Genomic DNA, 72,089 nt, shown 5'->3' on the forward strand with positions numbered 1-72,089 from the left:
GAGTGTGGGACCTACCCTGACCTCATGTCCAGGGTTCGAATGGTCATTTGCAGGTCACTGGCAGAAATGGAGCAGCAGTGTTTTGTTTTTGAGATTTCACCAAATGATGTAGATCATGAATCGTCTATTCCATTCATTATCTCACTGATCCATCCATTTGTTAATTCATTAATTGAGTTATTAATTGTAGTGGCCATGGGAGATACAGTTCCTGCTTCTTAGTTTATGCAAAGAATGAGTAATCTACAGATATGCCAAGAATCCTTGTCTTGTGCAAGTTCATAGCTACTCAACTCACTCACCCATCCATACTTATTCATTATATACATTCTCTGTGGCTGTGCTGGGGAAGCTGCAGATAACACTGGGTTTACATGCACCCCAAACACTGAGATTGGGACTCCTTCTGTATCCTTACAGAAGGACTCCTTCTGTATCCTTATATCCCGTCTAAATCACTGTTATCACCCTCCTATCATTCTTTCTCTTTATTTATCTTGCCTGAGCCACCAGACTATCTATCCTTCTAATGAGCTCCGTTGACTCTTCTAAACAGTTGTCAGACAATCCTCACAGAGTCATCACTTTCGCTGGGCTCCACTTGAAGCATAAATGACAAGACCCTTGCGGCAAACTGCTAAAAGATAAAGGACCAGAAACGGTGGCTTTGTCTAAACTCACTATCGGTCACCCATTGGTGCTTTTGAAAATGTGACTTTGCTCCCTTTTCAGTCACTTTCTTGTTTGGGGTTAAGAGTAGTGTCTGTGGTCGCCATCCACTAAGAACATATTCAATAGCAAAGCAAAACGGTGAATTTTTGGATGTTTAAACTCCAAGCAGTGGGAGGGAAACTACTGGCTTCACCCTAATTTCCCCGCCCTTATCCCTCAAGAGGCCAGTATGTGAACATTATTCATGGTGTCTGAACAAGCCAAGCACCCAGTTCATCAGTAACACCTTTTCTGGCCCCAAATCTGACCTGTTTGCCCCCCTTCGGTCAGGATAACAGACACCAGGGCTAACTCAGTCGATGAGGAATGGGCTGGAGACAGTGGTGTATGCATTTGTCCAAGTGTGGGTGCACGTGTTTCTGCTCAGCTGCGTTAGAAATATGTTTCAGTGTGTATTATGTGTATTACTAGTCTGTCGGAGGGTGCCTGTGGAGGTTATACAAACACAGAGAAGGGTTATTTATACTTCCAGGAAATTATGGTGGTTTCTGTCAGATCTGGCTCACTCTAGCTTGATCTGGCTTGGTCTTGGTCTAGTCTATTTTCAGCCTACACTGAGCCAGAGATACACCAAGAAGCAAATTGTGCTAATACGGCTGTCAGTGACAACCCCAGTGGCCAAACTCTGTCAATCTACAGCTCCAAGCCCACCTCCACAGATGGTCCAGCAGTACTTAAGAATTCACCCCCAGGGTTTTACAGCTCTGTTGTGTGGAGAACTGTCACTGCACAGGGAGCATGTGGTTTAGATATGGGAACAGCATCCTCCAAGAGCTCTCATGGCCTGGTACAATGACATGTCTCCACCCCTAGTAAAAATCAAGAAAACTGGACATGCCCTCTTTTATGACACAATCAAGCTCACCAAGTGAAAAAACTGGAAATATGCCAACCATTGTTAAACCATTTGCTGCATATATAATTCCCAGTTACGCTTTTTTGTTTTACTTCAGATCTTGAATCGATCCCACCCTCACTGCATGGTCGTAATGAGACTTCAATTATCTTTTTAGGTTGCCTGTCAGCGAGTCAACCCGTCTGGCAACCACCTACTTAGAGGAAGTTGACTTATGTTTTCACAGAGAAAGGCAACCTGCTGTTGCCTCTCATCTAACATGTCACCCTTCCTCTTTAAATGATGCAAAAAGCATGAATCCATGAGTCAACATTCAGTATTTAGTGGATTGCCCTTGTTCTGAATGTCGCCCATCCTCTTTTCCCATACTCACTTGACTCTATACTCACTCTCTCTCAGTGTTATTGATTACACAGTTAAAAAGTGAATATTTCATCAGGGGTTTGTTAATGGAGATATAGGATGTGGATGAAGTTTCTGCCTGAGATATGGCATCCTCCATAGAAAAATCAACAAATCACTTTCACACTAGAGAGTCAAAAGCTTCCACAAACAAGTTACTCCATGAATTTAATCTGTTGAATAAATGCATTTGTAAATGTCTAACTTTGTTGATCAGTAAAATCACTCCTAGACTGTGGCTGAGGAGATCTGTGTAGCCACCGCAAAATATATAAACAAGAAGATGGGTTAAATTTAGGAGTTAGGGGGCGAAGAAATGGGAAGAAGGGGTATACTGTTGAGTGTTTCTGTCCATGCAGGTCCCCTACTCAAATTCCACTTATACGACTTTAATCAGGCCTAATCTGCTTATAGGCCTCCTGGGGCACTGATCAGCCTAAAGTACTTAACGGAATGCAGGGACCCATAAGATGCTGCCACTCGAAAGCATAAGGTGGGATGTTGCTTAGGATTTTTTTCTTTTTGCTTAATCTGATTAATAAATACTAACCATACAAAAATGCCCTCTTTTGCCTCTGTGCTTTCCCCCTAGTTTTATCAGCCACGTCAGTGCTATCTGTCAGTGTTTGTATCAATAAATGTTTCCTTTTTACTTTTCATTTGTTCTAGATTGATATGTTGCAAGAGCTGAATGCATAAACAAGGAAAAACAGCTTGACCTTAAGCGCCTAAAATTATCTTTTTGGACAATTTTCTAACTGCATTTGGACACCAATTTGTGCCTGCCCAAAATGATCCATTAAATAGATGAGGGAGAATTTGAAAAGGATAGATTGTGCTAACCCATCACAAGAGCCTGTTGTTCCCTCTGCAGAACATTTGAGAGACAAGATGGGCCAATCCTAATGTTTTCTGTAATTGGAAAGACTAATAAAATAATTGACTCGATCTTGTAATGAGGGTTAAGAGACATAACCCCGGTTAATGAGAGACAGTTACAAATTTGTTCACAATAATGAGTCGTCTTCAAACAATGCATGTAATTGGACATTGTCTCTGCAGCAAAGGAAAAGAAAAGTGGTTAAAAGAAAAGCTTTTTTTTCCCTGTTCTGCGTGTATCTTATTATTCTCAAAGCAACCGACACCCTGATAAGGTGAATGTGATGTTAGATGAGTTCACAGGCCATGTCAGGGCACTTGTCACCTGTGCTGCGTTGTGGATATAGATTATCAGATTAATGCTGATGCTTCACATGGGCTGTCCTCAGTTTCTTTGATTCAAAAGATCAGTGAGGTTGCCACTGAAGGGGAAGTGCTCTGACCTTGACAATGTCTGATTCATTTATACTCAGCAAAGCTGAACTGTTTCTGGCTGTTGCCATTTTTTCAGTTTTTCATGTTTTCTTGCTCTCTCACAGGCAGCCCGGGTTTATTGTAGTCTTGCATTGTTCACGTGTGTCTGCTGCCAATTATTTACAACCTCTTTTGACCCTTTATAGTCATCATACACATCTGTTAGAGGATGACCCCTTATGAAGAAGTCCTCCTCATGTTCAATGTGATCAATTCAGAGGCAGGGACCTTGCACACAGACTCTATCACTGACTAAACGAGCAGGACTAAAGGTGTAAAGACCTTGTGCTTGGTGCAAGTACATGATTGTGCATGATTGTGCGCGTGTCTGTGCCTGTGTCCATGTTCTGTGTATGTCAGAAAGAGCATCCTAAAACTTGTAAATAAATAGCACTGTGATCTTTCTGATGTGGTGCAGAGTGAGCTCAGAGTTCATGACCCTAGTCTGTGTCACAGCACAAAGGTCCCGGCAGGTCACACAAACACACACACAGGCCCTAACACTTGCTGCCATTCAAAGGAAGAGGGAACTAAGTAAAAAAAAATGAACAAGATCAACAGGCTCAACAATAATTGGCATGTCTAAAAGCTGTTTGTCCACTTAGTTATTCACATTATTTCATGTGGAACAGGATAAAAAAAATGCGCAGGATCAACAGGATCAACAATAATTGGCATGTCTAAAAGCAGTTTGTCCACTTAGATATTCACATTATTTGCACGTGTTTCATTTTATATGAAAGTTGCTCTGTGTGGTTTTTGTTAAAATCTTTATTTTCTCAACTCATTTCTTCTGACGGGTATTTACCATTACAATTTAAAAGGTTAAAGTGCAACAAAGTGCAGCAAGTGCAAAGTGGAAAGTATCTCAAGAACAAACACCAAACCTATGCTCTTCAATGACAAAGTAATGTTTTAATAAGAAATATTTTTTTTACAGCACATAAACTTACTCCTGCTCTGAAAATGCAAATACATATCGGGAATCGTTGCATCAGTCGTGAATGCATAGATAATGTGCAGAAGCATTTAAAGTTTAGTTTTCCACAGCCGGAAAACCGCAAACAATATCTGTCATACCTAACTGATATAATTGATGTGTAATGTAAACTTTCTGGGCATTCCATACATCAATTTCCAGCACACTTCATCATCTCCCCTGTGTCTTGTCAATAATAAAATAGTTTTAGAGGACAAAGTCCTAAAAATGTTATCAAGCAGTTTAAGAAAATCGTTCATTCTGCTTTTTCTCTATGCTTTTTCACCTCAGGGCCCAATGAGCGGTGGTGGATCGCCCTCCTCTGCTGTTTGTCTACCCTCTCTGTTTGTCTCTGTGCAGGGGTTCAGCCCTCTCCACTGGGCTTATCGCAGGTCAATGTGCTGGAAGGGCACACACGCTTCTTAGCATAACTCTTCAGTGCTATTGCACAGACCTTGCCACAGGGGGTCTGTTGTGTCACTGTGTGCATTTACAAACAGATAAAACACAAATACACAGAAACACACGTACTGACAACCATTCCTCCCCTATCTTTTTGCAACACACTCTTACACACATATTTCCCCTTTCCCTTGCCCCCTGTAACCCAATGTACACACACCCAACTCCCACCACTCTTGTCACCTCCCATCTTCCAGACCAAGGTCAGCTGTCCAGGCCTGCAGCTCTTGATGTAGTGGCTTTGACCCAACATGGCCACCTCTGTCTCTCCAGAGAGATTAACACAAGGCAGGGACACAGAAACTGTGCTCTGCATGGCTCCATGTTATCCCAGCCGCCCTATCGGTCTCTACTCTCACTTTTCCTGCTGTCTCAGATAACTCCTCATGTCTATAGACGGGGGACCAGGAAGAACTGCAAATTGAATATGTCTGGCAGGCAGATCTGGGAGGACTCATGGGGAAAGTAAGTGAAAAAAAAGAAGACAGTAAGTGTCCATGTTGTGTCACTAAGACAAAATATATAAAGGAATGCGAGGAGGATGATAAGTGGGTTTTGTTAACCTGTTGTGGCTCGTTTTCGTCTTCACATATTGAAAATATTGGTTATGATATGCTTTTGCAAAAGATTGCAAATGGATACTCCAGAAACAAAACACCAAAATAATGCCACAAGAACTCCAATCCAGTTCATGTGTGATTTTTTTTTCTACTTGATCTAACAGAGTACACCAACTTTTCAGGGGGTCCTTTTCATTGTTCCTATCTGATATTCAATCAAAAGAGTATTTCTCATTCTTCTGCAAGTTTGTGTGTCCCAAGACTACTGACAGAATCCAACTTTTGCAACTTCTACTGATGTCCTATTCCCAGCTGCTGTCTTCTTTATTCACCTCAGAAGAGCTAACAGTTTGGTGTATGAATCGTATGGATCCATATTGATCGTATGCGTGTATAAGCTGGCTGTATGAATGGGGAGTAAAGCAAAATACATTTAATAGAATTAAATATATCAAGTGTAACATCCTTGGTTATATGCCAAAGAAAAAGTTTATTTGCTTTTTCTCTTAATTGATGCAAAGTATGTTCTCACATGTACTTTTATTGAGAGGAGAAATAAGAATAATATTGCATGGGTTCTTTTAAGACCTTTGCCACTGAAGGAAATAAGGTAAGTAAAAAGGATATTAGTATTAAGTATAATCACTTATTTGATATATGTAGAATTTATTAAGCTGAGGGGCATCATAAAACTATCAATCATATTAAGCAGTGTGCTTCTTTTCAACATGTTCCCAACTTGTTGCAAACATAGCTTGGTCCCCAGGATGTGGGAGATTGTGATTCTATTTCATAGTTTTTACTTGAATTTAATCAAAATACATTGTTTTTAGAAGAATCAATATTATTTACCATTTGTATACGATTATGGTTTAACCTAGGCTGAAAAATAAAACGCATATTCAATTAAAAATAAAAAAAAAAACATTACAGCAAACCTTTTGTAAATTGAGAAAATCCTTCCTGGTTTAAGTCGTTATTTGGATATAACAGTATTTCACATATAAAAAGATGGCCAAACAACATCAGCATGCCACCAAAAACAAGTTGGATGTTGTTTGGAGTAGTGCTGCAACAAAAGCAGAAAGATTTAGATTACAGATATACTCCTCAGAATCTATGCTGCTTGTGTTTTATCCATTGCCCCATGCCTTAATTCACTTTCATTATTTCTCCTGCTGGACAGAGCTTATGGTTGACTGCCCCAGCAGTTGAAAGGTTAAACAAAGTGCTGTGACTGTCAGGCTGAGCGAAACCAAATGGCACTAGGCTATCAGAAGATAATCAAGGCTAATAGGTACATAATGGCTAACAATGGGGCTGTACTCACTGGCAGATGCATCATGGGGGGACACAACGCAGACAGCGTGACCTTGCATTACCACTGCAGCTCTGCTAAGTCATCAGGTAAAGAGAGGCAGACAAGAGAAATACTTTGTACTTCTGTCCACCCGAACCACCCCGAGGATTACTCTCATATTGTCTCCGTCATTCGAATATGCTTGTTATAAGACATCCCAAGGGCATCCAAATTGAAAAAGTATATATGAATGTATAGTATATCTAGAGCAAGATCTCGATCTCGATTTAGTTTCTAGTTTATCTGTTTTTTTTTGTTGTTGATTTGATAATTTGGTTCTAAAGATTAAATTGTTGATGTGAATTAAAACATTGGTACTGCCCCTTACAAACATTTAACTGCTTCGGTGACCATATATTTTAACATCAGTTAATTCATTAGTTTGTAGATATCCCGAACATGAGTTGCTTTCTTTTAAACAAGCAAACAAAATCCACAAGTCGAGACAAATTGTTCTGGATGATGAGAATGCATGTGCATTTAATGGGGCAAAGAAACGAAATATATCAGTCTTCAGTCAATTTTTAAATTTCAGCCATGTTAATGACAAAATATAATAATTTTATATGTCAAATTTTAATATATCTTGAGGCTAGATTTTGAATTAAGCAAAGACTCAGCAAACAAATAGAGCAGTGCAGCCATCCAAACCCCAAAGTATTTTACATCTCTGAACTATACTTAACAAAAAAGTACCATTACTTTAATGTGTTGACCTGCACAGCAAAGAGTTAACATTATAATTTGATGCAACTAAGCAGAAAAGGTCACAGGATCATGTGTTAACGAATATACACATGCATGGTTCTCAGCACTCTGAGAAACATCCAGTCAGTACTTCCCCTCAGACAGGACTCTATTGCTCCGGACTCCTCTCCTAAGACACTTTCTGAAAACAAAGCCTGCTTTTGTTGAGGCCCAGTGTGTCAGAACCATCATCTCCAGAGGGCAAGAGCGATGTGGAGGAGAGATGGAGGGGCGGGTGCAGAGAGTTAGTCACAGAGAAAAAGAAGCAAAGTGCTACGGTGGGGGTGAAGGGGAGGGGAACAGAGAAAGAGGTCTGGGTAATTGCAGCACAATGGAGATTGTGTTTGATCTCCGAGGTGTCCAGGCCCATTTACTCGGGGTGAATGTGCCAAGCTGAGGAATGCTGTAGCTCTGAAAGGCTGAGTTTATCAGGAGTTCAGGGAAGGGGGTGGGGAGGGTGTTAGGGAAAGATAGAGAGAGGGGATCAGAGTTTAAACAGGCTTCTTTTTCATCATTGGCTAATTATGTCTTTAAAACCTTTGAGAGCTCCACTGTACACACTGTTCACACATGTTGTATGCATTCTATCATGTGTCTTTCTGGGTATCTAAACCGAAGTGAGAAAGGCCAGTCTGGTCTGTGGTGCACTGCAGCAACAGCAGCAGCCCTCTGATAGCGGGGCTAAACTGCTGGAGAGCAGAGGGTGCCCGCACAGAGCAGAAGGCTCTTTGAACTCTGTCTGTACTCTCTGCTGCAAAGCTTGAACTGGGTTAATCGCTATTAATATTTAACATGCTGCCAAAGTTCCAGCCCAGAAACTATATCAAAGCCAAGAGCTTCATCCAGCAGAGCCCTTTTCAGTGCTCTTCTGTAGCAAGCTGGCTGGCGAAAAATACACTGACACTGCTGACATGAGACTTGATAAAGTTGTTTATTCTTTTTCCATATGGAGATCATTTAAGGAGATGATTGCACATTATTTTTCAATAGATTCGACGGCATCATTTTAAATCTTAATTTTCTATTTAGGTTCTTACTTCTTGATCTGTACGAGAAGGTAACATTCTGTACAATATTTTGATACATCAGATAGATAGATTATTGATTATTAGCTGGAAGTTTGTAATGAAGTATTGGAGGCCATGACTCTGTAATGTTACAACTTGAGGTCACTACACGGCTACCGCTGTGTTGCTTCTTCTCATCTCTCGGCGTGTCAGTCTGTTGGCTCTGTAACCTCACAGACTGGATTATTTCATCAGTCCTGCAACCTCGATTGCCTCTGCCACTGCAGTCCTTTTCACTTTCTGCCCTCCACTTTACATCTATCTCTATCTTTCTCTGTCTATCCCTCTCCTCCTCTCTGTCTTCTCTCTCTGCTCCCAGCTCCAGGACCTCAAACAGCATGGTTAAATACCCAGGCCAATGTGTCACTCTTCAAAGAGACTCAGGTAGTAGATATGCTGGCAATGGGCCATGATCAAAATGAAGAGTTATTGTAGAGCAATGTGGCTGCACTTCATGTGGACATTAGTCCTACCATATTATGGGGCCCCTCCTGCGCCAAAAACTTCCCAGAAGGCAGCTGAAATATATGCCTTAAGTCCCACTTTACCCCTTCCTAAAACACACACTAATAGTATGCAGGGGCCCATTTTTATTCAACTTCATAAATCAGACTTGCACGATAAAAAAGGTCATTTGGCAAGGAGAAGTTTGGGCTTCGGTCCCTTTTGTATAATTTTCTCTTTCAGATTATACATTTACATTGCTTACGTAGAGGAAAAAAAAAGAAAAAGAGCATTGTTCAATAATTGGAATTACCTTTGATTACTAATGATTTTGAGAAGTAGGGGTTTATTTGCCACTGTAAATGCTACCTGATAAAATATTAAAGCACGTAGAAAGGCTTAGGTTTGTCGAAGACAAAAGCTGGAAGCAATTTGTGTAGCTACCAAATTAAAGTTATTCAGTACCAAGGGTAATTTAATTACCATTCTTTAAATGTTTGAATGACTTTGACCTTTGGAGTACTCTGAGGTCTTGCAGGTGTATTTACTTAAGCTAATTCAGAATCAGTAACATGAAACAAGCTCCCAAATCAAACAGGCCTCCTCCCAGAATATCTGATTACAAGTACAAGCTTGTGTTTGGAAATCAATTTAATATCTATCCACCATGTCATTAGGTCTGTTTTCTCAAAACCTTGAAATCTTTTGTCGGGCCCATTTTTCCCCAGAGCATATGTCTCAGTGATGAGCTTGACCTGGGAGAGACAAAAAAGAGGAATGAAAGGAAAAGCTGATATCTAGACAATGAAAAACAGCGACAAAGATATAAACAACAGATGAAAAAAGGTTGACATCGTTTCCCAGTGTGCATCTCTCCCAGCATGCTCCATGAATGGAAACAGGTGTGTGTGATTGTGCGGTGGGTCTTGAAGATTCGGGCTTATGTGGCATGTCTACTGCCTAGGTGATTTGGGTCAATGGAGCACATCTGGTACTAGTCACAACAGAGTGCACACGTCCACAGCCCTCAGACACCCCACCAGGCAAGTTGCGAGAGAGAGGCAAGGAAACATCTGGGTTCTCTCTTCATAAGACATACACATACTCTGCTTCTTCTGTGCTCTCTTCAGTTGCTTGTATTCCTCCAGGTGCATCTGGACCAAGAGAGAAAAAAAAATCCAAGTGTGTGTGTTTATGTAAGGAGGGCAGATTTGATTGACAGCTTTGAACCAGAATGTTCTCTGTGCCGGTTCAGTAACTCTCCCATCGTTCCCACTCTTTTTTTTTCTCTTTTGTTCTTCCAAGTTTTTTTTTATCCTCTTTTTGCTGCTGTGTCATAATCTTTCTTCATTAGTCAGTCCAGAGATACTGAGATAAAAAAATGTGACTTTTCCTAGAAAAATAAAAGACAAAGGTACATTTTTAAAGGTCATTCAAACTTTTAAGGTACATCTAAGAAGAAGATTATATCCTCTAAAAGTTTGCACTAGTCCATATTTCCTTCTCAAAAAGTAACATTAAGGTTAACTGTAAAATTCACAATCTCCCATTTCTGTCAACAATAGTTTTGTCACTTTAACAATCATAATCTTTTGTGGTAGTTATCTGCTCCTGTGCTCGTGGGGGTCATACTATGTAGGCACCTGTCAGAAGGAGATTTGAGTCCTATTTAAATTAATGCATACTATAAGTATCCGTACAAAGTAGCTGTCCAAGTACAGTATGTGGCAGGAGATGTAAGGGAACTAGTTTTCATCAGCAATGTATTTTTTTGTTTGTTTGTGTTTCCCTGGCCAACTTTTGTCACTTTAAAACCCTGCATTTAAAAAAAAAAATTTTTTACGTAAGTGGTTGTCTCGTCATCTGAGGCACCAGCTAAATTGTTTGACAACAGTTAAGTTAAAAAAATTCAAATTGACTGGTGCAATGAGAGCATGGTGATGTTGTTCCTTTTTTAATTTTTTGACAACTATCTTTGAACCTCTGCCTCACAGGCTACACAGAAATACCTGAACAAGAGAATTTTCAATTCTTCATTATATCTTATGTTGCACCACAGATGTGTGTGTGTGTGGGAGTGAATGTGATGGCTAAAAGTAAGCATTTTCAATAGACCCTTTTCCCAGAGTATGAATGTGAGAGTGAACATTACATTTTAAGTGGTTAGTATACCAGGAAAAACACTAATTTCACAGTTGAATATGTAACGGCAGAAATCTACACAGTTTTAAAAAATTGCAACTATAGGTTGTTGAATGTAAAAACCTCCCCCACCAAGGTCATCTTCTTTAGCGTGTATGGCCATACAAGATTGCTTTAGTTATGGATTTGTATATAATAGAATTGGGCCATATTTTACTCAGCAGGGTTCATTCTGAGAAGTCTGTGTCTGACCTCAGCTAGTGATATTGGACGCTGGACAAAAGAATGGACTTTTTCCTGTGCAGACACACACACCTGGAAGTGCATATCATCCAGTGTTGTGACGATAAGGTAGAATTTACGTAGTATCTTGTTTTATACATACATTTTTCTTTCAGCACTGACAAATCTCCCATGTCTCTCTTACTCAGAGACTTACCTCACTTCAACCACACCAACACCATATGCCCAAGGCCACAACAATAAGCAGGATTTGTCCTTCATGTAAAATAACAGGCATATTTTGAACCAAGTGTAACAAAAGAGTAGTGAATTTGATTTCAAGTGTATTTCAAGTGTCTGAGTTTTGTGTCTATGCATGATAATGTGTGCATGTTTTGCTTTTCTTTTTTCACTAACAAAGGCTTTGAATTTACTAATCAAGTTGGAACACTGTGATGAGAATAGGAAGTGATGGTATGTAGAACAGACTGTTTCCTTCCTTTGCTTCTAGGGGTGTCTTGGGGAAACGACTACTGGTCCCCCTCTTTTTATCTAACAATTGAAACAGGGAACCATTTGTCATAGGCAGTAATTTGTGTTCCAAAACTGTCGCAGTAGCGATAGCTGCAGTTACTGAAAAAAACACAAAACACTACATTTGACACTTTGACGCAGTATCATGCAAGAAATGTCCGCCGCAGATTACATAGAATAAACAGATTAAACAAAAACGGATTTGTTTTTAAATCTGACAATATAGCACAATTGTAAGCCATATGTCACCATAATTGTCCATCCTTATAGCTTGAGGGATGAATGACTATCCAAGTCAAATGACTGACTTTTTTAATTGGGATCACCCATTTTGTATTGTTTGCAAAAAGCTTTGTTACTTGCATTTTTTTCTTAACTTTTGATCCTGTGCCTGGAGCAGGAATGCCATTATGAATGTACCGTTCATCCTGTGGTCCTGCCCAGTATGCCTCACAAACAGTGACAACTTCATTGCAGTTTTGACACACCAGCTGAACATCGAAAGCCCCAGCTAGAATGAATGCATAGTTGCACTTTCATTCTTTATTTTGTTCCTATTTTGCTGTCTACTATCATCTTTGCACCACTTGAAATTGGCATTTTCCCTTCCTTTCCATTGTAAATGGTTACCCATCCTTACTCACACTGCACAATGTAATAGCATACCTCTTGCATGCAAAATGTCGCAACAAGTCAAAGTCCACATTGAACTGAAGCAACTTGAAAAGTTTAAAAATAAAACGAAAGGTACTGAAAGGATATAGATAATGTACACATTTATATTGTACTGCCTTCTCAGGAGTTATCCATGTGACAAGAACAAGAGCTTGTGGTTGTTGAGCCGCTTACAGGAAAAAATAAATAACTTTGAAGCAGTGCAATAATAGCAATTGAGTTGAATTCCCATGACGCTCAACTGCAAACTATACCTGCTTTGGGTACCTTTGCAAATGTTTTGCATTCACTGGAATGGGAAATTCCTCAGTTCTGCAATCTTATAATACCCCACACAAAGTGCCATTTTCACAGAGGGATGGGGATCATGCCAAATGAATTGAATTCAGGTCTGACTTTAATAAAGTGGCTGTCCCAGCTCTGACTCCTTCATGATAGTCCGCTAAAAAATTGAGGACCCTTTTCCTCAAAATTACTCACTAGCTCAGGCATGCCCTCCGCAGAGGAACAGTATTCCAAAGGTCTGAAAGGGGCCCCCAACTTACACCTTCCATCAACACCCTGTCGTTCCAGTATTTTCAAGACAATGGATTGTTTGGATGAGCACCAGAGATGAGTGGCTGCCTTGCCATTTCGGAATCCAACAAACCACTCAGTAGTTTTAGGCAATAGAAGCCAAACGCTAGCATGAGAGACAACCCGAAGGACTTCATGCAAGTGATTCTCGACAATTGGAAGGTTATTTCCACCTTTTTTTGAGGTATTTATAGTGTATGCCAAAAAATGTTAGGATTGACTCAAATACTTCTTTTGAGTGATTTTCCCATAAGCCTGAAGCACACAGTACCCTGGGAGTTTTTCAGCATTTCAGGCAGGAAGCTGTCACTGTTGCCAACTAGCATTAAGCACATGCATTGCTACTAGAGATATCCACCCTTCTTTTGTATTAACAGACAACAGCTGAATGGGAGCCCATGTCCTTTAGAGTAATCAATTACAGATTTAGGCAATGATCTATGTCTCTTATTTAACAAAACATTAATGTAAATGATGGTCTCAAGACATTTCAGTGACTTTGACATGGTGACTTTTTATACAGCCCTTGATGTTATGTCATAACATAAAACTATACAATATTGCCTCAAATTAATCTAATGTAACAAATCTCTTTCTCAAAAATGAGGAAACCAATGCCATCAGAGCCCAAGCCTATTGCTGATCACTTATCTATTAAGATATGCTATTTTCCACAAAAAAAAAAACAAAAATAAAAAAACTGTCTAATGATGCTTCTAGTTTTACAATTCCATGTAATTGTGACATACTGAATTTCCCCTTTCTTCCTGACGACAAAGTTCAACCATTAAAAATATCAGCTTCAAGGTTTAAAACCAAGGCAAAGCAAGATCAATGTTTGCTTGAGTTTTTTTTTCTTTTTTCAACAATTCTAGGCACAAAACAAAATGTTCATGCTTCTGAAATGTTTTCTACTGCTACATGGCAGCTGCTGTAGGTGGCATGATGTTTAACAAAACATCAAGTGAAGGTTTAATATACAGTGGCTTGCAAAAGTATTCATACCCCTTGAACTTTTCCACATTTGGTAAGACAACAACCACAAACATAAATATATTTTTTTGAAATTTTAAAGACCAACACAGCCTTTTTTTTTCTTTTTACACATAAAAGTGCTGCGATCAAAAGTATTCAGCTCCCTTTTCTCTTACTGCAACAAATTGCCCTCAGAAGTTGCCCGATCATTGCTGAACAATCAAATGCTGACCTAATAACTCAATAGAGTCCAGTTGTGTGTAATGTAATCTCAATATGAGTACAGCTGTTCTGTGATGGCCTCATAGATTTGTTAGGTGAATATTGGCGAGCAAACAGCATCATGAAGTCCAAGGAACATACCAGAAAGGTCAGGGATAATGTTGTGGAGAGGTTTCAAGCAGGGTTAGGTTATAAAAAGATATCCCAAGCTTTGAGCAGCTCATGGAGCACTGTTCAATCCATCATCAAGAAATGAAAAGAGCATGGCACAACAGCAAACCTGCCAAGACACAACTGTTCCCTTGAACTTACAGGAAGAACAAAAAGAGCACTGATCAGAAATGCAGCCAAGAGGGTCATTGTGACTCTGGGCAAACTGCAAAGATCTTCAGCTCAGGTGGAGGAATCTGTCCATAGGACAATTATTGGTCATGCATTGCACAAATCTGGCTTTTATGGAAGAATAACAAGAAGAAAGCCATTGTTGAAAGAAACCCACAAGAAGGCTTGTTTGCTGTTTGCCATGTGGGGAAACTGCAAACGTGGTTTGGAAGGTGCTCCGATCAGATGAGATCAAAATTGGACTAAATGCAACCTAAATGCAAAAGGCGATGTGTGGTGGAAAACCAACACTGCACATCACTCTGAACATCCCCTCCCCACTTTCAAAAATGGTGGTGGCAGCATGATACTCTGGGGATGCTTCTCTTCAGCAGGGACAGGGAAGATGGATGGAGCCAAATACAAGGCAATCTTCGAAGAAACAAGTTGGAGGCTGGTGGTAGAATGGCCAAAAGTCCAAACCTAAATCAATCCAGAAACTTTGGCAAGATCTGAAAACTCACAGACACACACTATCTCATCTGATGAGCTTGAGCGGCTTTGCAAAGAAAAATGGGCAAACATTTTTGTTTCTAGATGTGCAAACCTGGTAGAGTTGTACGCTAAGACTTGCGCCTGTAATGCAGCAAAAGGAGGTTCCAAAAGTATTGACCCAGGGGGGTTTAATACTTTAACACACCGTACTGTAAGTTTGTACTGTAGAAACATTACCAGAGAAAATGGTGTTCAATCACAGATGATTATGCTGTTGTGAAAGGATTGCTATTCGTGTCATATTTTTACCCAGCAGTGGCAGTTTACTGCACCACTTCTAAACTTCTTCTTTTCCTTTCGGCTTTCCCCTTCAGAGGTCACCACAGCCAATCAACCTTCTTCATCTAACCCTACTCTCTGCATCCTCCTCTCTCACACCAACTACCCTCATATCCTCTCTCACTATGTCCATAAATCTTCTCCTTGGTCTTCCTCTAGACCTCCTGCCTGGCAGCACCAATTCCAGCATCCATCTACCAATATATTCACTATCCCTCCTCTGTACATGACTGAACCATCTCAGTCTGGCTTCTCTGACCTTCTCTCCAAAACATCTAACATGGGCTGTCCCACTGGACTCATTCCTGATCCTATCCATCCTCGTCACTCTCAAAGAGAACCTCAACATCTTTATATCTGCGACCTCCAGCTCTGCCTCCTGTCTTAATGTCAATGTCACTGTTTCTAAACCATACAGCATCACTAGTCTCACCACTGTCTCGTACACATTTCCTTTCATTCTGGCTTCTATCACACACTACCCCTGACACTTGTCTCCAACAGTTCCAACCTGCTTCAACCTGTTTCATTACCTCTTTTCCACACTCTCCATTGCTCTCGACTGTTGATCCCAAGTACTTGAAATTCTTCAACTTCTCCACTCACTATAGCCTCACCATTCCACCCGGATTCCTCTCATTCACACACGTATTGTCTTGCTGCGACTAACCTTCATTCCTCTCCTTTCCAGAGCATACCTCCACCTCTCTAGATTTTCCTCAACCTGTTCCCTACTCTTACTACAGATCACAATCTCATCTGCAAACATCATGGTCCATGGAGATTCCTGTCTTACCTCATCTGTCAACCTGTCCATCACCACCGCAAACAAGGAGGGGCTCAGAGGTGATCCTTGGTGAAGTCCCACCTCCACCTTGAACTTCTCTGTTACACACACACAGCACACCTCACCACTGTCTCACAGCTTGCATACATGTCCTGCAACAGTCTAGCATACTTCTCTGGCAATCCAGACTTCGTGCAATACTAGAGTTGTTTTTCTAGGTCTACAAAAGCGCAATGCAGTTCCCTCTGACCTTCTCTTTACTTCTCATAGCATTTTCAAAGCAAATACTGCATCTGTAGTACAGTCATGGACAAAAGTTTCGAGAATGGCACAACCATAGAAACATCTGGCAAACACCTAAAAACCCTGAAGGAACAGACTTTGTGAAAGTGCCTTTCTCAAAACTTTTGGCCATGACTGTACTCCTTCACAGCATGAAGCCATACTTCTGCTCACAAATGCTGACTTCTAGTCTCAGTCAACTTTCCACTACTCTTCCCCATAATTTCATTGTATGGCTCATCAACTTTACCCTCCATAGTTACTGCAATTCTTCACATCCCCCTTACATCCCCCTGACACCTCTTCTCCACTCTTCTGGCATCTTCTCACTCTCTAAGATCCTGTTGAATAATCTAGTCAGAAACTCTACCACTGCCTTTCCTAGACACTTCCATACCTCCAGAGGTATACCATCAGGACCAACTGTCTTTCCACTCATCATCCTTTTCAATGCCTTTCTCACTTCACTTTTACTAATCTCTGCTACTCTGTGGTCTACAACAGTCACTTCTTCCACCCTTGCCTCTCTTTCATTTTCTTCCGTCATCAGCAAAGTACTCTTTCCATCTTCCCATCACTTCTCTGGCATCTGTTAATGCATTTCCCTCTCTATCCTTAATCACCCTGACCTGATGTACATCTTTTCCATCTACCTTTGCCTTTTGTCTTTGCTACCTCTATCTTAACCTCATGCTGTATCTCCCGGTTCTCCTGGCTGTTCTCCCCTCAGCATCCCACTTCTTCTTTGCTAACCGCCTTCTCTGTATATACTCCTGCACTTCCTCATTCCACCACCAAGTTTCCTTATCCACTTTCCTTCCAGACAACACACCAAGTACTCTCCTACCTGTCTCCCTGATCACATTAGCTGTAATTGTCCAGTCATCTGGATGCTTTCCCTGACCATCCAGAGGGTTTCTCAACTCCTCCCTGAAAACCATACAACACTCCTCCCTTTTCAGCTTCAACCACTTTGTCCTCTGCTCTGCCTTTGTCCTCTTGATCTTCCTTGTCACCTACAAACCACCATCTTATACTGTCTGGCTACACGCACCTACCACTACTTTGCAGTCACTGATCTCTTTCAGATTACCTCGTCTATACAAGATGTTGTCTACCTGCATGCTCCTACCTCTGCTCTTATAAGTTACCCTATGTTCTGTCTTTCTGGATAAAAAGTATTCATTACAGCCATTTCCATCATTTTTGCAAAGTCTACCACCATCTGTTCCTCTGCGTATCTGTCATTTCTATCTCTATCACTTCTTCAACACCTTTATTGCCTGCACCAACATGTCCATTGAGGCCTGCACCAATTGCCATTCTCTCATTAATGGAGATATTCTGCATCACTTCATATAACTCATTCTTGAACTTCCCCCTTTCCTCTAACTCATATCCAACCTGTGGGGCATAACCAGGAACAACATTGAGCATCACACCTTCAATTTCCAGCTCATGACTAAGTCTATCTTGCATTCTTTTCACCTCCAAAACATTCCCAGCAAACTCCTCCGTCAAGATAATTCCTACTCAATTTCTCTTGACACACAGTTCCAGACTTTTACCTCTTCTGTCTCTGCTTCCAACTACGCCTTCCTCCTGTCCTTCTTCGACCCACAGAAGCACAATTTCCACAGGCACCCTGTAGGTTATCGGCACCAATGGCAGTTGTTGTTAAGCCGGGCCTTAACTGAGACAGTATGAGATTCTTTGGTACAATTTGCAAATATGAACCTCAAAGTTGCCTCAAAAATGCACAAATTACTTGCCCTCACTGAATTGAAAAAAAAAAAGATTAAATGCAATGTTCTTTCCATCTGTTGTATGTCTTGGGAAGCTGTCTTTGTACTTGGTACTTTCAGTCAGCTCTGCATCAATTCTATTTTATGCTTGAGTGTATGAGTTTTTAAGACGCAACTCTTCTAAATGACCGACTTAAGAGTTTTTATAAAGGCATACTATATGTTGAGAATTCAAAAGCACCTTTATTTTTGGATTTTAAACAGTAGAGTTTAATGGATGTAAAGCGTATGTATGACAGTGCATTTTCTGACCTCAGACAACAAATCAAATGCTTTTCAGCATGTTCATGTTTTGCTTCTTGCTGAGCAAAAGCAATGTTATTACCATTTCTACACACCACAATGAAGGAAAGCAATATATACTTTATATATTAAATTCTAAATTTTAATGTAATACGTATAAAGCACAATATTTGCCATCAGACAAGTGAAAGCTGCGATGAGGTTATTAAAAATTAAAATAAAACACTGACAATTATCACGCTGGCTAGAAGACTCTAGATCCTGATATCCTGATATCCTGATTAAAGTTGTATGAGAGGTAAAAATAATAGTTCTATAATGATAAAGTGAGGTTCATGGTTATGATTTAGGCTTGGTTTTCCATAATGAATGTAAGTTATTACAATGTCCCTGTAAAAAGAACTGCAAAAAAAGCAGAAAATCTGTACATACTTGGTACATACAGATGTTTGAAATAAAATTTGATCGCTAAGGAAGGGGGCTGTACTCTCTGTCCCTGAAAACATTAACCATACCTACGCTGCATGCAAATTTAGTAAAATTATATCAAATTTTGAAGGTGTAGATTCTTTTTTTAATCCAAAAACTTGGAAGTATTTTATATGCACATGTCAATTCTAGCATAATCACAAGAGAGGGAAAGATTACTGAAATCCTTTGACCTGCTCACTGACTGTTGTTCATGTATGTTTTGGCTTGCAGGACCTGATTTTGAACTTTTGAACCAGAGCAATTGTAGTTGACTAATGCTGTTCAATGTTACCTTTAAGCCCTTAGTAAGTGGGATTTAGAAAATAATGCCCTTATGTAGGCTGTTTACACAAGAACTGTGCCATACCAGCCACACTCTTTCTACCTCAGCCCCCCTCCTGCCTCAAATCACATTTAATAGGGCTAGTTTGAGCCCACGCCAGCATATGCATACACTTGCTCTGACCTTGGTTGAATTTAATGGGGGTTAAAGAAGTTTTCACATTGGCAGTGTGCGCATTAATAGTTTGTCTAGTGGATTTGGTAAATTGGATGCGACGGAAGTAGAGTCAAAGTATCCGATTAATTTAATACAACCCCTCACACACAGTCATACAAGTATATATACACACACACACACATACACACATTGTTGCTTGCATAGCCATCTTCCTGCCGTTAACCTTGGGGTATTTTGTGACATTCTGTTTGGGTCACTACTTTTGTGTGTTTTGTTTGTCTGTGTTTATTTGTGTGTGTACATGCAACCTTGTTTGTGCAGATGTCTGTGTGAGGTGATATTATGTTAAGCTTTGGGAGGAAAAAGCTCAAAGTGGGAGTTACAGACAAGAGAATGAACCTTTCCAAAATTGAGGGGGTGTGAAAAATGTGTGAAGCAACTGAAAGTACACTGAATCAATAAAAGGCTCTAAAGTTTGAGTTGAGTGGCAAAATTGAATGTATAAAATGTGCATGTTTTTGTTTAAAGGATAGTCAAAGTACATCCAGCTAAAAAAACAGATTCATATGATTCTTAATATTTTTTTCTAATTATGTATTGTGACAGTATATGGTTTGTTCCTCATTTTACTGGATTTCATTGGATTAGTATCCTTCATAGCCTATTAAACATTTTCCAGACATGGTAGAGCCAATATTTTTAATAGTATTTTTAACAAGTGTCTTGCACAGCCACCATTACACTACACATGTAATAATAGCAAGGGATGTAATATTGTCATGTGAGCCAAACCAACTCTAGTAATCCACTGTAATTGTTGGATTTTTGGAGTGAGTCAACCTCTCCATCTGTTTGTCGCTTTGCCTTCCGTAATCCAATATACATTTCTTTAATCTTAGCCCTCTGTATTGAGCAAATTAATTAAATATTGACAAGTAATCCTGCAAAACCACAAAATACAGAATGTCACAGCTAAACAGATTACTTCCATGACCGAGGTAAGAAAGGGACAGGGAGAGAGAGAGATATGAACAGTCTTGTGGGCTATAAATGGTTAAAGACCATAGACAGCATCAGAATCCTGCACCACATAACAAGAGGTCAAACTCAACATAGCCTTTTCTAAGTCTGCGATTTATACTCTATGTTACTTTTGTCCTTTTTGACAAAAGGGTAACTGGCCAACTTGTTTACCATTGCTCATATCACAGTGTGGAAAGGTGCCAAAAGAATTGTGGATTGTTAGTAGTGGCAAAACATTTATATTTACTTCAGTTATTTATATTTCCACAGGACCTCATAGTGTGTGTCTGTGTTAGTGTATGTACAGTACATGACTGTGTATGTGTACAAACATGCCAGGGAATTTTACAGTCTGTCTCATTGGGAGGACCAACAGATACTGCAACATTGGAGTTAATTTGATAGGCTCATGCTGCTATCAGCTCACTGTGGTCTTATTAAGCTGATCTGTCCATTCAAGTTTCATGCAGAAAAATGACAGCTGGCTGAGCAATATGATCCATACCAAAAACTCCCCAGTTAGTGATTCAAAGCTCAAACTGATCTTGAAACTTCTGCTAATGACTAAGGTTCACACACATCATGTTCCCATTATCAACATGAACACAATAAATAAAAAAAAACTATCAAAAGACAAAAAGTTAAACCTCGAATGCACAAATCACAAATGAAGTCTGTATAGCTTCCACTAGTGGCAAGTAGAGAAGTTTTTCTCTTTAAAAAGCGATGAGCTGAGAATGAGTGTGGAGGTGTTAGGAAATGCCCTCTGGCAGGGAGAGGTAGCACGGCTGTGAGTGATTGGGCAGGAGGAGGTTGATTCTCACCACCATCATGTGGCTGAACCAAATCCCTCCTCTTCTCTCTTCTTCTCTCTCCTCTCTGTATGAGGAGTGAGTGTGGCCTGGGGCACATGTTCAGATATGGATGCTTGTGATTGGTTTGCTGCCAATTGTGGCAAAGGTCAAGCTGCTCTGCGCTCTTTGTTGTTGCTTCCTCAGAGTCACTGTTGTATTCTGTTTTTCCACTGCAATCACATGTTTTATGATTACGGCTGCAGGTGAGAGCAGTGCTTTTTGTTTCTATCTGGAAGTCGGACATGTACTTCCATTTTAGACTGGTTATTAGTTGCCATAAATATATTTGCTTGGTTTATTAGACATTTTCCTTTCTATAATTTCTTTACTTCATGAATCAGTTGGAATTGTACCTCCGGTGCTATATTCGGACAAAGCCTAAGAACTGGTGTTTTCATTTTAGTGGTATCAGTTGGCTGCCAAAAAGAGCCAAATGTGGCTTTGCTGATTAAAAATTGGAGGAGCTAATTAGTCTTTAGGAAAGTCCCAAGTAAAAGATTGAAGAGTAAAAGCACGTTATTGGACGTATGTCATCAATTATTAACTACATGGAAAAGGAAGATAAAGAATAAATGTACCAAAGTTGCTTTCTTTGGGGTTATACAGAGAATTACTGTTCAGTGCACTGGCTCACAAGTCCAGGTATGCAGTGATAAATGTACCAATTGATGTAAGACAGTTGTAAAATGGTTTGATTATCATGCCAAGTAAGGCAGCTTGGTTTAACTTTAAATAACTGCATGATTGATAATTACCTGGCAAAATGAATAGGTCTGGGCATTTATGCCTTGCCTAAATGGCTTCAGTGAAATTCTGAGATTATTTTGGCCAGAAGAGAGTACTTGTCAAATACTAACTGTGGTCAGTTATGATTAAAAAAACATGTAGATAAAAATTTGCACTAGCGAGCTCATTTATAATGAGCATTAGAAACGATTGATCAAAAACAAAAGTACTTGACAGTGACCACTGAACTTAGGACATTTTATCTGTTTTAACTTGAGGGCTGAGAGTCATCATCATCTATTGTTTCTTTCTCCTCTGTACTTTTTTAACAATTAAAATAACTTTTACATTTTATATGTCACATATTCAAGAAAAAAATGTCATTGGTGCATCACCAGCGAAGAGAGGGCTAGAGAACTTTTTTCTTTCTTTTTTAATGGTATTTAAGAGGTGTCTGAAAGTTTATAATGATCATTAAATTGCCATTATGCCCAAAACCATTGTGCTGGATTTTCACCTTTGCAGTGCAGAAGTGAGACATTTTGAGAGAAAGAGAGGGAGAAAAGGATTTTATATGTGGGTACCTTTTCTTTTTTGCTATTGTAAAGTAATTATTTGAAAGAATATTTGTCCATAATAGTATAAAGTCTGTCCACTAGGCCTTCAAAATATTTACCTGCTATAATTTGATACACATTTGCTATAATTGCTATTTTGTGGAGGTTTAAATGGTTAAAAGGTTGCTGATATTGTCTTTGTGCAGCTACTGTGCTTTAACTTGGATCATGGTTTGAACCATTATCTAAAGAGGAATATATGAACTATTGTCCCAAACTGCTGGACAAATTTCAGAACTGTCAGTTTGTTCAGGCAAGCCATGCAGACAGTTTTTATAAGGTAGATTTAAGAACCCTATAATGCAATCAAAAGTGTTATGAAGTGATTGATATACATATTTTGAAAAGTTGATCATCTGTTCAAATGAGACCATGATTGTTCATCCATGATAATTGCATACCACAACTCTGAGCAGCGATGGTAGTAAACAAAAAAATCAGATAAGTGGTTTGTTGGTTTTGTCATGTTTGGTTAGTTTGTGCACTCGAACTTTAATGAACATACTCCTATTTTGTTTGACCACTGACATGTGATATTGATCCCCAATTTCCTAAAGAGCACTGTGAGTTTTCCTTCTTTCCTCTGTATGTTCGTGTGTGTGTGTGTGTGTGTGTGTGTGTGTGTGTGTGTGTGTGTGTGTGTGTGTGTGTGTGTGTGTGTGTGTGTGTGTCTACATATACATGAATGTGGAGGAACATACAATACTGTGGGTGTGCTAGCCATGTACCTCATTACTTTTTGGGGATACATTTATTATAAACTCAGGCACCCATTTTCAACCTTATGAAAAAGGAGATAATCGGGCTAATTTCAATTCGGGTATTTGACTTTTGCTATAAATATGCATTTGATAAGATTTCACCAGGTAATGAGATAGGGGCATTACACTTACTTTAAAGAGAAACTTTATAGCCCTCTGCTCATCTCCATCGTCAAGATATTTTGTCTGCTCAGCTAAAATTAAGTTTTTCTAAAACCCTCAATTTCCCCCTCTACTACAATTTCTTCAGCCTGCGAAACTCTCCTACTTCCACTCCTTCCCTCTTTCCATTCCATTCTATTATTGCCATCCTATCCTCCCCATTTCCCATATTGGCCTTTTTGGGTCTTACAACCCAGTTGCTTTTCTTCATAGAGTTTGGAAAGGCGCTTCAGCAGTGAATAATTCTGAACATGATAAATCCTACCTTAAATCCAGCCATGAGACTCCAACAGGGTTCCACATGTAATTCTAAGCCCTATTATAGGGCTACTAATGCCGGTTGAGGATGGCGAATCACGACACAGCCTGCAGCCATGTAAGAATTAGAAATAAATATGCATCGGTACCAGATAAATATAGCAAGCAGCAAATCTGCCACGAGACTGTGTGTGCGTGTATGCACATTGGTGTGTGTGCACGCGTGTGTGTGGTTGTGCGTGTGCACGCACATGTGTGTGCGCAAGAAAGAAGACACAATTTGCAGGCGATGAGAAGAATTCGCAACAGCTCTCTGGGTAATTGATGGATTAAATTCACAGTGGCTAAGGGGTTGGAGTTAATGTGCACCATAATTTGGGAAAAAGAAAGCACAATACATTTTTGGTCCAATATTTATAGAAATGTATTTAGCTGCCATGTTTGAACACCTCATTTCAGAGCCTGTATTAGGTTTCTCAAGGGTGGCAGCTGAGGTCTCCATCATTGGTGTTTATCTGTCTGGTTATTGACTGAGGAATTACTTAAGAACTAAATGAGGGGTGTAAGCTATCCAGGAAAGAACTTTTGCTTTCTCTCTCTCTTAAAGATTTTGTTGTGCACATGGCCCCTTTGAAGTCATAAGTACAAGTGTAATATCATTTTAATAAGCTCTGATCAGACAAATTGACGCTTATTTCCCAGAACTTGTGAGTGGCCTTACCTGATCCCTTTCTATTGTTGCGTGAATCACAAAACTTACTCAACTATGAACTGCACTTACACAAATTTGGAGAAGCAACTTTATGGTTTAACCCATTTTGCATTCTTTCAGTCGTCTGCCACATTTGATGATATGTATTGGATGCTGGTATCTTAGTATCAACACATTTCGAGGGATGAAAAATACTTGAATTTACAAAATTTCCAATTTAGATCAGCATTCTCCCTCTTCTTTTCTTTTTTCTTCCTCCAATCATCAATTATCAAACAACACAAAAATTCGGTATCAACCTGTTTATGAAATTACTTTAAAATTTTCAAATTTGAATTTCTTTCTTTCCACATTCCTTGTGCGCCATTCAGATATTGGGGAAGAACCATTCTTATCTATCAATTATCTGCATTATTTCAGCACCACCTTTTGTTGGTCAGCACATGAAACCCTGATCCAATGGAATTCTAACCTTTCATTTAAAAAGTCTTTCGCGTACCCTGCTTACTCATAAAGACACAGAGGGGGAAAATATAACCCTGTTTGCAGAGATAACAAATGTGTATAATCAGGTATAAGTCATAGAAAAAGCTCTACTTGCAGGGTGAAGCATCAGATCTCAGATTTTTCATATGTCTATTTGTAGACTGTCTCCCTCATAAACTTTTTGGAGCAACGCAAGCTTTACTTTTGTTCTTTTGCACTATTTTCCTTCACTAAAAAATTGAATGTAAGTTGTCAATATGTTAAATTAAGGTCACAGTGGGAGACTGTAAAAATAGGGCATATTTTATTTATTGAAACCAAGAGAAAGATGTGGCAAAATAAATAAATGAGAGCAAGACAAAGGGGCTTCACTGAAAGCCATACCGTTGCTCTCATATCAATGATCGTGCCACTCTGGTGTAACACTCCCGTAGACTCATCTCATCGTCTACCTGCAGGTGCCTATTACCCCCGCTGGGTGCCTACCCCAGCATGGCAGTTACATTTTAATTAAGTATTTTGTTTTATTAGAGACCTCAGATTAAACCTAATATGTCTTATTTGATCCTTCCCTCCTCTGTGTTTTGACATGAGAATGAATGTTGCATAGTTTTCTCTCTTTTTGCGCCTTTGTCTGAGACATATGCTACTTTTTGTTCTCTTACAGTGGAGTACAGCACAGTGACATGATATTCCAAAAAGACCCCTTTGTGTTGACTTATTAATTACTTGTGTCTTTCTAACTGAGCACTGAAAAGATGACATGGCATGCTGGGATATTCTCTTCAAATGGTTATAGTGATTGCATGGAAGATGGTGGGTGGAATACAGGGTGTTCTGCTTCACTCCTTCTCTCTATCTCTTCCTTCGCACTTCTCCCTCAGCTCATCAGTTCATCAGGCTTTTCCATGGCACACTTAGCCCTCAGGATAAGCCATGGGTGGGGGTCTGTAACTTTTGATGGATGAATACATCTCTGACTGACTCCTCTTTTATGTAACTGTTTAATCTTGATTCTCTCGATCCTTCTCCTTCTCTCAATTGCGTCTTCTCTGAACCTCTCTCCTTCTGGCCTCTGCTCCTCACTCCAGACAGTGGTTGTTGATTTAATTGGATTGTGCTGAACTCTGGCTCTCAGTTGCATCTCTTATGATCATCTCAGCAACTCTTTGACTCACACTTCCTGTGAAGTTCAGCTTTGTAAATTTGTGTGAACATTGCCTTCTGTCAGAACAGCCTATCTACTTGAGGTTTTTCCAGGTACTCTGTGTAAAAGAGTTCATCAATTATCTGTAAAGTTTGTTGTTACACAAATGGAAAGTGGGTTAGAGCAAAGACAGTCCAGATCATAAAATGGGGACAATTGAATGAATGGGCTTATCACGTGATCGTACCATCCGTCAAGGTGAGGTTCTGGAGAAGCGGCAGAGACGCAGACATCCAGATACAAACAGTCTTAATGTCAAATCCACTACCCACACTTCCTCTGGCTCGCCCCAATCCTTCCCTTCACACCCCTTGCTTCTCTTCCTACCTCACCCTCACCTCACCCTGCTCTCCTTTCCCCAACCTCCCAGAGCTCGATTGAGGGAGATGATTAAGACATCAAAAGCAGTGCCTCACTGTAGATCAAAACTCTGGGCTGACGGGCGAGAGCCTGATCCCACATAGACTTCCGCTGCATCCCACAGCCGGAGATTTGCCATTCCCAGCAGCTCTCCTGCTCCACTCCATTAGTATCTCCATGCCAATCGGAGGCTCCCCAGGGTTTGACATGTAGCCAAGGATGAGTCAGGGCTGTGCAATCAACCCCATCCATGGAGAGGCAGGTGCTTTAGTGGTGAGACAGTGGTGTGTGTGTGTGTGTGTGTGTGTGTGTGTGTGTGTGTGTGTGTGTGTGTGTGTGTGTGTGTGTGTGTGTGGAGGGGGTGGGGGGGTGGGCATCAGTGTGTGCATGTGTTTATCATAGCTCAAGGCCCTTATTCACCCCCACTGTTTTATCATCCCCAACACTGAACAGCAGCAGCCCATCACACCGCCTCTATCTCCTTTTCTCTCTTTTCTCCTTCTCCTTCTCTCTCACTCTCTCCCTTGAGGGGCTTTGGTTCATGTGATTCCACGCTCCAGCTTTAGCTCAACTTTGCCACTTGGCAGTCTTGGAAGATTTTGTTTCTGCTTGTCTCTGGTTTTACTCCTGCTGTTAAAGTGATGATAAAGAGAACAGAAAATACATACAGGATCATGAGGAGACACATTTTCCTGTCTGTAAAGCAAAGTGCTTCGTGTTCCATCCGAGCAACAGAGGTGGAAAAGGGTGAGAGCCATTCCGGACCGTGCGAGAAGGGAAGGGAATAAAATCAACTTAAATAAAAATAGAGCTGTGCCTTCAAGAGAGGGAACAATTAGGGATCATATTACCATTTCGTGTTAATAATGTAAAAATAAAAGTTGTGTTTATGATGTTCCTGTAATTTGTTGGGAGATTTTGGATAGGGCTGTCCTAGAAAACCACTGTTCCACACCACAACGATTGTTGATGTTTCCCTTGTAATATGGTTACTGTGGGAGAACCTTTCCCACAGTAAACTGCAATTTTGTGCTGATGTCATGGCTGGTACACACAGCACCACAATCAGTAATGAAGCTGAAAACACATCCTGTGAACAGTCATTCTATTCCTAAGAGACACATATGAAACCCCTAAACACAAACAGCTAAACATTCTCATTGCGCACAGTTATTACACAAGTAGGAGCATTTGAAATGATGATGATGCTGAATCATACTTAATCAAACACCACCGTATTTCCAACTCAGACATGCTTACACTTTTTTATTTTATTTTTATATCTTTTATATATTTTATACATTTATATTTTCATAACCTTCAGGTTCTTTTCCTTTATAGTATTATGTATTTATGTGTTGTACCGTGGGAGAAGCATTAACAATTTCGCTATAATAGCAGTGTTTCAATTGCAATAAAAAGCATTTTGATTCTGGTTCTGATTCTAATCAAGATCCACTGAAGAGCACAGAGAGAAATGTACAATTCTTCAAACCGAGGAAGTCTTAATAACTGGAGGAGCAGGCCGGACATTCCATTTTTGACCATCAACCAGTGAGTCAGGCCCTTTGTTTGGCTCATTTTGGCAGAAAAGGCTCTCACTCATCAATTCCCTCCCTTTAATTAAGTTCTCAATTCCCAAGTTTTACTGTCAGCTTTGTACCCCTTTTACCCTTTCTTCCAGTCCCTTTTTTTACTCGCCTCCTTTTCCTTTACTGCTGCTTCCACCAACTTCTGCTTTTTGTATTTTTGAGAGTAAGCACTTTCTCCATATTAAGATGTGAAATTCATTTTGACAAGGGGCTGGAAATAGAGAGGAACAACCGTCACACCACTATCTGGTGTGCTCTTCCGCTTTCTCCTTTCTTGTCCTCACCTTGTCCCTATTTCCCTTCCACTTTTACTCACCATTGTCTCTTTTTTTTTGTCTATTTATAAGCTCTCCCACCTCACTCTTCCAAATAACCTAGAAAGTTCAATCCCCGTTTGCCTCATATAATCTTGCAACAAGGGTGTCTAAACCTAAATAAATTGATTTTTTTTTGATGGGTTAATATGGGAATGCAATCACGAATAGTCAAATAGAGCAAAAATAGATGAAAAGATAAATGAGCAAAACTAAGTGATATTAAATAAAAAAATTAAAACTAACTTTTTCTCAGAAAAAAATAACTATGTGTTTGGTGTAGATTGTAGCCATGAAACTCATGGTGGCAATGATGGTTCAGTGAATCATATAATTATTTTTCATTTTTTGCTTTATCTAAAACAATTACACTATATCAAAACTTTGCAAAGAATTGAAAAACAACTGAAAATCAAATCCAGGTTCAAAGGTTCCTTTTTTGTCAAATACATACTTGCATTTTGTTATGAAGTGCATCTTGACATTGACTGAGATCATTAATGAGCTGTATAGAACATCCTCACATTTAACAAGAGCTGTACAGAGTTCAGGGTGCAGGGACGTACCAGGTTTCTCAGTGTGAAGTGAAAATGGGGACCAAAAAGGACAAGTAGGATATTTTTATGCTTTTATGAACTACTTGCAAACTAAGAGACACAAGGTTGCGCATGCTCATTGTGTAGCTCATTGTAGTACCGAGCTATTACTTGGATGCAGCTATGTTTGCAAACTAAAATTCCACTGGTATCACCAGTCAACAAACTTCCACAGACATAAGTCTGTGTATGATAAAGGTAAAAACATGACTCATTTGTAAAGACAAAGGTTCTACAACATAAGAATTCTACTCACTTCAGATTCCATGAAAGTCTGTTGGGAACATGAAAAATCGATTTAAATGGCTTATTTTTAATAAACGAATAAATAGATATATCACATCTCGAGCAGTTTGCCAAATTTACATGACGGCTTTCAGCAGGTAACCCCCTTCCTCCCCCCATGCTAACTTCTGACATTTATTGTTATTATATGCTTAAAAAGTCCAAATTTGTGGCTTCCATTGTTATATGAAAACCTGTGCAGTGACCATGACATTTAAACGGTGTTCTACAAACTATTTTTATTTTGTTTAAGTAGATGAAGAATACAAAATACATCTTTGATATTACAGTATACTGAAACATGTTGCAAATTATTTCAAAAATAGAATATTGCATTTGTAATTCACTACAGTAAATGAATAATGACATCCTTGCAAATAAATGTCCACAAGTACTGTTCTTAAAGACCAACAGGGGTAGCAGAAAAACAAAGATGATTGCACTTACTGTTCAATCTGGCCTCCAGCCTAAACCTATTTTATATAGTTAAATAATTGTGTAACCGCATGGCAGCATTGCCCAGACTGCCACATTCTCCCTGGAATGATATGATGCAAGTGGATAAAGAGCAAACCAAGGCTGTGTGAATGCACATAAATGCACTTCAGCCAAGGACTGGCGTTTCTTACGTGATTTTTCATCATGGCTAAATGTTTTTCCCCCCAAGGGACATTAGCGTCAAGGGATCATGACTATAACCGTGTTACCAAGGTGGATTTGAGCCTGTAGGGGTGCCTTAGCATTAAAATCACCTCTCTGTGCACTCCAGCATGTACATGGTTACATGCACTGACATACACTGAATAAATGCAATGACACATAAAGATACAAGTATTCACAGATGAATGAACAGACACAAAAAAATGCAATTATCAATCTTATTGTTCAATACAAACAGTTTTTTGACAAAAAAAAAAAAACAAAAAAAAAATGAGATGCAGTTGGACATGCTTACTGTACACTCATTAAGTTTGGCTAGTGTTGCAGATGTGTATTTGCTTATGTATGTGCTTTTATCTGCTTGTGTCCATCAGCTCCTGTCTTTTCTATGACCTGCTCAAATCTTTATGATGTATAAAGCTATAGCGTGTTTCTATCGGTCTCTGTAATCCCATAACTGCCCACGACCATGTCTAGTTCAGCTCTCATAGCAACTGTCATTTTGGCTCCAGACAAACATGGAGACTGAATTCTAAGGAGAAACTCGCTCAGTTTTACACATTTGAATTGAGACCAGCAATCCTCAGTACATTGCAATTAGAAAGTCAGTATCACCTCTGGAATAAAAAGCAATATCTTGAGAAGACTTCTCTCTCTCACCCTCTCTCTCTCTCAGAGAGACAAACATAACCCAAAATGTGCTCATGTGTATTAAACGATCCAATACATACACACATGCAAACATCCCCACATTTAGAAAGAAACCCTGACTTCCAATATGGCAAATCAAGTCCCGCAATTTAATTTGTAAATTAATAAATCTGAAAAAAGCTATCACCGGTAGCCAGTGGCTTCTCAGGTTAACCCCCCTGCTCCGACTGACTAGCCTGAGATAATTGTCCTGTAATGTGGCCTGGGGGCGTGTAGGGATGGAAGAGGAGTCAGAAAGCAAAGGGTTCTCACTGAAAATAGCCTCTAAATTTGTTAGGCCAGGCTCCCATTATTAGGCCTTCTAAGCTGACAGGGAGATGGCCAAGGCCTGTTTACATTTCCTGGTGATTTTTTGAATAAGGGACCACGGCGAGAACAAGGAAAAGGAGATGAAGCCAGGATGGGTGGAAGGAAGGAAATATATTACCATGGTCGTCCAGGAAGTGTGAGGCAGGTAATTGCAGTTGACAGACCAGTCTGCAACACAGTTAATTTGAGCCAGAGCCCAGGCCCCTCACGCAATAGTGCACCATACTTGTAAACACAACACAAACTGCCTGCATAGTTACATATTGTGTCACTATCTCCCACCCTCTCTGTTTTCTTCATAGCAGAATTATATCACCTGCAAGATATGAAGAAGTCATGTCTTTCCTGGTAGGTGCACACTCCATGTCCTTATTTTCCCAATAGTTTAATTTTCTTCTGAGAGAAACTGAATTTTGCGCATGTTGATAGTATACCTGTCAGTGATATGGCATCATCTCTAACTCCCTCTGACAGGTGGACTGTTATATCTTAGAGCAAAAATAATCCCTTCCTACTTTAGGACCAGCAAATTTCAGCCCTTTGGTTAGTGATTGCATGAGAGCAAGAGAGCAGCCTCTTACTTAAATCTTCTCTGATCAGTTAATGAAAGCTGTTATTCAGAAAGCTGCTTTTTCAAAGTAAATAAATGGGAATAAATAGATGTTCACTTATTTTGAGAATCCCTTGTGGTGAAACTGACAATGAAGTATACATACAGAGTGTTGATGCACACAGTATATCTTATTCTTCATTAGAGATGCTGACTTTTCTCACTCCCAATACTTTAAATCCAATAATGGTAGCAATTATCTTTTCTTCTGTGCTCTTTTGGACCGTAAACTGGAAACAAACTTCTACCCAAAGAGGCTGTGGTCTACCTTTCTCTCAACTTCTTTCCATGTGTTTTTCAATAAAAAAAATACCATTATGCCTATACCACTGGTGCTTTGTTGAATGAAATAAATTTGAATAAATGATTATACTTTAATATAATACAAATTTATTGAACAAAAAGATTCCTATTGTTTAGTTCAGAATCGAGAGGCATTTATGTCAAGTTAAATTTTGTGGGATTCTTCTTCCTTTGTCAATAACTGTCTGTACCCTTTGAGTAATTATTATCTTTTTTTTTTTTTTTTTAGTCAAGGTTCAAGCCAATGAAATTCTCCCAATTGTCCTGATAGTTAAGGTTGGGAATGCCCAGTGGCCCCTCAGCCTACTGTACCATGGATTACATCAAACCCTCTGGTCCCATATCCCTGCAACCACTTGACATTTCTTTCGACATTTCCCACAGTGCTCTCACATTAAAGGGCGTGACATTTCATTTGCACACAATGTTGATTAAAGTACACCCTTATGGTCTCAAGAAAAAAAGGGGTGTATAAGCCTCTTTTGTACCCTCAACTATGGGACACGAAGGAAAGATGATGAAATAGATAGAAGACTGTCCAATGGCTGATAGTTTATGTATAGACCTAGAGAATTGACTTTTGTTTCTTGTGAAGCACCTGCTGTGAAAAAGGGATTAAATCATTTGCATCAGTATATTCAACTTTTTATCTGAAATTGTGCAATGCTCTGATTTTACCACTTTCTTTCGTGGCCTCTTAGCATTTGAGAACCTTTTTCTTTTTATTGTGCCCCTTTATGCAAAAACAAAAATCTTCTCTGAATCCCGCCAAATTCGGTCAGAGTCCATCATTGGCAGGTCACATTTACGTCTGTGTCAGGCCACCTGCACAGGGCTGCTGTTTGTTGGTCCACTGGTTAGCCCCAGCTGGACTTGTATGATCTGACTCCAGGCTAGGTCTCACCTGCCAGCTCCTATCGGCTCCTCCAGTGGTACTCTGGCTCAGGGCCTGTCACTGATGGGCAGCCTGCCATCCAGTCTAAACAGCTGGCTTCCAAAGAGATTCACTAATGTCTCTTCTTCTCGGCCTGAAACAGTTTGTGACAAGATATTGAGATTTTTTTTTCCTTCTAAGATTTCTCTTTCCTTTGTATTTATTGTTAACTATTGAAAAGACTGGTAATATTTTGTTCCCAAAAGTACATCTGATAAGGTCAGATTATCGGACAAATTGGAGGATAGAGTATCAAGGTTACAGAGAATAGGGTTTGAGGAAGAAGGTTGATTTGCTGTTGTGACCTCTGAAGGGAAAAGCCAAAAGGAAAAGAAGAAGAAGGAGGATAGAATATCAAATTATTTTCCATTATAGCAGACCTAAGTTACCTTTTGGCATTATCTATAATTTTCGTGAAGCCTAAAGTAAATGTATACCCTTGAAATAGGCATCTGTGTTACACTTCATTCACAGGACACCAAATGGAAACAAGAATAATGTAACATAGTAACCTAATTAAAACAGTCGATAATGTACCCAATGAATGCCTAGTATTGAAAGTGGGAGGGGTCAATAGGTTAATCATAGCCTGTGAGCAGAGCAGGGGCCTAATACTATAATTAGTTGACTTTTACTTATCTTACCTGTGTATATAAAATTTTGTGGAACTTGAGCATGGATTGCCCAAACTGATCCGGGATAGTACGCAAAACATCTACTCTTCACATTCCAGGTTACCGTGGTTTGCAGCGGGGGCCGGATTGCAATGGTTGCCATCTAAAATTTGAGTAATATTTGATTGTAATGCTTTTGAATTTAATTCTATGTATATTCTATATTTTGTCTCCATTTAAGCAAGGGGCCTTTTCAACTTGATAGCATCTCAGTAAAAACAGTATGTCCCCATCATCACAAATTTAAAAATGAAGAAATTATTTTCAGTGAGTGTTTGCATTTATTTTATCTTACAGACCTGCATTCAGCAACCTAGAAAGAATGCTTTTTGATCTTGCCATTATATCAATAGCGTGACTAATGTTAGAAGAACTAAAATTACCCATATCTATCTTACATTCAGTTCACACTTAGCTCCTTTTCTAAAAGGCCTCAGAAGACCATTTGATCCCCAATTTTTATATCCTACCCATCACCTGAACTGCCATAGTTTGAAACACACTTCCATTTTAAAAAAAAAATTAAATAAATGAATAAAATGCAGAAGCAAGCCTTCCTGTAAGTGGCTCCAGTTACAGTGCAGATATATTGACAGCTATCTAGCTGTTCATGAGCCTATTATATCTTCAGCTAATTCATTCCTAAATAATCTGCGGTTTCTAAAGTAGCCAACATGCAAACAGGTTTCCCGATATTCCTCTTCAAGCAGTCAGGCTGGTGGGACTCATCCCGATAGATAGGGAGACAGCAGAGAAATGGATAGAGAATGTGAAAATAGGAATTAAGGGAAGGAGGTGAGAGAATGATGAAGCAAAATATAGAGAAAGAAAGACACAAGCCAGAGAGAAAGTTGGGGGCCCCAGTCCAAATTGGGAATCTATTACTGAGGTAAAGGTACAGCAGCCCCTCTCAGTCTCCCGTAAACACACAGAAATGTGCTCAAGTGCAGGGGTTTTATAAGTGTCCCCTTCTCCAGAGTAATGTGCTTTGAATGGCTGGTAAAATGGGACTGGGAGAATTTCATTCCCGCTGCCTCCCCAGGCGACTCACCTTTGGCCCACAGATGATATGAGCCCTTTTCTATTTTTTCCACTTTTACTCTCCCTCATTCCCTCTTTCCATCTAACCAACTGATGGAGAGGAGGAGGAATAAATGGAGAGCATTGGCACAGCAGGAGATGGAGGGATGGACATTTGGAGGGGAGGCACAGGGGGAGGAGAATAGGGGTGAAGGCTTATTTATTTAGCAGAATGAGGCATGTGCATTATCCACAGTTTAGATTATCTCATCTGTTTATGCTAAATGCTCCACCATGGGAAGCGCGGTCATGTCAGAGGAAGTACAGAAGCCGATTTTTCTCACTTTCTGCCGTTCTCTCTGTTAGCTGACATGATCTGTTCACCTGTCAGACCTTTACTGGGATCCATGCGTAGACCCCTTCAATAGTTTATAGTCTTGTCTTTTCTCTGAGGTCCTGTGGATACTGAATCATTTATGTCACTGATACATGTGTTTCTTCTGTTCTGACGGACATTTTCGTCTTGATTAAATTCGGCTCAGGTGGTAAAGTTTAAGCCACTTCTAACCTCCAGGTCCTTGTACACTTGACTGAGCTAACTCAGAGATGAAAGCATGACTTTACTTTGGCCCCCACAATAACATGAAGTCATGAAGTCCTGCATGCCGGCTCTCAGCACCCACTTAGATGTGACTAATGGATTTAAATGTATAATAACACTTGGCCCTAAAACATTACGGCAACATGAAAACATTGGACCAATTGTTCTGCTCTGATATAGGATGAAAATCATAGATAGGAGTGACTGATCCTCTGGGTTAACATGTTTTATGGCGCTTACATCATTTCATGGGTAAGATGACAGTTTGGAGAATTGTTACAATTGCATGTGTCAGTGTGGATCAGGTTCACATATATAATGCTTAAAGTAGTGTTATACCAATTGAGAGCAACTTGAAAGTAACTTGGCCAGTTTGCTCTGAACATGAGGAAGTCAAATCATCTGTCCTTTTGTCTCATATGTACGCACACACACACACACAGACACACACACACGTAGACGCAGACGCAGACACACACACACACACACACACACACACACACACACACACACACACACACACACACACACACACACACACATCCAAGCAAAAACACACACACACAACACAATGATATCTAGAAGAAACAAAAGATAAATATTAGCATTTTCTCCGCAAACACCAGACCCTATCTCTGCAAACAGTGGACAAATGCACTCGAGTAAATATCCAATGCAACCTGATCTGTCCTGTCAGTACACAGCTAACTAAACCAAAGATGTAGAAATAATGTTCATTATTCTGGTGCACAGAAAATGGAGCCAATATACACAATATAATCTGCACGTAGGGAAGAAGATGTAAATTGCCAACAAAAGTGGAGTTTGCCCTGAACATGGCATTGAGCAAAACTGCTGCTCACGTTCATTTTCTGTTTTCTTGCTTCTCTTTCATTTCGGGAGATAAGCAGTTATCTATTCTTTTCATGAGTGGGAGGAGCGCATCCTGTCAAACTGTGCTCCTAAAGCAAAATGCTGCTTCACAAATGTGCAATCTGCTTGTAAATACAGATGCCTTGATTTGGTTACAAAATTCTGATTAAAAGGTGTCAAAGAGGTTACAACATGTTTTGTTACTCTGCACAACTGAATTTTGTGATGATTATAATGTAATTTAAAATGTTCACAGGCAGGGATAAATACATATATATATATATATATATATATATATATATATATATATTGTCAGTGTGTTTGAACCCAAAAACCTTCATCCTCCAGAGAGTAAAATGATCACCTAAATTCATCAGAACTGATTCATACCATCACATGTGCTTTATAATGCATACGTTTGACCTTGTTCTTTTCTTTTAAATATTGTATATACTTTTTGCATTTGCTTTCAGGTTTTTAATTAAATTTTTGTATGTAATATCATTGAATATATCCTGTCGTCAGAGCAAGAGCTGAGAATTAGCTGAATATTTATATTCCAGGTTTTGACAAAATAATGTGACAACACCTGAACAAAGATTGTATTGTGCCCAGTTTCGAACAAGGTTTCTCTCTGAATGAATGAATATTATTGAGAACAATGAAAATAATTCCCACACTTTAATTTGATTATTTGCAGTTCAACAATAAACAATAATATACAAAAGTGTTGAGTTAGCGGTCAGCCTCCTGTGTCTAAAATGAAGGTTATGGGTACAATAAGACTTTCATCATATGTTGTGTGTGTGAGAAGCCAATACCCTTGCAGTATGCATGGGTTCTTATTTACGTCTTCTTCCCATCTTTCCTCTTTTTAATTCAGTAAGCTTTGAGACTAATGTTGCATGCGGTGTTTTCATCCAATAGAAGAGGTTAGGTAATGCCTCCATGATGGCACCACTCACTCCTCCAGAGGCTAGAGTAAATTGAGCACCCTTCACAAACAATAAACCCAAGAGGTTCCCTTGCGTTCGTTCTCACCACCACCTATAAGCTCCGACTTTTCATTTGTTTTATTTACATAGCTTCCTTTATGAGCTTTCATCAGCAGGTCTGCTTATATAGGAAACTAATGGTTTCTCAGAGCTGTAATTCAAGTTTGTGTGTGTGTGTGTGTGTGTGTGTGTGTGTGTGTGTGTGTGTGTGCGTGTGCGTGCATAGTCTTTATATTGAAAGACAAAAACAACATTTTTATTCAGGGTTGTGTTTTTTCACTTTCTTACTTCTGCATTTTCTCTGGGAAACCCTTTTTCATTCCCATGTTGCTTGATTATTATCCATCCATCCATCAGTGTACTACAACCACCACCACTACTACCACTGATACTACAAGGTACTTGCTACCAAACATGACGAGGGCACAATGTTATTTTTGGAGATGCCTTCACCTCCCCTATATTATGTTTTTAATATGCATACAATGTGATCAATTTCTTATGTGCCAAGTCAGTCCAGATTCCTTTTGGTATTTTGTTACTTCACCGCTGTAAACTAAGGAATAAACAAGAAACACTTATGTTGTGGGAAAAACACTTCCCCCACCTCTGCTCCCCTCCTCTCTCTGTTTAACACCCTCAGTGCCCCCCTCGGGCTAAACAGAAATAGGTCCAGCTTAGGGCCATAATTGGTCTTGATCCTTCGGCTGCAGGCATATTCCAGCGGTGGGTCTGGATAGGGCGCTTGTTATGTGTGAAAAGGTGGCAGGGGAATGCCTGGCCAGTAATTAACAGTGTGCTGGGGACTATGGAGGAAATTTAAAAGTGAATGGAGGAGGCCAGTTCATTCTGTGGCTCTGCTCAACCTCTCTCTCCACCTCCTCTGTTTTTCATCTATTCAGCCCTGCCTGTTATTGGAGCTGATGGGTTTATAGAGATTTTCACACTTTTGAACGTTGGGCTGGTATTGTGAATTTGTTTTTTGCTTACCTCCCATTTTGTACCCTTTTGCCCCAGCCCACCATACTAGCACCACTCTATTCCCCTGCATTCATTCTTTTTAACCCTGCCACTCAGTTACATGGTTGAACTGAGTGATGAAGATCTTGAAATATTATTTCCAAATAGAGTCTTTACAAGACTTTCAACTGTCAAGAGTATTTTCAGACAACCTAACTAAATTTGAGCAGCATGGCTTACACTTTTAAGCAATTAGTCCTTTACTACCAATTTTACTTGTTTTGTGTGATCTAGTCACACCTAAAAATGAATGTGTCTCACACTTTTTTAACATTGGCTGCTAAAAAAAAGGGTTTGGCATGCTTAGAAAAAATATTATTGCTATACATCACAATCCTGAGCTTCTCTGCAATTATTCCATGTTACTGAGTGTTATTTTATGTATCCATTAACAAAAAGTATTTAGAGACATTGTATTTTTCTAAATTCCCCTGTGAATATTTCGGAATCAACAGTTGTTTATTTTAAAATGTAAATGGTAGCCAAGATGTGGCCAGATCATCCACTCTGCTCACACTAGAAATGATTTCTCCATGGAGAGGAAGTGTATCAAACTTTCCATCACCCCCATCTCCACTGTAAAACTTTGCCACTCCTCTATTCCCTACCATGTCCTTTTGTCTCGATTGTTAATTGGTGGTCACTGAACCCATATTTGGTCAGGATCCATCTTCTTGTCCTATCAGTGACAGACTGAAGGACTCACTCACCCACTCAATCATTCACTCCTCACATACTCAGAAGTAAATTCTCCATCTTGTATAGATTTAGTCTACACAGTATTTCCCATGGCTTAGCTATCCAAACAAAGTTGGGATTTAAAACTCAAACACAGACCACATAAATATTGTAGCAACTTTGCAGAAACATAAATATAATCAAGTTACAAGCATATGCATTTGGGAGAATTATTTTTATTTTCTTATAAGTTATGGCTTGAGATTGCTTGTCTTGCGTTCACTCCTATCCAGATCCAGACTAAACTTGCTAGTTCAAGAGGCCTGTCTGCATTATACTGGCGTACAGACAGGAAGTTGGCTAAGCAACGAGACCCTACTTGACAACCTTGAAGAAAAATGGGCTTGCTGCTAAATGATGGAAGAAGAGGCCTCAAATGAGCCATCAAGGGGAAGCACCCAATATGGGTTGTGTGCATGTGCCTATTCATGTGCAAGTATATGTATGACTGTGTGTGGTTCTGGGGGTAACAGGTGGGAGGTATGCCATGTCCTGGTTAACAAGAGTGTTATTGTGTTATCTTGTCCTGCATGACTGACCGTCAGCTGTGCGGGGTCATCCTTCCTCCCCCTTAACCCCGGAGCACTTACATGCCAGCTATGCATGCCTGCACACACATAACACACATTTTGAGACGACCATAGCCGGACTCAAGGACACATATCCAATCACGTACATATAAACAAATTCTGTTGTGCATCAGTTGCTGTCCTATAATTGAATTGGGACAGGATCAGTGATATTTCCGATTTGGTGGCCCAATGCACCCCAGCGAAGAGGCATCTGTTCACTTTTTCCTTGCCACAGAAATGTTCAAGGCTGCAGTCAGCAGGAGAGATACCCTAAGAGGTACACACACACACACACACACACACACACACACACACACACACACACATGCACACACACACACACACACACACACACACACACACACACACACACATACACACACACTAACGTTCCCTGCTGCAGACATACACATAGCTTTCTTAAGTCACTCACCCACAGTGCCTTAGGGCATTCTTGCAGTTCTGTAACACTACCCAATGACAATACTCCCTCAACTAAAAGGCTGTTTACTTTCTGAAAGAGTTAAAGTCTCCCACTTAAAGGATTACTTTACATTGCCCTGAACCTCCTGCCCTCCCTGCCCGATCCTCTCACTTGAGTGTTGCTGATACACACATGCACCCACATGTCCAATGCCAGTCTGACAACAATACAAAGACAGTGGTGAAAAGACTTATTAGTCAATTGATGGAAACGGCCTTTGTGACATCTCTGACTTTTCACCAAGATACAGAAACTGTCACAAACTACATGTCACTTTGCTAAATTTCTCACCATATTCACCCCAAAACTTGATTTTAATATTGTCAGTCAACAGCTTGATAATTTGCTATTCAGATAAAAAGAATCAATTTGAAAAATATATTTTCCTGTAAAGTAATCTTAAGTACTGATGGTTATAAGTTCAGAGAATGGACTCCTGCTGCTCTTTCTCTCTCCACACTGAAGTGGTGCTCAAGTGGTCTGACAATCTCCACCTTTTCTTACAAAGCACCCCCTCCTGTGCTGGGCGGAGCAATCTAAGCACTGAGGCGGAGATGTGGGATCGTAAGTGACGGACTTGTTTACAAACAGACTAATTGTTTCCCTCCCATGTGCTGCTTCTTGTGAGGCACTGTAGGGCCCTACTTAAGAATTGTTGTGTTAAAAGCCAAGGGCAGGAATTGGAGTTTGAGAAAGCCAGAGACATGTCAGTAACCCTTTGCTGACTCTAAGAATTGATGTATGGGAGGCTTTGTACTGACAGGTGTGAGCAATAAAGCATGTCCAATTTTATATTCTCATAGCTTACTACGTGTTAGAATGCTGTTTTTATTTCAAGAATTCCTATCAGTTATGAGCTACGTGCATATCCATGTTATCTTTTCTCTTTTTTATGGAGCTGATACTATTGTCTCAAGGCTCCACAAAAAAAAAAAAACATAAAGAAGTCTTATGGGGGTATCAAGCACAGCCCTGTAGCACAAAGATGTCCACTTTGTTATAATCCACCTCTCTGGACAAACATTCAACAGGGATTTAGCCACTTTGCAGATCTATTTGTTGCTACTCAGTAGGGACAAGACTGATGAAGATGGATAAAGATGCTCTCACATTTACATGGAACACTGCAGGCATGTTTGAAATTAATAAATGGGGCTTTGCTTTTTACTATATTTTGACCATATTTAATAAAAGTTAGTTTGTAGATTTGTAATAAACTCAAAGCTATTTGCTTTGTGTGCATTGGTTTACTTCCTTACCTTTAACAGACATAACATCAGCAAATAGTTACAAGAAATCACCAACACACACCAAGAGGCCCCCTGAATTAACATAATGTCATGGCTGCCCCTTGAAGAATGCAGTGGCCAGCTGACTACTGGAGCTTATGAAAATGCTCAGTTGTCAAGAGGGAAGAATTTACATGAAGGTGCCGCTTCCAGTTTATGTGCTATGCGTGACCCCACATGCCAGCTAGTGTACATGGTATGAGCATTTGTGTGATGTGAGTTTATGAGCATTCATTTTAAAGGGGCTATGAGTGGAGATATACCCTATGCATATGTGTTAGCGCTATTTTTGAACAGATTCAAAAGTCTGCATGATGGTGTTTATGGGTTCTGCATGTAGCCGTGCTTTAATGCATTTGTAAGATTTTAGTAGTCTGTTATACAGCTGAACACGCCAATAAAGCCTTTTCATATGAGTTTCCGGTGAGCATGAAGAAGACAATCCAAAACACAAGAAAACTTGATCCAAAGTGAACTATTGAGACTGTAAAGCGCCCTTTTCCGAATTTTGCAACAGCGGCATGAGAAAGTATGGAGTTGAAACATACTTTCAGCATGATGGCATTTGCCAAGTAGGTTAGCTATTTCACTGTCATCTTTTGAGGTCATCTGGTGACCTGTGTAAGAAACCCTTGCCACCTCTGCCTAACGTTTTCTGGTATTACAAGTGGCCATTGTGCCCTGTAAGGAATTGATTGAGCTTAATGAAAGCTTGTTACTGACACATAACTAAGACACGAGAGGCTTAAAAATCCTATATTCAGTCAGCTTATTTGTTATTAAAGAAAATCCCTGGTCTGCAACTACAAAATGGAGGCCCAACTATTTAACTGACAATGTTGTTTTGTTTTTTCTGTTTTGTTTTTTTTTACTGTTTTATTCATTTTCCAGGAGGTGTGAAATATCACTGACTGTAAAAAGCCTTTGACACTTGAGTATGGCATGTCACAGGCCAGGCCTATAACATTAAATGCACACACTGACACACAGAATATGAACAGGTGGATATTTGGAAAGGGCTAATGCTCTGTTTTAGGCATATAGCTTCATCAATGACATCAATGCTTAAGTTGTGATATCAGTGTCATCAAAATTGTCGCAGGTCGGAAAAGGGTGAACAAATCTTGCAAACAAATTGTAATAGCACAGTTAGAGGAAAGAGATACACCTTTTGTCAACACCTGTTTTCAACACCTTCCATCACTGTTTTTCTCCATCATGAAACGCTTATAATTGGAGGTTAATACCTTTTTTGGAAACTATCGCTAGGATACGCATAAAAGGATCACACGATCTCTGCGATTTAGATATTTTCTTTGTCCCTCTCACCCCCCCTTAAAGGTTATAGAGTTTTCATACATTAACCACAAAATGTCAAAAATCCATTCCATTAGTTATTTTTTTTAAATCAATTGTTTACCATTTAAAATGTATTTTTTATACATTTGCTACTGTATGTGTTAGAGAAATGTGCAGTGCTACATGATCCTCTATATTTTCTGAAGAGTTAATTCTATTTAACACAAACACACAAACATTATTACATTTAAATAGATCAGGGAAGTGTCAACATTGCAGTCAGAAAATTGCCCTCATCACCGTCAACTGATGGAATTAGCCACCTTTCCAAAATGATGAGTCAGTCCTCATAGCCTCCCATTTCCCCATTCACCTCGGTTACACCTACTGACGCAGCATACCACTTCTTCACCCAGACATTAAGCTATCCCTGTTATGTTCCAGATTAAACAAATATGTTCTTTGGAGCCTTTGCCAGAAAACTTTGACATGTACCTATGCACACTTCTAGTCAGCTCCTTTACTTTGACACAAATCCAGAGGACACCAAAGGGACAGTAAAAGGGGTGGCAGGTACACCTGCACAGTTACACCAGAGTCACTGTGCAAAAAAGAATAGAAAAGGAAAAAGGAGAGAAGATATGAGGGAAAGACAAGGCCTTCATGCGCTACCTCTATGTATCATGGCACTAATGTTGTCTGTGGAAAGGCAGCTCAAAGCGAACCCTTGCCTAAAAATATCAACTCACATTTTCTTTGATGGGAACAGTGACTCTGCCTCTGACTGCTGTAAAGTTATGAACAAGTGATGAGAGGCTGGTTGAGAGAGAAAGATGAGAGAGAGGGATAGTATGGGATGGGCTGACATGGAGGGGGAGAAAGGGTGGGGGACCATCAGGGTCATAACTGGTAAGTGTGACTCATTGAGAACGAATATATACAGTGTTCAGTCTTTCTCTCCTAAAAGGGAGTATTGCAAAGCATGTGGAATTAAGCCACTTTCTATCCGCAATAATGCCTTTTTAAAGCTCAAAATGAGGCACAAGACAAAACAGATAAAAATACCATTCCATAGTTTCCTTTACTAAATCAAGAGTAAATGTTGCTCAGTTATATCTCTTTTTACTTTATACCAATAAATAAAAGCAATCAGTCCTGCCATTCCTCTGACAGTAAATAAATGACTCATATTTTTCAATTAGTCTTCTCTCCCTTTGAATCAATATGTTGGTAAGCAAACAATTTCTTTTACAGCATTCAGTTCTGTTTTTGTCCTTTTTCACTCCATTCGTCCTCTTATCCTCTCTTACAAACACGACTTCAGAACTGCTTACTAAAGCCTGAGTAATCTCATGGTAATGGTGTTTCTAAGTGGCCTGTTTGCATAGAGGGTCTATGGAGAGAGATGATAGAGCCAGTGACTAAGTGGGACTTGTTACAGTGACTGAGCTTGTATTCAGAGCCCAGTTATCCACTGGGGGACTGGCTGTTACTGTAGTCTGACTGTGGTCTCTGAGCTATCACCAGCCAGCTCGGTTTCAGCAGTCTATTGTACCGCAACACTGGGGGATTTTTAAAAGTGTGACGGCTATGTAGTACACTTGTAATGTGTTTACACTAAACAGTTGTTAATAACTTTATCCTTGTGATTTGCCCATTTACCTTTGTGTGTGTATTTGTGTGTGTGTGTGTGTGTGGGGGGGGGTGTATGTGGTTCTATCGTTCCACCTATCTTTGTGAGGTCTGAATTGGGTTTTAGACATGAAGAATTAGGTCATTTTTAGAAAAAAAAAAAGTCCAGGCTCCATTTCAGATTTGAAAATGGGCGAAGCATCTAGTTACCTGGTTAAGGTTAACATTGGGAATTAGATCATTGGATAGCCTCACAATAACTGTTGTTTGCATGGATATGAATATGTTAAAAACAGATGCCCACAAGCATGGTAAAATTTTCTGTGTATGTGTCTGTGTGTGTCTGGTTGTGTGTGTGTGTGTGCGCCTGTGTGTGTGTGTGCGTGTATGTGTGTGTGTGCGCCCGTGTGGTAGCAGCAGTAGACGATAAACATCCTCCCTCTGATTGTTGCCACAATAAATTCACCTGAGCCCCCCTAAAGAATTACCAGTCATCTGCCTTCATCTTTGCTTTAGATTTCTTTTTATGTTTTCTTTCAAAATTTTAGTGAAGTTATTTGCTTTACTTGGCCATTGATAAAAGCCACATTAAAGAAGAGTCACTTTGATGCAGTGGAGAGAAACCCTTGGCAATGGTCCTTGATGAGACAGCCAGCCAGCCAGCCAGCCAGGTTTTCATTAAATGAATGCTGCATGGGACTTGAGCCAGACAAGATGCTCGCCAGCATACCGGAGCAAACCAAAAACGTTCTAGCAAGGTCCTCTCTATTTCACCCCCTTTACGTCACCGACTGTCTTTGTCAAATCAAATGTCGGTCCTTCAATTCTTATCTATGTATAACCTGAGAGGCTTCCATACCCATTTTTGAATCAACAAACCCAGTGTGTTGATTTCCATAAAGATGTCATGGCCCAGCTTTGCTCAAGAATAGGTCAGCTGAAATAGGTAGCACAGTGGTAAATGTCAGACAGAGATACAAGATCCAGTGTTGCATGGATTTTGCTTAATATTGAAAATGAAGAGCAGTTTGAAAGAAAATTAACAAATGTTGATGCTTCCACTGTACAAAATGACAGCACCTTAGACTTACCACGGTTGCAAACACTTCAAATGTCTTTTAAAGACTCACTATAAAATAATCGGCAAAGTAGCTCCTGACTCTTAAAGCTTCAGCATCAATTGATGCAAGGTAAAAGGCAATGACACTGAAAGTGTTACTTTCTTTTGCTCGAAACAAATTGTTACAAATAGATTTTTGAGAAAAAAAAACACCAAAATCCTTTGGAGATATTTATGCATTATTTTAGTTTGAAATGCACTCTTGGAGATAAAGGTCAGTCGGCAGTTAGTGAGAAGGTCAGCTGTGTTATTCTAAGGCCAGTTCTTTATTAGTGGCCACCATTTTGCCCCCAGACCATGTGGGATAGACTGAATTCCCACAGATAATAATAGCTGCTGAGAGATGTGTTAAAGAGTACAGCTGGGCCACAACTTCTTCCCTTAGCCTTGAGTCCATGCCACATTAAAAATGGCCCAATGGCGCAGGCATTCAGTACAAAGCTCCCTTCTCACAAATGAATTTAGAGTCAATCCATATTTTTAGGACAGCAAAACACACAATCTGCAATAAATCATTGCATATACTGTACATACAAATATGAAGTTCAGCAGCTGCATCTATTAAATCTAAATTTTTAGTCATTCACATTGTTGTCAACATTTGTATTATTATTGTGATGTATGACACTCACTTGGACAAACTGTGGGTGGCAAAGTAAGAATTTCATGGTGCAGGGAAACCAAGCCAAAATTAATATCCCATTCATTTATATTTTGAGAAAACAAAAAAAAAATACTCAAAAAAATACTCAAACGGGACACTCGTTTGATGTCGTTTGATTTGAACTTATCACTGCATGAGACGGTGGTAAGTAAAAAATAACAATTATCGGGATGTCAGCAGTTGTATTTCTTTTTTCCTTTTTTTCTTTGATCATAATTTTTAAGAAAACTGAAAAAGAGACTTACCTACCTTTCTGACAAGAATGAAAAATCAAATTTGTGGCTGAGGATCAGGAAGAGGTTTTAAGTTTAACACTGACTTCTACTGCTGTCTACTACCAGCCTTTGAATGTTAATTTGTAATTGCCCCTGTCAATTTAATGACCTGGCTCACAATGTTAAAGAAAGCAATACTACCTTCTGTATTTGCCATGATAGTCAGATATGCTTCCAACATTTAATTAGTTCTTTCCTTTACTCGAACCAACACCTATACGGCTTGGAAGAAATTTGAAGAGCAATTTAACTAATTTTCATTCATTTTTCTGCTGTACGACGAGGTCTGGTCTTTGTCATATGTGCATATTTACACATCGCACCTAAAATCCGCTCACTGATTGTTTCAACTTTTGTGTGTGTGTGTGTGTGTCTGTGTGTGTGTGTGTGTGTGTGTGTGTTTGCAGTGTGACAGCTGATATCTATCAGGGCGTTAAGCTGATTAGTGTGAACTGTGGCCAGGTTCATTTGCATACATTTCTTATCTCATTAGATTGGTATCAGCCACTGTCACCATGCAAGGCCTCGGCCTGGATGTCTTCGTACCTCGTTCAGTAAGCATGCACACCCACACACACAATCCCCCTTGATGCCCCTGGCTAATGACGCTAATGTGTAACACAAGCCAAGAAGTACAGGCCCTTCATCTCCTCTTGTCACCAGCACTACCACACTGCTGTCACAGCAAAGCATCACATCTTCTCCTCGGGCCCTCCGTGTCCCTGGTCTTATCAAGGTCATTAACTCATATCTCACACTCCCATCTCTCCACAATGTCATCTTTGCTCATCTCATCATCTTCTTTCTTTTTCTATTATACGTCTTTCTTTCAATTTTGCGAGGTAAAATATCCATTTGATCCTTATGATTTTTTTTTTTGATCGAAGATTGTGTTTAAAGAAATTTCAAAAACCTACAGTATCTGTCCATACAATTTCAAGTTGATGGAAATACCAAATGGAACCAAAAAACTTTGAGTTGACAATAAGCTGCAAGAGGATTATTTTCATGAGAAACTTTCAAATATTCAGATAAAAATTGTGTTCACATGGCCACACTGCAAAGGCTGAAGAATACATTGTGAATAAATATTTACTTTGACATAGTTCCATGTCCATACTTGTGCTGCATTAGAAAAACACTTTAAACACATAAAGTGGACTTTCATAGTCCTCATAGTGTCATTTCCTTAGGCAACAGTGATGTTTAAAGAGGCCTCTCAACTACTAATGGATAACATTGTATTTGCTGTCATCTCTTTTTAAGGAACCATTAACAATTTTATGAGATTTGTCGACGCTACCATGCCTGTGGACAAACACACCCGTTGTTTCGATGTGTCTGTTTTTGGATTTAGTGATTGAATCTACACTTCATGCTGTTCTATTTCTGCTCATTCATTCATACATTGAACATATTTTCGAGTTAGCATGGAACATGGATATTGATACGATGCCAACACAGTAAATCTTTTCATTTATGGCAAGTGGATTTGTCAGCGGTAATATCATTTAGTAGTTTGGCCAGTTGTACAGTCTACTGGGTGTTGAGGTTAGTGGCTGCATTCATTAAAATGGCAAGACCCAAGCAGCATGATGGTTTAACAATACTTCCATTTTCTGCAGTCAAACAATACTCTGTTTGGTAGTATTCATTGCAATAGTTAGCGATAAGAATACGGGTACATTTTGAAAGGAAAAAGAACAGAAACAAGAGATAAGGGTGTTTGTAGAGGGAAGCCAAGTGGTTAATTGGCTTAGAGCTATTTTAGAAATATTTTCACCCTGTTCATAGTCTTTCTCCAAGTGTTGCTAATCAGTTTCATGTTATTGTTTGCACCAGGATTTGTGAGAACAGCAAAGCACCACTTTCAACATGCGAGTGAATACAATCTGCATTTCTTATGCAATGTCGTACTGTTTAAGGCATGTTACTGTTTGCAACATGTATTATTGGGCATGTCGGTTAATTTTTAAACAATATAATAATCAAATATGCCTTATTTTTGCTTAAAAAATAACAGTATGTGAAAAAAAGTATGTTTTACCAAAATTATATGTTAAAAGGGGAATATTTGGCCTCCATAAAAGGGCTACATTTAATTTAATTGTATCTTTTTTTTTTTTTATTTCATTTTATTTTAGTTTTGCTGATGAATCAGCTGCTCCATCTAAACTGTCACTTTAAGTTGACGTGATGGGATGAACATTGTCATTTTGGATATGACACAACTTCAAACATAGATTTAAGCATTCCTCCTAGGAATCCTCACCTTGCTTTGTGACAAAAAAAAGAGGAAATCATTTTTAAAATGGACAACCTTATCCAGGTTCAGGGCAGAGAGTGCTGCCACAGAGGAGCAGATGACTTGGTCATATTGTCAGTCATATATTCCAACAAATCAAATGAATATGTGACACCGACTCATATTCCAAAATTTTTTTTTGATAGTACATCTGCGTTCCGTAACTTTGGGAATTTTTACCATGCAGGGTTTGACCACTGCATTAGAACAATATATAAAAAATGATATTGATAAAAGAGCATGACGCACTTATATTGAAGAAGTTTACTCACTAACACATAAATCACCTCCTAGTACTAAAAGTGTGTGTGGTAGGCACATTCTCCACAAACCAGCACCTTTCCCATGGAAATGCACACCAGGTCATCCCTGTCTCAAGTGTAAAACTGTAATAAATCAAATATCACATCTCCGTTAGTGATGCCAGCCCCTTCAATATGATGAAAGTTTTTTCTCCAAAGTTTCTGAAAGTAAAGACAAATGCCCAGATTCTGACAGTAGAAAGTCCCACAGTTTTCCTCTTAGTGACTTTTTTGTAGTGTTACACGTACCTACTCGGCGATGAAAGGAGTACATGTACATGCCTGCGGGTTAACTGTTAGTTAGAGTTAGTGGGAAAAAGAGAGCTGCAGAGACAGCCCCTCACATCTCTGTTCCCTTCAAGAGGCTAATGCTTTATTTATAACACTGCACCCCCCAGGTGCACACCTCAGGTCCCTGCACAGCCCTTTCTCTTCCCCACAGGTATACTCAGTGCCTCTGCTTCGCACTGCGCTACCTAGCGCACCTTCACATGCCTTTCCTTTCAACATCCCACTCCTGCGGCTCCATAAGAGAAGGAAGTTGAGGAGAGAGATACAAAGGCTCGGTGTGACGCACACACAATCTGCAGACTGAAGCGGTTTCACAGTCATGGTCTCCGATGTCTCGCTGCAGTTCTCTTGTGTGTTGGAGTGATAGAACTGAAACCCCTATCCTAGCCCTACTCACTCCCGTTGAGCTGAACAAACGGTGCAGAAGAGAAAGGGAGTGAGAGATGGAGAAAAATATGTGGAAAAACAATAAGCAACAGAGAAGTATAAATGGGGGAGGAGTGAAAATGGTGAAGACAAAGAAGTACGAGTGTGTGACAGAAAGGAGAGATTTAAGAATGCATGATAAGGAGGAATAGAAATATTGTCTCACTCTTTTTAAACTTAGAGATGCTCAGTCCCTTCTTCTCACTTCAACCTGCATTTCTGGGTCACTAGAGACATTTAAACTGCACTTATAATTAACAGCTATTTTTAAACAGGGAGGGAGAAGTGGAGCGGTGGCGAGGTACAAAAGCATTAAAATTGCCCCAGATTCGCTATTGAATAGGACACATCAAGGCAATATGCTGGCAGATCAAAGTGAGCGAGGAGAAAGGAGACAGGGACGATCAGTGGGGATAAATTGTTTCCTTTATAATGGCATAAGAATAGACCTCTTTGCAGCTGAAACAATTTAATAACTGCATTCATTACCTCTGTCCAGGCTATCCCTCTGTCTGTCCAGCACACAATGTGCAACCACCTTCACCATGTGCTCTCTTTGTGTCTCTTCCTCTCTTTTTCCATTGTCTACAGACATTCCTCCTTTCTTTCTGTCTACTTCTGTCTTGCGTTTTCTTCCTTTCCCGTTTTTGTGTCTTCTACTTCTTTCTCTTCTTTCATGTTTTACTCTTTCTTTCTACCTCTCACTTATAATCTGTCTATTTTTCTTTCTTTTTCTCTTTCTCTTTTCTTGTTTCTTCCTTGCTTTCTGTTTCTTTCAATTTTGTCTATTTTTCCCTCGGTCTTTCTTCACTCGGTATTTAATTATTTGTTTATTTCATTCTTTCTTTATTTATTTAATTCTGTCTTTTGTTCTTTATTTCTTTCTCATTTTATTCAATGCTTCCTGCCTTCATCCCATATCTCCTCCATCTGCCCCCACCCTCCACTAAGTCCCATGTCCCCACAGTATTGCCCGTCCTCCTGCATACTCCAGCAGTAGCTACAGCAGCCAAGCTGATGTGCTGCAGGCCCCACAATGAAGATGTGCAATGTCTGACACTCTTGGAATGAGAGCCTTAATAGAAGGGGAAGTGGTTATCACAGAGCTCCCCCAGGACCAGCCTCTGTGTGCCTGACGCTAATTATGGCGCATGCAAATGAATGTGCAGCATTAAAGTCGGGGGGGAGCCTGGCTCTGTGTGTGTCGAAGGGTTGTGTCTGTATGCACGGCACTTTTTTGTGCGTGCGTTAGCGAGTGCCATGTGCACAAAGGTGTGTTGATCACTGTGTTAGAGTGTGACTTGTTTGGATACTTGAAAATGTGTATGTGTGTTTGTGTGCGCGTGCATGGGTGCGTGCATTTCATGTCTGTTCAGATAATTACAGAAAATTAACACAGTACGGGTGAACTCTTGGGCCAATCCTTTTTATACCTGGAGTGATTTTGTCACATAGTCTTTCTTTATTCTTTTATTAATTAGAATACACTAAAATAATAAGCCACACATCAAGGCTTAGGATGAAGGTAATAGGCAGTAATACACTGTAGTTGTCTCTCCAACTCTCTCTCATGCATGAATGTGGGACTGAGCAGAAATGATCTCACAGGAGGATTCCTATAAATACATCTCCCTCACATTCACAAGCAACCTCTCTAAGAGGGTGTCTTGATTAAAACCATTTTGTCTTTTTTTCCTTTTGTACACATGTGTGTTTGCAAGTGTGCTTTAATTTATGTGCAAATGTAGTTGTATTATGCCGCTGAATATGATTGCATTTTACTATTTATGTATGTGTTTGTGCTTGCATCATTATTTGAACCCCCCACCCCATCTGGTTTGTACTCACTTTGTCTGTGTGCATTTATATGCATGTGTGCGCTTGCGTATATGTAGTCTATATGTTGGCCATCTTATCTCCCCATTAGCCTCTTGTACCCTGGCCAGTATTCCCGTTCTCCCCTTCCTGCTTCTTCTAATGGGTAATTTAGCCATGCTCGCCTGACACCTAGCCTATTCCTTGTTTAGTTGCCATGGCTACGCAAGTCTATGGATTGCACCCTTGCTCCCCTGGCCTTTCAGTGGATGCTATAGATGTCTCAACTATTAGAGGGCAGAACTGCTTAACACAGAGCACACCTTCATACACACACAAACCGAGACGCACGCGTACACCAGTGTGCACGCACATGGCGTTGACTGTGCAGATAAACAGTCAAGCTGCCTAACATGAATACATTAATGTCTTTGCATAAAACAATCTCTGACTCAAATAAACAGGGGAAATGGCCGTTATCATGAATATGATTGCAATGATGTTCTGTTGGCAGGATAACAACTTAATATATGTAATTTAATGTCTGGGTTTATAAGAATTTAAATTGTCCCATTCAATCAAAATGCCTCGCTTAGGGATAACTAATTATGCGTCTCTTTAAATAATTTCACAGAGGCAGATATCATTTCTGCTTATTATTAAGCATATTTCACACCTAGCTATTTCTTTTAATGTCAGGTAGCTGTACTGAAGGAATCACAAATGATTTTAGTAAGCAATGTATTTTCTACATTTTGTTCAGCTATCCTTTAATTGCAGACATGCGCCTGGTTGAGGCAAAATCTTTGTATATATGATATGTTTTTTCTTTACTTTCTTAAAAAGGAACGTGACTCGAATCACAAACTCATTTACCTACTGAGGCCGTGTTGACGTCAGTGAGTCGACATATTCGGTATTGTTTTATGTACAGGTTTGTAGTGTGCAAGCACGGACTTATTCATTTTATTCATTTTCGAGGTGGAAACAATACATTTCTACTCAGCCACTTCAAGGAAAGAACATAATTCATCCACCTTACCATAGACAGCAATGTAATTCTAATCTACTAAATCAGAATAAATAATTTTTTGATAATACTGGTATAGAAGGGATCATTTGCGCTATTTTCCTAAAACTATGATATCGCTTGTTAATTGATGATATCTTTATCATTTTCTCAACTGTGCACTTAGAAATGCACAGTTCCAACTTTTGTTTTCTGTCTCCGTTGACAGGGGAGGCTTTTATCTGTCTGACAGTTTTTGAGGTCTATGTTGTGCATGCAGTGGTAGTTATCTGACCTGTGTTCTATGAAGAATTACACAACAGAATTACATAAAAGAATGAAGGATGCTAGCAGCTTGGGAAAAAAAAGACTGCTCTTGATTTGGTCTCTCAGCCGCATATATTTTCTGACCATTGCAAGTTGGTAGAGGGTTAGAGCAAGGGTCGAACCAAACAATCCTGCTTGAAGTTGTTTTTTTTTTGTCTTTGAAGTGCTCAGTATTAAGAGCAAGGGAAATAGGGAGAGGCAAAAAGGGATAGAGAGAGTTAGGAGAGTTGCAAGGGAAGGAGACCAAGTTAAAGAAACGTGAAGCCCTTGAGTTGAAACTGTGCTTGGCTGGGCCTACAGAGAGCAGATGACAGTAACTTGGGTTTCTTTTGCCGAGCTCACAGCACTTTTTGCCTTACATAACCCCCCCCTTTGTGCTTCTCAGTCATTTGGGGAAAATCCCAAGTATGCACTATAAAGTTAATGTTTTTAAGTATTTCAAAGTAGTGGGAAGAGAGCAGGGCATGCATAAAAAAAGATAGCTCTGACAATTTTTCTGGGTATCGACAATTACAATGTTCTTTATGTGTGTGAGCGAGGTTTAACACTGTACAGAAGAGCTTTGGGACTGATAAAGAGAGGGAAGATAAAAGTAAAACATATAGCATTGGAGGAGTTAATGCGACCAGCGCAAACTCAGATTCTCTTCTTTTGTACCCCTCCCCCATCACAGATTCCTCTTAAGGTGCCCCCCAGTTCCCCCCTCTTGCTTCTCTGTGAGGTTAAAGCGCACCTTCCCTCTAAAGGGCACTGGGGTCACGCATCTGCATGTGAAATGTGAACCCGCTGACATTCCAGGGCAGCCCTAAGCCATGCAGTTCTTTTGTTCACCAATGTGCCAGTATCAGGCCTAAAATGCCAAACTAAGGTCTCTGACAGGGGGAGAACAGGGAGAGATTGTCATGTTATTGATGTCTTCTACATCCATCATGTGTCGAAGTATAAAGGCCCAAGTGGAAAAACAGAAATAAGGCACCAACACTGAATTATGTTGATGACTAAGTTAGTTAAGTAGTAGCATGTGGAGGAGTATCAGGCTCTAGAATGAATGCAGTGAAGGCAATCATGACAAACAGGTTTCCTTGACAACATTGCGGACTTCAGTGACTGGAAGACTACTTTCAGCACAGGAACTGATTAGATTCACGGTTTGGTATTTGGTTTCTATAAAATAAATAATAATACATACTTTCTTTACTTCAGTGAGATCTCTCCAGCACATTTCGGTGGCGTACAACATCTTTTAAATCAGGCAGCACACAGGTGCTATGGCAGTGCTGGGGTCCTTTCAGTCTGTGAATTAAGTTCAGAGGCACAAAGGGCAACTATTCACTAGACAGTGATGGACTTTACACTCGCCTTTATGTCCCCATTGGCAAGCAGGGAGCAAAAGAAAGAAACTTGCTTGGAATAAATCTGATAGAAAACACACATTTTCTCGGGAGGAGTGGTGTGAACTTACAAACAAAAACTGTGAAATGAACTGATCACTAACTTCAGAGTACTACCTCCTGGGTCTATCTTCAAACTGAAAATGGAGCTTTACAAACATTGGACAAAAAAGTTTTCATGGTATGGACACAGTTGACTGCTGTTGTCCAGCACATACCTGAAACTAATCTGTTCTCCATTTGTCAACAATTTTATGATTTATTTAAGATAAATGTATGTAATGTTCAATTGTTAAATTGTAGAGAAAAGTGTTTGTATCTCATTTAAATAAATCTGTTTATGTCATAAATCCAACAGACTTTCTTCCTTAGCAAAAGAAAAACATCAGAAATCACACTCTGACCAAATACTTTCATCATGTTAATGGTTTGTCTGGGTGGTTGGTTGGTGAATGAAATGCTCAATGACTTGAAACTTTCTATTTTTGATCTAGTGTCTACATTATATTGTTTATGATCAGTGCGTGTGTGTGCATGCATGTGTTTTATATGGAAGTTTCTGTCGTCTGAGACCCAACAGGTCATACATAGGCAGCACACACAGATTAATCACAATACCAAAAACAAGAGCAGCTCATCTCTCTCACTTTTACTTACCCCACTTACATATTGTAAGTGGGGCCTCACACTCCCATCCTGCATTACTCTCCCCGGGGAGCTGTGTTGGTGATTTGGTTAGGGTTAGTACATTAGAGCTGTCCATCCATCTGGGCTGCTTTTTCAAACACATCCATCCTAGTCCTAGTTAAAACACTGGGGGATCCCCCCCACTCCACGTCTCCATCAACTAACCCACCCACCCACCCCAAAGTCTTTTATGATGTCCATAAAATGGAAGAGTGCAGCTTTACTTGAACTAATAATATCTGAGCTTACAGGGCTGTGATTGATGATCTTTAAAGTCAGCCTGATCGGTCTCATCTTTCTTCAGATTTTTATCACTGACTTGTTTGCAGTCATGTGCAATCACAAGCACTGGGAGAGGTAACAAGTGCTTGATGTATGATGCTTGAGCCACTTTTGTCAGCTGTGCATTTCCTTTCTCTTCCACCTTATTTTTTTAGCTTTTTCTCTTGCCTGTTGAAACCCAAGGCCTGTTTAATTGTTGTTGTTACCATTATTATTGTTCGTATTATTATAATCATTATTTTAATATAGGTGGGTGTTCATTTCAAAGTGCGTTGTCTATCTGTTTTTTGCCTTTTGGCTTCCTCTCTCTGATGTTGGGAATGCCTTCTCCTTTGGGATGGAACAAGAGGTGAGCCAAATGTTCTTTTTCCACTTTTTGCCCAGTGGAGCCAGAGTTGGAACAAACCTGGACCCCATGCTTTTTACATATCATCTAACCTCTCCAGCCTTTGTCCGTCTTAAGCACACATAAATGCATCCAAAACTCTTTGTGCATTTCTGAGACGATTTGAGAAGATCTATTTACCTAGAAAGAAGATTAAAAGTTTTAGAGGTTGATCTGTGTCCGATCCCTCCCTTTGAGCACTTAATATCCTTCATGGTTTGCCAAGAACGCACATCGTTTTAAATTCAATAAATCATTTTTATAGGATATGCTCTTTGTCTATTTCAACTGCTCTTCATCACATGTAGTGAACAGGAAATTCTCCTTGTTGACTGTAGTTTATGTCTGTATATGGCCCTTTGACTGTGTGTGTCTGTGTGGGTGCGCAAGTGTGTGTTGGCCTTGTCCTGTCTCTCCACTTTAGTTGGATAAAGGATCCCACCTGTCACTGAGGATTGTTCTGGCCTTTCATTTAAGACGTTCTTAAAGGGCTGCATCATTACATAGCCTTCAGTCAGAGCCCAGAGTGTAAAACATGGGCCCACCTCATCTCATGCTCCTGCCGTTTATCTGTGTAGTTGTTTGAAACCACAGCCAAAAGTGACTTTTACAATGTGACACTCGGGATGATGCTTGCCTGAAACAAACATGTCATTGAAGTTGTTGATTGCAGTTGAAGGTTATTGGTAGGATAACTGTTAGACTTATGAGCTCTGCTATACCCATATGGCTTACACATTGCGCTCCTACATTGCAGCGTGGCTTGTAGTCTATGCTCTCCTGTCTATATAACACCAAGTTAGTCTCTGTGTAAGGTCTCTTTGTCTCTCCTCCCTTGTATTTTTTTTTTCGTCATCTATCCTTGTTCCTTTGTGCCTCTATTCTCATCACCTTTTTACCTTGCTATTCCTCAGTTTCTCATATCTTTCCATTCTCTCTTTCTTCGCTGTCTTGGAACAGCGCTAATGATTGATTGTTTCTCTGTTCAGTCTGACAGGATGTAGGCACACTCGGCCTCAGGGACCCCAAGCAGACTGCGCCAGCTGATTAAGACTCCCCTTGTAATCAGCTGCACCATGCCACACCAAAACCACTCCCATCAACGTGTAAAAAATAAGGAAGGTTCCACCTCCAGAAAGATAACACTGTGTTTGTTGCTGGAGTAGAACAGAGATGGGGGGCCATCTTGAACTTTTCCTTGCAAAACGGATACCTTCCTCTCCCTAGGGCTTTGCCGCTCTTATGTATCAGTAGCAGCAGAAAATGCAAAAAAGCAAAAGGTCCTAAACCTAATAAAGTTTACCACTGCCTTACCAAGGTAAGCCCAGGCAGCTCTAACCCTATTACGCTTAGTAATAGCATTAGAGATAGAAATCTCATTGTTTTCCTACTATTGAGACTAGAAGACAGACGGTTGGTGCCATATCACATGATTGAGGTGAGAAGGAATTTGAATGGTATCAAGGAGCATGTGCCACAGTCAGAATCAATATGGTAATGGCATAACAGAAATACGGCAACTTGTTAAAGAAACATTAGAACAAAAAGGTAATAATTCAGATGTTCTTATGGGCTCAGCAGTAACAAACATGCAGTTTTGCAGTGCCAAATTTGATTAAAAATGTTAGTATCTAGGCAGGTGGCGATCATTATGGGTTATCTAAGTACCCTGTGAGCCTATATAACTGAGGTTTAAAGCTAATGCAGGTGAATCCATAGTCTTGAATGATGTCTGGATCCAAATGTCAAATGTGTAACAAAAGGGTCAACCGTCTGCCAGAGTTGTGTCAGAGAGTTCTGTCTGTCTGGGACATGAATCAACACAATATCAAATTGACTTCTAATGCAAATTTTTAAAAGCCAAGGAAGAAGAACTGTAAGAAAAGAAAACTAATCTGACCGAAAGTATATCAGCATATCAGAAATGAGGTTCAGTAGGTACTGAAATTCTTAAAGTAGCAGTCAAATATTTGAGAGTATGATATGAATATATACGTCTCAGACATCAATGCACAGGCTTGAGACTGCAAAGACTTCTCTTTAAAAAGTGAATACGTTTCATGAAGCTAAAAACCAAAATGCTGTTTCTCTCCAGTGTATTTCATGCTGGCAAAGTGCCGGGTAGAATGTTGAAGAAAAATGTGCGTATGTTGCACATATGAAACATGTTCTATGGTTTCCATTTAGACTTGCTTCTTGGTCTGTTGATTGCAATCCTGCCTATAATGTAATGATCAGGGTAACTCATCAGGCATGTTAAATAATAAAAGAGCCAGCTTGGTAGAGCTGGAAATACTGGGCCTGGTTCCAGCATAATTCAGGCCTCATCGAACCCTGGGCTTGTTCCAAATTGATGCTAATATGACTTGGTCTGCTGCAATGGAGAAAAAAATTGTATTATTGATATCATGGATCTACAGGTCTTAATTTGTGCGGTGTGTTTGAACAAGCAGGAGTGTTTTGATAGGAATGTTTGTACATGCAAGAATGCATTTGTATTTTACTGTAAGTCTCATTCTCAGATGTAGGTGTACATAGTCTGAGCCTCGAGATTTCTCATTGCTCACATTTATATCTGTCTATGGTTTCCTTTTCCATTCCTGCCGGTGCTATCAGTATACACATTGTGACTGATGATAGTCGTTGCCACAGTCGAATGCTCTGTTGCTTAATGTCCTTTTGTTTATTAATTAACTGCAGGACATATATGCTGAGAGACACCTATTGATTCTACAACTGCATTAATTGATTCTGTGCTTCACTAATCATATTGTTTTTGTAAGACCATTATTAGGAATCTGTGTTTTGTTTTTTGGTGTTGATACACTCCTCTGATTGTAATTGTACAGCTCAAGAGCTGAGGGCAGACATCATCTTATTGCCATCTATAATTTATTCTCAGAGGCAGATTGTAGCAAGCAACTGGGAAAGTTGACGTAGCAATTCTCAACTGCACATTATGCCACCTTATCAATATTTTTTTTAATTAATCTTGAAATCATGCAAGTTTAATACAAGATGAGAATGAAAACCAGAGGATATATCAAAGGTTGAAATATAGTGAAAAAGTAATGTCGGGGTCTCTTCTGTAGTTATTTATTTATTTTCTAATTAAACAAAATGCATAATCTCAACTCCTTTTTACCATGGTATGAAAAAAATCAGTCTCACCTTTCTTCTTACCAATAAGTAGGACCACATTTGAAAAGATGCACAACAGCATCAGTGCTAAATAATGTGTTAATGTTTCAGGTTTCATTTTACAGTTTTCGGTAAACACATTTAATGACGCACATTTAAATGTTGAATTCATACTCTAATTTTGATATTGCTATTGCTATTATTATTATCAGTATTAGTCATAGTCTGAGTATTGTTATTAATTTTTTTTTAAATAATAGTAAAAACAGCTGATTGATATAAAAAAAATTGAAAATGAACTTGTATATGTTGTTCGTATACAGACGAGCAGACAAATGGGGAAAAAAGAAAAAGTAGAATACAGAGAAGCTAGAAGCAAAGCCCTGATAGCAACGATGCTAGTTTCCTCTTATGTAAAACACTCCCATACTATCGGTGAAACAGATTTCAGTGTTTGTGTTCATCTGACTCCCAGAGGTTCCCTAGTGAGTCTTACAGGGGGTTATAGTGTAACCAAATCGTCTGTCTCCTGCTCAACACCCAGATCAGCCCGTTCAGCCTGAGTGGGCCCAGTTGTCTTGGTTTCGTACTGACGACTGTCTGGGAAAGGTCTGTCTGAGGTTCAAGTACATTAAAGGCATCCTCTCCCCTCCCACTAAGCCCCAACACAGATGGCTCCAGATGCAGCTGGCTCAGCATGGAACAGCATCTGACAGTACTCATTCACTCAGACACACTCAAAAATACGCATATACATGCATTCGCACAGATACACAAAATAAGGGGGCAAATGCTGGCATGGATGCATCTGCTCACTAACTGTACCTAAATGCATGTAAACACTGATGGAAGCACATACACTAACACCAACAAATGGACACACGCAAGCACAGCAGGAGCATATGCCGCAACACATCTACAAACCCTAACTGTGGTGCACATCGCAATGAGCAATTAAACACAAAAATTACTCCATGGCACACACATGCTCATTTTCAAGCATATGCCCAAGCAATGCTCATGTGACCACAATGAGGAAAGATGTTTTGTTAGAGGAAGTCAGACTGAGCACCTTTAGGATTTATACACAACGGGCCATAAAATGAGCCCTCTACTGTTTATGGTCATGTGTTTAGACAATTGTCTCTTCATGTTTGAATGGATTTTGAAAAGACAAATCACTGATAAAACACTGTATTGCCAAGCAATGACGTACAGTACATAACCATAGAAGACAATAGATATGGAAGTTGAGGTGTTCTATAAGTTTTCTTTGGTGGGAAAATATTTTAATCAAGGGCAAGAGGGAATTCATTAGGTTTGGATTAGTTAGACCACATTTTTGTCACACGTTGGTGCCACACAAAAGTGGAAATTATTACTTATTCTCCCAAATTGAAACACCCTGTAGGCATGTATCTTTATTTAAAAATCTATTAGCAATGGGAAAACTTGAACTGAGTTTTGATTTAATACTTTGATTGACAATCTGTCATTCTTTTGCTTTTAGGGACAGCCCGGACGAGGCCTAGCCAACTTAATGTCACTTATATGATATATGTCACTTTAGCTATTTAAGTTAGCTAAAGCGACATATATCCAATCAGGAGACAGCGACAATAGCATAGCTGTCACAGGCGAGCTGAGCTTATGACCCTGTGGTTGAAAACGTATTACCCAAACCTCAGATTATTGTCAGGATACAATCAATTTTGATATAAAGAATAAACAAACGTAAATGTTCCTATAATTTTACTTATTATATCAAACAACTAATTCATTTCAAGACATAGTTTTCCCAATAGTACCCCTCATTGAGGCTTTGAGTCAGGCAGATTTCACATCCACATCATTCTATTGCATTTTAATTAACACTACAAGGATTCAGTGTCCTCAAATGATCACTTTAAGCACAAATCCAGCTTCGTTATTTTTTATCCCTAATGAAATAGTGTAAAATTGCAGCAAGTTTTATATTACGTATGAATTATCTTTATTTTGAACTTGCTTGTTGTTTTTTCATCCATCCGTATATTGTCTCTCCCATAGTCTCCGACTATGTCTTTAGCTATCTTGTAATTGTAAGGCAAGCGCCAGGCCAGTGATCTTCTTATTCAAGCAGCCATCTTTTCTGTTATTACAGAACAGTAAGAAATCTTAAAGGTATGTTTGAAACAGAGGTGATGCGAACAGTCTCCCTAAATTACCACTTGTTCTTTCACTCAACAGTACTGCAGGTGCATTGGAGACTGTTCAATTTTTGAAGTTATCTGTAAAAAAAAAAAAGGGACCATCCCTCTCTGGGGTAACATCAGCTTTAACCTTTTAGGTGGATTATCAAGCCTTGACCCTGTTCAGGTGCTCTTGCCTTTGTCAAGCAATATGTGTATACTCGTCTACAAGATAGTATAATTTGTATGTATCTGTCAAACTGCTATCTAGCTGCACCTGCCTCATATTCTTTTATAAGGTTTGCCTCACTGAGAAGAAAATAACACAATACTGACTAATTGATCAATCATGCCAGAAAGGGTGTGCGGGTGTGTGCATGCATGTGCCAAGGCTACAGCTCGATGCAGAATAGAGATTGATGGAGGCTTGCCGTGAGGAGGATACCCAGTTATCTCCTTGTAATTAAAATCCACCTCATAAAGATTATTGACTCCCCCACCACACAAACCAGCATGCTCCCTTGCTTGGCAGGGTTTGCAAAACGCTTCTTAAAAAATGAAAAATAGCATATTAAGCAGCACATATTTCCCATTTATGCGGAACATTTAGATGTGGTTAAGTTATCATAATGTGCAATAAAACCTGGATGTGAAATTTGTAATCCACTTTGGAAAATTGCTTACTATATTGCTTTAACATCCCCTGAAAGAGCTTTTGAGATGTGTGTGCCAGGTTTATTGTACGCCATAATTTAAAAGTCCTCAATGCAGGCAGTAAATATAAATTTATTAGTGGCAGGCTTAAATAGGCAGACTGAGGGTGCATGAGTGAGTGGATGCTTGAGCGTTGCTATATAGAGTACACGCGGTGTATGTGTATATGTCTGCATGTGCCGATGCACACACACACACGTGTTTGAAATAAGCACCCACTAAGAATGTGGTCCTTCCACTTACAGCACCATGAAGAAAGGTGTGTATGTCGCAAGGGAAGAGTTATTGTCGCAACACAAAGCTGTACATCAACTAGACCACTGAAACTAAACCAAAATGACAGGATGTAATTCTCTGTTGCATTTAATTGGTAATATTTAGAGTCAGGCTTTTGGCTTTTCTTTGGATCCTAATGAAATTAGAGTTAAGAAGAAAGCTAATCTCTGTAAGATGCAGGTTTCTTGGGCCCAGGAAACCCTGAAAGACCTATCCTTAGCACCAAGCCATTTTACTTCAGTTGTATCAAAACTTGTGTATTATGCTGCCAGTCCCATGTAAATATAGCAGTGATGGAGGAGCAAGCAAAACATTTATTGCAAATGTGTGCGCCATTATATGCTGTCGCTTTGTAATTACTCAATGTGTTGTTCTCAAATTCTGAAAGACGGCAATACGTTTCCCAAGTTTCATCTTGTGGGAAGTGAAAACAGACTAGGTCAAATCTTTGGCATGTGTCGCCCAAAATGAATCAAAATATTTTAACCTTTGATTCCTAGAACACAAATAATAGACTTTTACTTGGTGCTAATATACAGTTCTTTATTTATACTTGTTTTTGGCTTTATAGTTACATATTTGCATAAGTTTGAATCTGATAGTACCAAAATCTGACAAAGAACAAGAAACCCCATTAGTCGTCGAGCACCGCGAACAAATCTCCACTAGATGATTTGCTTGCTGTGCAACGACCTTATAGATCGATTTTTTTTTCTTACATTTTAAACTAATAAAATGTTGACTGTTATTTCGTACGTAATTTGCAGGGGCATGAAACATCCTGTGATACCTGGCATGTAATGGGACTTATCATCCATCTCAAAGTGTGTATGTTCTCTGAAAAACACCAGCTTCTCCTTCCTTTCGTCAAATTGTCATGCTCCTCCTTAAAGCCCCTCCTTGCTCACTTTCTCACTCATCAAACCATAATTTACTTTGGAGGGAAGCATCATTGACGCACAGTAGGGCCCAGCAGCTTGATGTGTGCTAATTATATTGTGTGTTTTACATGCTGGATGACTTTTGCTTAGTCAGTGATGAGCCCAGTGTTTGCAAATTGTTTTTTGATGTGATGAATTTATAAAAAGCCTGTATGTACATTTGTGTTGAACTGGGCATGTTAGATATGTTTATCTTTGTCATTTGATTTTTTTTACAAATGACAATAAATATTGTTTTTGAACATCTGACTATTATTACTACATTTTTATGCATGTGCAGTTTAGCTATAAACTGTGTGGATACAGGGATGCAATGTGCTGCCTCGAGACACAGTTATTCCACAGCCTCTTACATAATTTGCCTCAGCAAACCTAATAATAATTAGCACACATCCAAAAATCTCAAGACAATTCTGACACATTAAAACCACATGTCATTTCTATCGTCATCAATCCCACACAAAAATTTGACAGACACTGTCATCTGTAACCCTATACACTATGACTTTTTTTTGTATTTTTCTCAACCCTTATGATCCTTTTAGCACTGTATATCACTCAGTGCTGTAGCAGGAGTGGCTGTTTTTCCTTTGGTTAATCATGCTGATTGGAGGTGTCCTTTGGCTCACCTGGGGGCTTCCAATCCTATTAGGCCAACCGTCCTGAGCCTAGCGCACCCAGCAGCCGCTCGTGTTTGATCACTGGTGCTTAGAGCCCACACTTGTCCTCTTATGTTGGTGTTAAGGCGTGGAGGATAGGAGTAGCAGGGTGGGTTTGGTGGGGGTAGTTAAAATGTGATCTCCTTAACTCTAGGGGGGCAGAGGGGAGTTTGGTGTCCCACCTCCCTTGCTGACACTCCTGCTCCTCTAACTGGAGCTGGTCTTTAAACTTCTGATGTTAATTGAAAGGCGGAACATTTCAAGTTGTTTTGAGGCTAAGGGGGTAAGATGGTGGAAATGGAGGGGAAGACACAAACTCTGCATAGTATGTCTGTGCAATTTCACATTGAAGAGTTTTCAGAGAGTGGAGAACCTTTCCTTGAATAGTATGTAACAATTACAAATTGTAAGACAATTATTGCAATGATTTTTTTAAATTAGTTACAGTCAGTTCTTTGTTAAAGTACTATGGAAGGGTTTCTGATTGTTAAAAGTTTGCAATGTGATGGCACCAAACCTGTCATCTCTTTCCGGTAACAACCACAGAATATACCTCCCATCTTCTCACAACTGCTCTTCTGACTGCTCATCCTGCCCACTGCACAACTGCCACTAGTTGTTTTTCTTGTGGCTCTACTTCTTCTTTTACCCCCAAAGCCTCTCTCTCCTCCTCCTCCTCCTCCTCCTCCTCCTCCACCAACTGTTTCCCCAGGCCGAGAGCAACCAGGAAGAGTCATGTGTTTCCAAAGTGGACTGGATGGGAAATCGAAGCAGGGCTTCTGTGTTTATCAAGCCACAGCTCCGTCACCTTGCTCCCACTGCCGTCTGGATGATCCAGCAAATTGGTGACAGCAGCAACAACCGTACAGCACTCTTGCTCCTTTTTCTGGGTGCACGTCCACACACACTGCACAGCACCTTGGCCTGTTTACTTTTATCACTGGTGTCAGGTGAAGAGGTGGAGGTAGGAGTTGCTGTCCAATGTTACCCCAAGACATATCCACAGACACACTAACACACACAAAGTAATTTCCAGCCCTGCTGACGCACAGGCTAACAAGACCTGTGAACCACAGTGACAGAGCGCCAAGACTTGTCACAAGTCCCAGTCATTTAAACCTAAGATGTGACCACAGCTCTTTCCAAAATTGGTGTCTCTATGCATACGGAGACACAATAGATTTCACAGCAATTCACTGAATGTTGGACAAATGAATACTCTTACACATATGATATATTTTCAGTGTTGGGGTACAGTAATTATACTTTCGTAACAATATGTGTGCTCTACAGTAAAGTTAAGATATTAAAATATTTGTATCCACAGGCTTTCAGAACTTTCAAATTGCCCATGATACTCACAAGCAATTTTGCATGAATTGCGCCTTTAGGTACCTTTGTGCTGAAAACCCACAGTTCGATACCTCTTCTTGCACACGCTTTTTCTCATCACCGCTGTCACGTAAGTGGAGAAGAAAGGACAGTTGACTTAGTTTAGAGCCCTGCTCAGCCGTGCCATGCTGGAAATGAACTGCACAAATAACGCCTGGCTATTGTGCCTAAGCACTTACAATGATGCCATTTAAGAGAATATTGATCCATCCAGTGCAGGGTCAATCATTGGATCGATGCTGTGTGGGATGGTCAGCTAGAAGGCTAGCTGAGGATGTGAATGAATGGACGGTTGGATTACAGAACAGTAGACGGAGATAGGCCAATAGATTGACTGATTCTTGGTTGCATTTCTGATGGAAGGGGCTTGGAGGGATCAGCACCAGGTCCATCTAGACAATAATTAAGGTTTCAGGTGTCTACTCTGTGTTTTGTGGTCTGAGTCTTGACTTGTCTTTCTCTTAGAAAAACATTCATTTAAATTGCTTTTTTGTCGAATGTGTTCTATTTAATACAATAGGTTTCTGTTGCGGTTACTAAGACCTGAAGTACCTGAAGCCTACAAATATCTTATTCAGTATAAAATGTATTGTGGTGTGGGGAAACCATTAGAAGTAGATTAAAATTCAATTGAAAAATAATCATTAGTATTAGCATTTCCTTGGCTCTTGATTCTTGCAATGTGTTTACAACGGGGGTGATTGGCCTAGTTACCCATCCCCTGGCAGAACAACACGGGGAAATGTAACACAATGCAGCATTGGGGATACAGTAGGTATACATTCCTTTATTATCCTTACATATGAGACAGATGAGTGAACACCAACACAGGCACTACATGAAGAAGTCATCGTCAGGGGATCACAGAGGTCATGCCTCATGATGAAGGAAAAACAGACAGAAAGCTTATATCATATTCTGTAAGAGATGTCAATTGTGCCCTCTGTGTATTTCTATGGAAAATTTGTAAATAGATCCTTTGTAAATAGCTTCTCTCTTGCCAATCTGCTCTCTGCACAGCAGCATTAAAAATTGATCCTTAGCCTCACCAGGGTGAAATGCTAACATTGCTGCCAAATGACTGATTAAAAAGAAAAACCTTTAATCTTTGCTTAAAACTGTCTACTGCCTTGGCACGCCTTTCCCCTGTGCTCCTCTATCTTCCAAGGCTGAGAAGGGGAGGAGGGGTCGCGGTGGGGGAAACGGGGTCACACTTCATGTAGAGTCAGCTCTGTATAGTGGTATAGCTCTAGAGGTTAGGGATTTAACTAAGAGCAGATCTAGGATTCAACATGCATTGCTCTCTTCTCAATTTAACCTAAAGCCAAAGGTTAAAAACACATTTAAGTATCCTATAAAAAGAGGGCAAATGTGTTAGCGCACGGGATAAAAACATAAATGCAATTTGTCATGTTTCAAACTTACTGACAGCTGTATAATTTTACTTTATTTGGATTTTGTTTTGACTGGCTTCGAAGAGGTAAGTCCTGTACAAAACAGAGTGGACTAAATAAAAGGGGCCTTGACGTGCTGAAATGGGAGCAAAGGAGATGAAGAAAAGATAATGTCCTCAACCGGAAACTCATGTTTGCTTCAGAGACCTTCTCAGTAAACCCCTTACAACAGACACAGAAAAGGAAACAAAGATTTAAAAAAAAGCAAAACCATACCATTCCCTCTTGCTATATAGGCCCTTTATTGACTTACCTGCATAGCGTATTGCTCAGCCGGTAACTCCAGAGTTCGCTGTTACTTGCATCTCTGTTTTCACACTCTTTAATATTCTCATTCTCACAAATGCATTATTTGCTTGTTATCCTTTTTTCATTCAATGTGTCAGCCAATTACATTGTAGCTGGATTTAACAGCAATAATTATACATCATAACATATTGCACTCGAGTACAGCCTTCAGTATATAAAAGTGGAGAATGTATTCACTCACCTTAGAATATCTATCAAGACCACTAAACTGTCACCCAGTTCCACGCACTCCCAGGCTCCCACCCCTTCCCGTCTCTCTGTCATTCAGGTGTTTACTGTCATTTATACTCAGGGTTTTGTATAATCCTCTCACCACACCTGAGTGCTCTCCACTCAGTGTCACTGGATTTACTCTCCCCCCACCCTGTCTCTCAGTCTCGCTTCGCCTCTGCTCCAGTGTGCAGCCCTCACTTTGCATCACAGCCATTCTTTTACACACGTTGTCATTTCTTATGTAAATAACCACAGATAAAAAAGACAGTAACAGACGTTTTAAAATTTACACACACTGCTTGGCGCATATGTTTTCAGTCATCCCCTCTCATCAGCCAGTTTTGTTTGTTGAAGTGTCTTTGCCTGTAACTATAAATTAGGGGTTGTGATTTAACTCATTGAGACAAAAGAGAAAGACAACGAAACATGAATAAAACAAATGATTTGGAGAAGGTGAGGAAGAGGGAACGAGTAAGGAGAGGAGGGTGAACTGAAGGCAGAAATGGGCCAGTATGTATTTCTGCTCTAGTTTCACTTGGGGAACACTTCATTAAGAAGTCTGTTTCCAGAGCATGGTGTGTGTGTGTGTGTGTGTGTGTGTGTGTGTGTGTGTGTGTGTGTGTGTGTGTGTGTGTGTGTGTGTGTGTGTGTGTGTGTGTGTGTGTGTGTGTGTGTGTGTGTGTGTGGTAGTGCGCATGCACGTTCATGCAAATATGCATGCAAGCCTCTAAAATTATTTCTGTGTGTTCAGTGAGAGACATCTATTCCATTATTTACTATCCAGAACACTCTAATTGGTATCAAGTTTTTAAATGGGGTCAACGAGTGGGGGGGCTTTGCATTGAAATGCACTGCCCCCCCCCTAAATCTTTATCATTACATCCGTCGCAACAGTGCTCTATTGTCAAATGGAGCATGAACCCCTTTACTTAAGAGTTGATGGAAATCTTTCCTCTCAGGTGGAAGGAATTGAGAATTCCAAACCATACTGTACCTGTGAGGATGTTGACAGTTTGGCCCATCAAGTCGGATTATTAGCGTCAACGCCATGCGGTTCAGAACTCATGTGCACGCACAGTCACACACATTCGCCCACAGTCTAAGGCAACACAGAATTAACATTAGATTTAAGCCCTATAATAATGCCAATTAGAATGATCCTATGCACTGATGAAGGCAACCTAAACAGTGGAGTTGTGATCTATGAACGTGCATGCATTTCCATACAGTTTTGATATGTAGTGCACCTAAGGAAAGATGTGACACTTTTGTTTTGCTTGGTTTTTCCCTAATCTCACCATAGATACTCTCAACACTCATTGAAAAAGTGATTAAATGATAAGTGATGCATACATTTCAATACATTGTTATAGTCAAATTATTTTCTCAAGTTGGCCCAGTTAATGATCTCCAATATACAGTGTCGGTTGCTTTTAAAAACACATAGTGAACATGATTTTTGAATTAATTTAAAATCAAATTTGCTGGCACAATATCAGGATTTACCCGACTTTTACTTGACAAAAGCATACACCTGGAAGAGTTTTATGACGATAATATATTAACTTTCTCATCATTAAATGTTTTTTATGACTGTTATACTGAGACTATATGAGTAAAGCATGTGCCACAATGTCACGAGCCTTAAAACGTATTGTTTATCCTTTTGAGAGGACTCAATACAGGTTAAGCATATGCTGCTTCAAGGTCTAGGGATACCAGAGGAGTCTGAGGAGCTGAAGATAGATAAGTAAAATGCAGACAAAGACGAAGAATAGGAATGAGTCAAAGAAGGAGTGATGGAATATTACTTGATTCAGCGTTCACCAAGGCCAGGTTTGCAGTTGGAATGGACTGGACAGGAAACAGGTGCTCATCAATCAAATCTCTTCATGGGTGGAGTGGGTGAGTGACGGCACAAGAAGGCTGCCAGAGCTGAGGGAGCAGTGAAGAAGGAAAGCAGGCACTACACTGCTTCTTTTAACTCAGAGGGGGGAAAAAGTCAAGACCTCCTGCCGGTACCTTTCCCAGGCCTCAGTCAGGACAACTGACCCAGAGAGGAGTTCCTACTAAGGCTACAAAGGTGAATGTTTGTGTCAGTTCAAGAGACAACCCTTGTCCCTGCCCCCTAATATATATGTTCCTTGATAAAATATACAAGTTTATATTTGCTTACACTTTAGGATTATTTGTGTAATGTGTAATCACATGATGCTACTTTCTGTATAACTTTGTGAATCTCTTTAAGTCTGTATTTTGAGCAGAGGCAGAACTCATTAACTGTGATGAGATTCAAGAAGAGACTATTCATCACTTATTGAGCGCATTGGGCATTATTAAATAGGTAAGTAAAATGTTTCCATAAAGCACTTTTCATAAACAGAAGAGAATTAATACGGAAAAAGGACACTGTGTAAAATAAATGGAAAATTAGCACAGGGCTGGCAGGGTAATATTATTGCAAAAAACAAATATCAGAAAGGAAGAGCAGAGTACAATAATGTCAGTAGCGATGAACATTGATCTGAAGGAGAGGAGAATACACATCAGTATAGGAAGCTTTCAATAACTTTGAGCCACCGCTTGAAACACACTGTGACCTCTGATTTAAAATATTTTTGAAGGACAGCCAGTAATGATGAATCAGATGACCTCAAAGCCCATAAGTGTGCCAGCAGAGGAGGAGCGCTAATATATTGTTTGACCATGAAAAGCGTAAAGGTATTTTTTAAATGGATGCAAAGTTTAAGACAGTGAAGCTCGGACAAAAATGTGAGCAATATGTAACAGCTTATCGCTCGTAGTTTAAACCCAACTAGATGCAATCAAGACAGTCCGGAGATGAAAAATTGATTTAAATAGGTATAAAAATGCTTACAGTTATCAAGGCAAAACAAAGTCTAACCACTGATAACCTTCTGTAACCTTAACTTCGCTAGTTGAGGAACTGATTAAAACTCACACTTGATATTTTCAGGTCATGCTAAGCACATACATGACCCATATATCCTTTGTTTGTCTTGAATGCATTTATTTGGGGACAGTTACTGCCAGTCATTGTCAAATTCTCTTCCAAAAAGGTATTTAAAGGGGAGAATCTCTTAAAAAACCCTGAAGCTTTCAAGAACAGTAACAACAAACATAATACAAGATGCTGCTAAATATCTAATAATCATTGCAAGAGGTAGGGTACATAGAGAGGGGAGTTTGGGACTGAGAACAGAACCCTGTGGGATGTTAAAATGAAGAAGGGATGTGTTTGCAATGATCTGCCACACGGAGAAAGAACGGTCAGAGTTGGTCCGCAAATCTGGGAGTCATAGCAGAATTTAGAAGAGGACAGAGCTCGGACCCAAACCAAGACCTCCTGGATCCTGGCTGTCTATAGGTCCCAGTACTTGGAATGTGCTGTCTCGCCATTATTTAGGTATGTGACTATACACTGGGCTCATGTAACTGATGTATCTACGCTCTAATAATGCTACCTCCATTCCTGAATTCCCACTGTCAAGGAATTCAGGGCTCTTTTGTCATGTTTTTCCTTCTCTGAGAGGTTTTGGCACAGCCCTGTCCATAAATCTGAGCTAATATCTGATGTTGCTTTTTGTCAGAATTGCCTTTTTGTCTCCAAACACCATGTTATGACCATATTACTAAAAATAATTTTAGAAGTTTGAATTTTTGGGGCATTACATCATGCCTTTGTCATATTGCATGCAGTTTCTATAAAGCTATGGATATTATATAATGTCAAAATACTATATGTTCTACCTCCAAGTATTGAAACATTACCCCCAAAGGATTCAGTGCTTATGCACAAAGTCATCAGTTTGAGGCATTTTTATCCAACATACCTCATAAATGACCGAACACATAATGTGCATGGTAATATCTTACAAGTTAATGTGTCTCTGGAGACCATTTCAGGGCTTCATACTTCAGGCTCCAAGGTGGTTGAAAAACAGCCTCCTTTACACTGTGTGCTCCCCAAAACAGACCCCAGCTTAGCTCAAGGGGCTCTACTTACCCCACACTATGATTTGGCAAATCGTATGCGCTTAGAAACCACTCAGTCAACAACTTCTTTGAACTTTGACCTCATCTTAAAGCAGATGTACAGTTAAGGCTGCACATAGGAGCTGTTAGGGACTTGAATTACAGTATTTAAATAGATTTTAGGATACATATGAACATTACTATGGCTCTTTTTGGCACGATGACAATAAGTTGTTGTACAACTGATTCATGGAGTAAAATAGGTTAACCACAACAAACCTTTAAAATAGTAAACCGAATCATTAAATATTAAAGTCCGTCTTGCCTTATTTTATACAACCTAATTATTTTGCCACAGAGGGGACCTCATTGTTAGTGATTTATTTTCATTATCGCCTCTAAAAGCTTCATTTACTACATGTGGGCAGTAAAACTAAGCTGTTAACAAAATACTAACATTTCATTTTGTTATTTGAAAGCAAAAATTTATAGCAGCGATCTTATCATTTATTAGGAATCATGTTTCTGTCTTCCACATGAATATCAGTCCAACAGTTGCCTCTTTATGTTTTGGGGCGTTATCAACTCCTGAGGGAAACCTTGGCGGCTGTAGCTGTTAAGTGCTTCGCTGTGTTCACATGATAGCTTCTAACTCTGACTGTCTGATGTCGATCAGAAAAGACGGGGGAGTGCAGTTATTTTTTCCCTTTAAAAGCAGCTCGTTGTTGAAATCAGTGCCGTGACTGTGGTTGGAGTGAACCAAAATAGGTGAGTCATCTATAGAACAAATTAACAATGTGCTGAAAATCAGAATTAAGCACAGTAAATCTGAGGGGAGAACCAGTCAGGTGATTCATTTAATACATTATTAATTTAGTCGTAACTTATTTATGGTGATTATAGATGCTAACAAGTGTGTGTAGATAGCATGGCAGTGCTCACTCAGCAACATTTACAGAAACCATTACTTTTTCCAAGTGCTGTGCTAAATATCAGTATTTCAAATAACTGCAAATACAGTATTTTTAAAACTTAGAATTCTATAAATTTAATTTAAATTTAAAAGATCCTTTCAAGTTTTTTCAAAACCTTACATAAAATATTGATGTTTCAACCCTCCCATCTAATTTTACACTTCCGTTGAACACAGGCTTCTTTTGGACCTTCAATCACTTTATTACAGTAATGCTTCACAACTGATTCCAGTTTTGAAGCAGAAAATGTGTGGTATTGAGTGGATAGTGAATTCCTGTTCAAGGATAGCAATGAGTAAGATGCTAAAAATGCCACTGAATTGGGCCTTAGATTTGCTTTTATTGAGGAGAAAAGCGGCATGCAGCCGTGATGGCATTGAGA

The sequence above is a fragment of the Fistularia commersonii genome, chromosome 26 (assembly GCF_037954325.1).
Source record: "Fistularia commersonii isolate RoL2024-O1a breed Wild chromosome 26, RoL_Fcom_v1.0, whole genome shotgun sequence".
NCBI lineage: Eukaryota > Metazoa > Chordata > Actinopteri > Syngnathiformes > Fistulariidae > Fistularia > Fistularia commersonii.